Here is a 72089-nt window from a genome sequence, read left to right on the forward strand (position 1 = left end):
GAATTCTTCTGAGTCAAAGTTCGACCCATTATCCGTGATGATGCTGTGCGGGACTCCATATCTGAATATTAGTTCCCTGATGAAGCTAACAGCAGTACCGGTGTCAAGGCTCTTGATTGGTTTAGCTTCGATCCACTTGGTGAACTTGTCGACTGCCACCAGTACATGCGTGAAACCGCTTCGTCCTGTTCTCAAAGGACCGACCATGTCCAGCCCCCAAACTGCAAAAGGCCAGACGAGTGGGATGGTCTTCAAAGCTGACGCAGGCTTGTGCGACATATTCGAGTAGAACTGACATCCCTCGCACTTATCCACTATCTCTTTTGCCATCTCATTCGCCTTGGGCCAGTAAAATCCGGCTCGGTATGCTTTGGCCACGATGGTCCGAGAGGACGCATGATGACCACAGGTCCCCGAGTGAATATCATTGAGGATGAGTCGACCTTCTTCTGGTGTTATGCACTTCTGACCGACTCCAGTCGCGCTTTCTCTGTATAATTGTCCTTTGATTACGGTAAAGGCCTTAGATCGACGGACGATCTGTCGAGCCTCTTCCTCATCCTCCGGAAGCTCTTTCCTCAAGATATATGCGACATACGGAATCGTCCAGTCGGGAATGACCACCAAAACCTCCATGATCAAGTCGACCACCGCTGGGACTTCAACTTCAGTCGGATCTGTGGCACTCTTGGGCTGCGGAGTTTCTTCGGTGAAAGGATCTTCTTTGACTGACGGAGTGTGTATATGCTCCAAGAACACACCACTCGGAATGGCTTCTCTCTTGGAACCTATCTTTGCTAGATCATCAGCTGCTTGATTTTTCAGTCGGGGTATATGATGGAGCTCCAACCCCTCGAACTTCTTTTCCAGCTTCCTCACTGCACTGCAGTATCCAGTCATGGCTGGGCTTCTCACGTCCCACTCTTTCATCACCTGATTGACCACTAAATCCGAGTCGCCATAGACCATTAGGCGACGGACGCCGAGTGAAATGGCCATGCGCAACCCATATAGGAGGGCCTCATATTCTGCCTCATTGTTGGAGGAATCAAAGTGAATCTGGAGCACATATCTGAGCTTATCTCCTCTGGGGGAAACCAGGACAACCCCAGCACCGGAACCATTCAACATCTTAGAGCCATCAAAAACATGGTCCAATGCTCCGAGTGAACTTCAGTCGGCTGCTGCTGTTCAATCCACTCGGCGAGGAAATCTGCTATTGCCTGGGACTTAATGGCTTTCTTTGCCTCAAACTTGATATCAAGGGGAAGAAGTTCAATCGCCCATTTGGCCACTCGACCAGTTGCATCTCTGTTGTGCAAAATCTCTGATAGTGGAGCGTCGCTGACGACTGTGATGGAATGGTCAGAGAAATAATGAGCAACCTTCTTTGTGGTCATGTATATTCCATACACAAGCTTCTGATAATGAGGATATCTCTGCTTGGATGGAGTCAAGACTTCAGACAAATAATACACTGGGCGCTGAACTTTGAGAGCTTTTCCTTCTTCTTCCCGCTCGACCGTTAGCACAGTACTGACGACTTGTCCTGTGGCTGCGATGTAGAGCAACAGAGGCTCTTTGCTGATTGGAGCAGCAAGCACCGGCTGGGTGGAGAGCAGAGCTTTTAGCTCGGCAAACGCTGCATCAGCTTCTGGAGTCCACTCGAACTTGTCAGCCTTCTTCATCAGTCGGTAAAGAGGCAGTGCCTTTTCACCGAGTCGTGAGATGAATCGACTTAATGCGGCCAAGCATCCAGTAAGCTTCTGGACATCGTGCACTCGCACAGGGCGTTTCATTCGGAGAATAGTGCCAATCTTCTCTGGGTTAGCGTCGATTCCCCGTTCGGAAACGAGAAAACCGAGTAACTTGCCACCAGGAACTCCAAATGTGCACTTTGATGGATTGAGCTTGATATCATACCTTCTGAGGTTGGCAAATGTTTCGGCGAGGTCAGCGAGCAGGTCGGAACCTTTTCGTGACTTGACAACAATATCATCCATATAAGCTTCCACATTCCGACTGATTTGAGTGAGTAGACACTTCTGAATCATTCGCATAAATGTGGCTCCGGCATTCTTGAGGCCGAATGGCATGGTGATATAGCAGAAGCACCCGAATGGAGTGATGAAAGCTGTTTTTACCTCATCGGGCCCGTACAGACGGATCTGGTGGTACCCGGAGTAAGCATCTAAAAAAGACAACCTCTCGCATCCCGCGGTCGAGTCAACAATTTGATCTATGCGAGGGAGAGGAAAGTGATCTTTCGGGCAGGCCCGGTTGATGTGCTTGAAATCAATGCACATTCGGAGCGACTTGTCCTTCTTAGGAACCATGACGACATTAGCGAGCCACTCGGAGTGGTATATCTCTCGGATAAATCCTGCCGCCAACAGTCGAGCCACTTCTTCACCAATGGCCTTTCTCTTCTGGACGGCGGACCGCCGAAGATGCTCTTTGACTGGTTTTGCAGACGAGTCGACTCTTAGGCGATGCTCAGCCAGTCCCCTGGGAACACCTGGCATGTCAGCGGGCTTCCATGCAAAAATGTCCCAGTTCTCACGGAGGAACTGGATGAGCGCTTCTTCCTATTTTGGGTCGAGTGTTGTGGAGATGCGGGTCGGAGCTGCTTCGGGGTCGGTCGGGTGAATGTGAACAGGCTTCGTCTCACCGGACGACTGGAATGCAGACTCTGTGGCGGGCTTCTTGGATCGCAGCAAGTCACTCGGATCTGCGTTTTGCTTGTATTCTTCGAACTCGACCGCTGTCACTTGGGAATCGGCAATCTTGGAGCCCTTCTGAAAGCACTCTCTGCCTTTTTCCTATCACCGGTGACAGTGATCACTCCTTTGGGCCGGGCATCTTCAATTTGAGGTACACGTAACATGGTCGAGCCATGAACCGTGCATAGGCTGGTCTCCCCAAAATGGCATGATATGCACTTTGAAAATCCACGACCTCAAACGTCAACTTTTCTTTGCGGAAATGCTTCGAATCACCAAACACCACGTCCAAAGCTATCTGGCCGAGTGACTCGGCCTTCTTCCCTGGTATAACTCCATGGAAGCTCATGTTACTAGTGCTCAGTCGGGACATCGGAATGCCCATACCTTTCAATGTGTCTGCATACAACAAGTTCAGCCCACTTCCACCATCCATCAGCACCTTTGTCAGTCGAGTGCCTTCGACAACTGGATCGACCACCAAAGCTTGCCTCCCAGGGGTGGCAATATGAGTCGGGTGATCAGATTGGTCGAATGTGATGGGTGTTTGAGACCACTTCAGATAATTTGCCTTTGCTGGGGCAACCATGTTCACCTCTCGGTTAATCACTTTCAGTCGACTTCTGCTTTCCACATCTGCAAAGATCATCAGAGTGGAGTTGATATGCGGATATCCTCCCTCACTGTCCTCCTTGTCTTCGGCCTTGTCCGACTCCTTCTCCTTGTCCTTAGACTGTTTTCCCTGAAACTGCTGGATCAGGAGTCGACATTGGCGAGTGGTGTGCTTTGGGTAAATGATATTCCCCTCTTCGTCTTTCTTCGTGTGAATGTGACATGGCATATCCAACACGTCGTTCCCTTCTTTATCCTTTACCTTCTTGGGGTTCCAGGATCCTTTTGGTTTCCCCTTAAACTTTCCTTGAGTCACGGCCAGAGCCTCTCCAGGAGCTGCCGGTTCAGCCTTCCGCTTCTGTTTCCGACTGGTGTTTCCCTTTTCCGACTGACTCGGCTTGTGCTTGCCGCTTCGGAGTCGGTCTTCTTCTTCGCCGTTGGCGTACTTGGTAGCAATCTCCATCATCCGACTCAAGGTCATGTCACCGGTTCGACCAAATTTCAAACTCAGTTCTCTGTTCTTGACGCCGTCTTTGAAGGCGCAGACTGCCTGATGATCAGAGACATTTTCCACAGTGTGGTGCAAAGTGATCCACCTCTGAATATACTCTCTGAGAGTCTCATTAGCTTTCTGCACGCAGACTTGCAACTCTGTCAATCCAGCTGGTCGCTTGCAAGTCCCTTCAAACGTTCTGACGAACACTCGGGACAGATCTTCCCAAGTGTAAATGCTGCTAGGAGGTAATTGAGTCAACCATGCCCTGGCAGAACCTTCCAACATGAGAGGCAAGTGCTTCATGGCCACCTCGTCGTTCCCACCACCAATCTGAACTGCCACTCGGTAGTCTTCAAGCCAAGTTTCAGGCTTAGACTCACCAGTGAACTTGCTGACTCCTGTTGCCAACCTGAAATTGGGGGGGGGGGATAACTGCGGCTCTGATAGCTCTGCTGAAACATTCAGGACCAGAAACATGCACTCGACTGCTTGTGGGTACATCTCTGTCGAGTGCACCTCGATGGGCTCTGTTCCGGTCGACCAACCCTTGCACGATAATGGACCGCGCGTCGAAGCCTGGCTCTCTGGGGTCAACTGGAACCCTACGCCCTGTACTGTACTGACGCCTATCATCTGGCTGCCGAGGAGCGTAAGACCCACCCCTCGGAGGGGAATAGGGCACTCGACGCCTATCATCTCGGTCGAGTCTGTCGCCATATTGATCTCGCCGATTCTCGCGCCCTTCGCGCCGCGGAGGCGATCTGGGGCTGTGAGCCGACTGAACCGTATTCACAGTGACGGATCGACTGTGAATTCTGTTGCGCGACTGAGACACGGCTGAATTCTGATCTCCTGCTGCCCGGAGCAGATCCCTGATCTGCAGCAAACCTCTGCCAGCTTCCGACTGCGAAGGCTGAATGGACTCTGCTATACGGGTCGCAGCTGCTAAATTCTGAATTGGGGTTCGATATACCTGAGTCGGCGGGAAGAGTTGACGTCGACTGGTGTCGGGAACTCGTTGCCGCGCGCGCTCGTCGAGTGCTCGCTGAAGGTTCTCCAGTCGAGTGCGCTCGGCCAAATTGGCCAGGCGCGCCTCCTCCAAGGCACGAGCCTCGGGGGTTTCCCCTGCGATGGGAATACGCAGGGGATCCTCGTTCCTGCGGCGAAGTTCCTCTCTTTGCAGAGAGTCGAGTGGCTCGGGTTGGTACTCTTCGTAGCCTCGCGTAGGGTCGCCGCCGTCACCTGCTCCACCACCACGGGCGAAGCCAGGGGGACTGTGGGGCCCATCGACCATCAAGATTTCCGCCGCTGGATCACTGCTACCGCACTCGGATGCAGTCTCTACGGAGCCAGTCGACAGATCGAACAAGCCGTAGAGAGGTTCGTCGGGCTCGATTGCCGCAACTTGGGTGGTGGCCGATTGGCGAGCCACCGCGTGCCTCACCCATCGCTGAAGCCTCGACCGGCCCGAGCGCTTGCGCTGGCGGGAGACCGGGAGGGTGGACGATGGAGGAGCCGACCGATACTGGGTCGACGGTTGCCGCAGCAGAACGCCGCGGACACATGCGCGAAAATGCGTCGCACCGCGGACGGGGAGCGCATCTACGTCGAGTGGAGCCTCCTGGAGCCATGCGGAGTCGTCGGCGATGAAGGTGAGAGTGCCGAGACGGATCTCTTGACCCTCGACCAAAACTCCAGCAGACACCATGATGAAAGTACTCGGAAGAATCGCAACTTCTCCACAAAATCGCTAAAACACCTGCCCCACGGTGGGCGCCAACTGTCGTGGTTCTAAGCCTGACAGTAGAGTGGGGGGTAGGTATGGAGAGGCGAGGTCCTAGCTATGGAGAGGTTGTAAGCACAAAGGATGTACGAGTTCAGGCCCTTCTCGGAAGAAGTAACATCCCTACGTCTCGGAGCCCGGAGGCGGTTGAGTGGATTATGAGCGTATAAACTACAAGGTGCCGAACCCTTCTGCCCGTGGAGGGGGGTGGCTTATATAGAGTGCGCCAGGACCCCAGCCAGCCCACGAAGGAGAGGGTTTAAGGTGAGTTAAGTCTGGGGCGTTACTGGTAACGCCCCACATAAAGTGCCTTTAATACCATAAAGACTACTTGATTACAGGGCGTTGCAGTGCAGAGTGTCTCTTGACCTCCTGGTGGTCGAGTGAGTCTTCGTGGTCGAGTCCTTCAGGCCAGTCGAGTGAATCCTTGTTGGTCGACTGGAAGGCGACCTCTTCTAAGGATGTCCTGGGGTAAGTTACTTGGATCAGGTCCATGACCCTACCCTAGGTACATAACCCCATCATCGGGCGGTTCGCGTCGAGACGGGCACTACGGCGGGAGGCAGTCGCCGGAGTCGACGAAGCCCGTGCCCGACGGACGTACGACACCGACCGAGGCGGGTGGGAGGCGATGGGGGTGACCACAACATCGGTGGCCACCAGGAGCAGACGAGTCGAGGACACAGGCGCAGGAGACTCCAGCAGGGCACCAGATACCGACCGGTCAGGGGAGGGCGGGTCTGGGGCCGACGCGTCGTCCTCCAGGACAGGAGAAGGAGCCTGAGGAGGGGTGGAGGACAGCGGCGAAGCATCCCTAAGAGGGTCCGCCTGGGGGGGCCCGATGGGGGGAAGCTCGGTCGACGGCGAGGCCGTCAGCTCCGGAGGCGGCACCCCCGGGGACGGAGGGGGCGGGACGGCCGCGGGGGAAGAGCAGGGCGAACGCAGCGAAGATGCCGGGAGGACGAGGAGGCTGACGCTGGAGATGTCGTTGATCTCGGCCGAAGAGGAGGGGGAGGAGACAGGCAGCGCAGCGGGGGCAGCCTCAACGGAGGTGGCCAACCCGCGCGACCGGCCCGCACCCCCACCCCCACGCCCCGGAGGAGGGTCGGATGGGTCTCGCGAGGGGAGCGGCTGCGGCCCGAGCGCTCATCGTCGTCATCCGGGTCCTCGTGGCGGGAAGGGCACGGACGACGGTAGTGGGAGTCATCGCGGTTGTCCACGCTGCCCCCACCAAAGTGGCCATCAGCGAGGTGGCGAGGGCGTACGATGTGGTTGGGAGGCTCGGGGTAGATCTTGAGGTCGAATCCCTGGTTGTTGAGGAAAACCCGAACGGTGGCACGGAGAGTGGAGGAGTCAAGGCACTTGACCTTGACACAGACCTCCTCCTCTTTGCGGAGGGAGAGCTCATCCACCACCACTCCCTTGCCCAAAATCTTGGACATACTGCGGATCACCTTCTTAGAGCGGGTGATGTCGGGGAGGCCCGCTATGAGGATCCAAGCAATGTCCAGAACGCCAACTGCCTTAGGGTCCATCAAGGGCTCAGAGATGTTGATGACGAGCTTGTTGAGGGAGAGGGTGATGTCGTCGCTACGAGTGCAGAGGCCCAGGCTGAGGGCATCGGGGAAGACCACGGTGAAGGAGCTGTCCGAGGTCAGGGTCACCTGCCAGTCCCAAACACGACGGCAAAGGTGGTTGAGCTCCGCCTCGATCATCTCCGGAGAGGCCACCCCGGCCCCCACAATGGTCACGATCGCAAGGAGCGACGGAGACGAGGGGGGCGTCCTCCACCTCGATGTGGAAGAAGTCGAGACCCTCAATGCCGTCGCCGTACATCATGAGCTCCTCTGTCACCGGGCTGTCCGGGCAGAGAGCCGCGGGGTGGCCCGACTCCTTGCAGAGGTAGCACATCGGCGGGTTGGGGCACTCGACTTGGTAGTGGCCGGCAAGTCCACAGTTGAAGCACGAAGGCGGATCGCGGGGAGCACCAGAGACGGGCGCGGGCGAGGAAGCAGGGGTCGGGGCCGCGGGGTGAGGGGGCGGGCGGGGCCCCTCTTCTTCTTCTTCTTGGTGCCTTGGCGCCCCCGAGCCCCGGTGCCACCATTGCTCGAAGGCAGGCTCGGCTGGTTTTTGGGAGGCTGGTACCGGCATGTAGGGGCGGCATCGGTGCCATGGAGCTGGGGCCGAGAAGGCGACGGCGAGCGGCCTCGGCGAAGCGCGGGGGAGGGGGAACGGGGACGGTCGCGGCGGCCCTCCCATGCGGGGGAGCACCGGCCATCATCACGTGCCGGAGAGCGTCAGCCATCCTCGCGCGCCGGCGAGCGCCGGTCGGAGCGGGTCGGCGAGCGACGCGAGTCACGAGGCTGCGAGCGACGGGAATCGCGGGGAGGGGAGCGACGGGGGTCGGGGGGAGCAATGAGCCTCGCGAGCAGGGGAGCGACGGGCGTCCAGGGAGGAGAGTTAGCGGCGGAGGTCCGCCTCGCGGCGTTGGCCCTCCGGCGAGGCGCGGCCAGCCGGCCGAGGCTCTTCCAGCGGCCGTTTGGGGCGCCCGGCGCCATCCCCCCAGTCACGGGGCATGGGGAGGGGCGGGGGAGTCGCTGGGGGAGGGGAGCGCCGGCGGCACCGGGTTAGGAGGAGGGGGGCGAGGGAGAGGCCGGTAGACACGGGGGCGAGGGAGGATGGCAGCTGGAGGGGAAACCCTCAGGGGAGCCAAATCCGTCCCCGGGCGGGAAGGGGCTGGGCCGAGGCCACGTTGTCGCTACCAGTGGCTGGGCCGGCCCACTCGCCACAGGCCGCCCAGATGGGCCGGCTACTTGGGGGGTGGGGAGCAGGCCCAACGGCCGCCCTGGGCCCTAAACTGTTAGGCCCAGCCCAGAGGAGGAAGCCTCGCGCCCGGCTAGGGTTCCTCCGGCGATGGGGGCGCGGCCGTCAACCGGCGGGGAGAGCACAACGCGTCGAATCGGCCGGGAGAGGGCGAACAGCATAGTTTGGATGATCCAAAGAAAGCAATGAAGGGGCGGAATGGGGAGCGCTGGGAGAGCAGTAGGGAGCCGGCAACCCTCGACGGCGGCGGAGCGGGCGGTCGAACCGGTGCGAGCTGACCGAAGGGCCGCCACGACGCACGGGCAGGGCCGAGCTCCGCCCGGCCGGCTTACACCCCAGCCGGCGGGGCGCCGGCGGCGACGGCCAGCCCCAGCGCAAGGCGTCGCTTTTCCCCGCGGCCACCGGAGAGGATCTCGACAACCGGCGGAGGGGCCGAGCCCGCGCCCGGGCAGCCGAACTCCCGCCCCCGAGAGTAAGGCCGCCGGCGATGCGAGGCAACGGCAGGCAAGCTGGGGCGGGCGGAGGGACGCGATCGCGGCACTTCACCGGCCGGCCCGCGGCGCGGTCGTCGTCCTCCGCCAGGTCAGCACAGACCACCCTATCAGGGGGTCGGGGGGACGGGGGGAGGGGGCGGACGGGGAGGGGGGGCGGCGTGGTCGCCGGCGGCCAGGACCAGGATGGCGGACGGCAGCGGAGCGGCGCACCGGGCGCGTCGCCCAGCGAGGCGTTGCAATCGCTGGAGCTCGTCATCCTGGCTCTTTCGGCCGCAAAACTCCTATACGTACTATTAAAACGAGAAGCACTTCTTACCCCGATTTTTTGGCCCAAGTAAATAAAGTCCGCCTTGCCTTCGGAAGGAAAGAAAATAAAAAAAGGAAAGAAAATAAAAAGGGAATAAATTCAGCTTAATAAGGAATAATGAAAAGAAGGAATAAAGTTTGCCTTGCCTTTGGAAGGAAAAAAATTAAGAAAGGAAAGAAAATAAAAGAAGGAATAAATTCAGCTTAATAAGGAATAAGGAAAATAATTAGAAGAAGGAGTAAAATTCGTCTTGCCTTCGGAAAGAAAGAAATTAAGGGAAGGAATAAATTTTGCCTTGCCTCAGGGAAGGAAAGGAATTAAGAGAACTTGCCTCGGGGAAGGAAAGGAATTAAAGAGAACTTGCCTCAGGAAGAAAAGGAATTAAAAGAAGAATTGAGTATACAAAAAGGTGATAAATATATGTCGGTGAGTCTCCTAAAAAATATACTCCATATGTATATGAAGCTTGGGCGTGCATACCTCTCCTGATCACTTGCAATCCAAATCCAATTAGTATTCGCAAAATAATTGGGCATCCTCACAAAAAAATTAAATTCAATTTTTTGTGTCATTTAAAAAGCCTTCTACCTTTTGAAAAATGTTATGTATTTTTTTGGAATCATTCATGCATCTTAAAATATTTGTGTAATATTAAGAAAAGTGTTCATGTATTAAAATAATGTTTATATCATTTAAAATATATTCACCCTTTTCTAAAAAATCATGTAATTCTAAAAAGTGTTCACGAGCTTAAAAATATATTCGTAATTTTAAAAATATCCATGCTCTTTAAAAAAATCATGTGATTTGAAAAGGTGTTCGTGTTTTAAAAAGAATGTTGATGACTTTTGGAAAACAAATATACAATTTTAAAGTGAGTCGGATAGAATTAGTTTTTAAACTATTAGACATTCACTTGCAAGCGTAGTCCAATGATAGGTGTGAGTGCGGTGGCATAGATCATCACCTTAGAATTGACCACGTTTGGACGCATTGTGATCATGCGGATACCATGACCATGATTAGTGAAGACGCGAAAGAGGATAACCACAACACGGATAAGACGCTATGTTCAAATAGATAATTTGGACCTGCGAAGGGGTTCAAATAGATAATTTGGACCTATGAATGGGTCTTGAGTCGTGCTTATTGTCCTAGAAGTATGCGATTTTTCCTCCCGTTGCAACGCACGGGCATATTTGCTAGTTACTAATATATACGGCTGCGACTAGTATAGAATCTGAGCTTACAGGGCAAAAATAGAAAAAAAAACATGGGCCGTTGGATTAGAAATCGATGGCAAAAATAGAAAAAAAAACATGGGCCGTTGGATTAGAAATCGATGGCACATATTCTGGGGTGTGGGATCTGACTCACGGTCACAAAATTCTGCGCAAAAAGGTACCCCGATTCTGAATAATTTTGTGCAAACCGCTGAAACCTCTCACACATCTCCCTTCTCTTTGCCGAATGTGGCGGCGATCCAGATCCGGCAGGAGGCCGCCGACGTGCGTGGCCCCTCCCCCTTCTACTCCACCACCTAGGTCGTGGAGATCCACCTCCCGGGCACCCCGGCGTCACGCTCCATATCATCGTCCCGGGCCCAGCCATCTCCACCACGATCTCCTCACAGGAGCAATAGCATGTTGATTAGTGCATGACTTAGTTGTGGTAATGTGCATTACTACTGGCTGATGATAAGCTTGGTGTATCGCTGCTGAACTGCTTCCCAATCAGCCGAAGTGATGGAAATTTGAGCTTGCCTAGTCTAGGGGTTATTTTAGACTTGCTCTACTGTTAAATAACATGAAACACTTGTAGATGTTTTTTCCCTTCTCTGTAGCAAGACATTGGTTTTATATAAAGGAAATCACAAAGGGGAGTTCTCCTTTTCTTCAAAAAGATGCTGTGATATTGTATCCAAAAACACACGGGTCTAAAGATTACACAAACTAAAATTGGTCATCATAACCATCTTAAATAATGCCCAAACTCTTGATTTTATATGCAGAAAGGGAATATGCACCAACTACCAATACTTCACAAAATAGATACTCACCCACGTTTATTAGTCTAGTCTTGATCTTGGTCAAGTAAAATGTTATTACTCTGTTAAAAATTGTCATTCATGTTGTAAGTCTGAGTGTCTGACAAGCAAGTCATATTGGGATTGAGTCATCTATTTTCAAACGGAGGGAGTATGAGCTGTGACAATAGACTTGTAGCTTTACCCGCTGCACGGAAATGCATTATTTGTATGATAGTGTTCCATGATGCAAGGACATGCTCTAAGAATAATACAGTATGACACAAGAGTGGAGGCTTGCCCTTCTTCTTGCGTTGAAGACTTACTCCCTCCGTCCGAAAATACTTGTCATCAAAATGGATAAAAGAGGATGTATTTAGAATTAATATACGTCTAGATACATCCCCTTTATTCATTTTGATGACAAGTATTTCCGGACAGAGGGAGTACCATTTATGCACGCCATCAAATTATTTGTTTACTATTGATTTAGCATAATAATTGGCATCTGTCAGACATTCATGAAGTATGCTCTTCAGCTCTTAAGTTTGAAAGGTGAAGGTTACTTGCCTTAAAAACAATGCTCGGTTGCAATTTTCTTATTCTATACGAGCATTCCTGAATCATGCTTTTCTGGTTGACTGGAAGTCAAGTGAGCTTGTTATTTAACAAAACAATTAGGAATTGGAACTTGCAACAAAATCAAATTATACGTTCACTTTTCTGATGATACAAGTGATCTGTCATTGTCAAGCTGTGAATATATTTTGTCATATGGTATTCTTGTGCTTTTCTCATCACTGGTGTGCCATACTTTTTGTGATGTAGCATTCTAACAAGGCTACTATCATTTATGGTAAGATGTAAAAATTTCCTCATCTACGAGTTAACAAAAGAACTTAACATCCATTCTTAATTGTGAAACACACATGATTAGGACATGAACTGTTGTTCAAGCCTAGAAATTTGTACTATAAATACTCCCTCCTTTCCGGTTTATAAGGCTCAGTTCAAAAATCTCACCAACCAAGGTAGATGGTGAGTGGTAGAATATTTTTTTTAGTTTGCAAAAGCACCCAATTAATGCTCTTGTTTTTCACAAAAAGTTATGTTAACCAATGCATTAGTTGCAACGCATGCATGCATAAATTACATTCATTGGTCAATTCTCTCTTAATACTTGCATGCAATGATTTAATGCACCTTGAAATCTGAACATGTGATGGGGAACAACCAAATTGAGCCTTATAAAATGGAAAAACTAAATTTTTGAGATAAGCCCTATAAACCGGAAAGGAGGGAGTACTTATTAAGCACTACACCTATGCTGCTGCAGGAAATTCTTTCGAGTTATTCTACCAATGTTGGTATTTCACTTGCAAAGGATGTAGCACTCTGGTCAATGTTTCGGTTCTGACAATCTTATCATGCTAGTCGCCTAAATGTAGTATTCTGGTGCTTCAAGTACAACATATATGCTTGTTACAGCTTGCTCTGTTTTTCTCCCTTGCAACCATTTAGTCTACCAATGGACATAATTATTTTGGAATTCTTGCCTTCTGATGTCAACTACTCCCTTCGTTCCTAAATATAAGTCTTTTTAGACATTTCAAATGGACTACAACATACGGATGTATGTAGACATATTTTAGAGTAAAGATTCACTCATTTTGCTCCGTATGTAGTCACTTGTTGAAATCTCAAAAAAGACATATATTTGGGAACGGAGGGAGTATAAAATTGTTCTTCATTTGTAGATGGATGATGCTCTGACAACCAGAAACATCAGGAGTACATATTAGAGAAGAAGCGCTTAGCAGAGCCCTTGCTTACAACTGCAGGAGCGAAACTCATTTGTCTGCAAGATAATTTAATTCCTTTGTTGTCGGTCATGTTAATCACTTGCTATGCATGTATTTGGATCAGAGTGGACCAGAGATAGAATGCCTTGGTGAAATTCATTTTAACCATCCTATTCAGATGTGGGTGCTTATTACCAGAGAAGCTTAATGTTGACTCAAATTTAGTGTTGCATAATTTTTATAAATGAAATTAGTAGTTTTCTGGTTTAATTGCTAGATTCCTCTACATTTATCAAGATATATGGTCATTTTATTTTACTTTAATCATTTCGATCACTACGTCATTTTTTTGTTGTTTGGTTGTGAAGATCAAGCAACAAGACTGGTAAGTATCTTTTGTAACTTTAGAAGGTGCTTACCGAGCCTGGAATAAATTATATCTTGCCTTTTGCGGGACAGCTTTCTTTCTGCCATATCTGTTCTGTTTTCAAAACTTCAGTTTGACCTATACATTTAGCTCTTCTGTGTATGAATCAGAAATGTACATTTAGTTTTTAATTTTTAGAGAGAACATGTACATTTAGTTGTGCTTGAAGGGGGCAGGTCAACTTCCTCATGTACTCAAATATTGACATGCTTCTAGGGGGATGACATCAAATATTGACATGCTTCTAGGGAGATGACATCAACGCTGTGCTAATTTGGAAATGGATGAGTGACTTGAGGTTGTTACTGTAAAAGTCATCCAGTTGTTAGTAGGGGGGTTTTGTGAAATGCACATTAAGTGGGAACATGCCCCTCCACCAGAATCTGTACCATTGATCACTAATCCAATGAATCAGATTGCATTTTTCTATTTTTGCACTGGAAGCTCAGATTCTATACTAGTATGTGCCCACACTCCACTGTTGTTCAAGTAAATTCTCTGATGAGTAAGTCTGTAATTTATGAGACTTTTTCTTAATGAATATACAAACTACCATCAGGTAATAAAGGACAATGCAAAGTTTCAAGGGGACTCTAATCACGTTCAAAGCACTGCTAAACCTTATATAACTGGACTGCAGCTAGGATGAAGCAGCAGCAATACATTCAAAGAGCCAATAGCTAGGAAGCTCAGGAATAAAACACAAAGATGGTAATATTCTAACCTCTCAGGCTCCCTTCAAATGATACTAATGGACATGTTCTCTTCTCTGAAGTATTGATGTGAGATGGAAACCATAGACTGAAAAAATAGTGAAAAGCATTGGGGTTAAAAGCACTGTCAATCCATATACAATTGCAACTAGCAAAAACCAGCAGCAACAGATTCAGGCCATTGCTAATAGGTCATGAGAACTTTAGGAGAACTAATGGTAATCTAAAGTTACTAAGTTTTTCATTGTTTCATGACCCATTTGTTTGACAAGGCTTAGAAAACAGATGTTAAATCACACACAATTGCTCAAACAGAGACATGGTAAATCAACCACATTAAATTGATATTAAACTACCAGTAACAAGTACATGGTTTTGTTCCGGATAATTCTTCGGAAAACAAGGTGCCCTTCGGATAAAGCAAAACCCTTGCTGATGTGAGAACACTTGCATTTAACACAAAACCAATACTTATCAGTTCAGGTCATGAAAATTTATGCAGCCATCACAACCATGCATTATGATACTACCAATACTTGTCTATACATAGATGCTCCTAATGAATTGGTCGGGGACACTGGCTCTCCATATATTTGCCTACCAGTCTAATAATTTTGATTTGATTAGATGGATCCTGATGAACTGATCAAAGGTTGCTCCAATCATCTCTGAAATAAGTAAACACACACTGACACTGACACTGACACTGCCTGTGCATTGCTGCCATTGTATGCAAATTAGTTGTCTTAACTAGTACAATAATTTCTCTCTCCGACCTTTGATTTTTTTACTTTGAGAAAGGCACATCATAGGCCTATATGAGATGGATTCCTATTAACCCGTGAAGTAAATTCTCTCTCCGGCCTGTGGAATTAGCTTGACTTCTCCATGGCGAAGCAAAGAAGACCTTGTTACTGAACCACACGAAAATAACTATCGAAACCTTGAGATGAACATTGTGCACAGATCTTGGGAAGATGAGTGTGCTCACCCCAGTGATTGACGATGGTGGGAATGCTCAGTTGTCGATTAGTTAAAAGAAAACAAGCCAGTGCTCAGGTTCTTGGATCTGGACCAGCAAGTTGAAACATGAATGCATGGATGGTGAGTGTCTGGACAGGACAACAAAATATTTGGGGGGGGGGGGGGGGGGGGGGGGGGGGGGGGGGACGAGAAGGGGGGCTAACCTGGGTCGAAGTAGGTGGAAGTTGACCACAGAACAGTTCGGCACCATCGCCGGAGGGTGATAACCACAGACATGGCCGTCGCTGGAGGGGGGGCACCTGAGGTAAGGACTCTCCGGTCACCGGCGGAAAAGCTCGGACGAAGAGCAATGGATCTTGGCTGCCATCGCCTCCTGTTCGCTGCGCTCACGGTCGAGCCATGGCTTTTCTCCCCAACCCCAGGAGATGTGGGAACGTTATCCCAGGGAAACGACGCATCTGGTACTGCTCACAAATTACTGCAGATGAACGACTACTGTACACAAACTACTGGTAAATCGCTGTATAAGAGCACAACAGTATATCCTTTTTAAATCTGGAAACCCTCAAAATCGCTGGACAATTAGAAGAATCAGGATGTGACACAGAAACAGGGACATGAATACAGAGGCAGAGCAATGCCTACATCTCGAGAGTGCCTAGATGGTCGACAATCTCATGACAAAGCATGTTATCATGAGAATTCTGAAACCATGCTCAAAATTACTTGTTACCTGATTGATTTAAATATACAACAACAGAAAATATGAGCTACAGAATTATAGTACTACAAAACATGTAAAATTCAATGTGCAAAGGGAAACATCAAACCAAGGAAGTTCAAATTTATATTCGGGAGTACACAGAGGACAGTGCGAATTTAGGAGAGGACTAGCATCAGAGATAACCAGTGCATCTGATGGCACTTTCATGATAAAGGGTCATGTGTAATACATATTCCAGAAAATACATGATGAAGGGTCTGAGGATCACCAGTGGAGCAATAAAAAATTATACTGTATGTATTAACATGTTTCAACCAAAACATTAATTGACTTTTACAACTCGTGAAACCAAACACATCACTCAGAAGTTCACATAACAATACGGAGAACCTAAAAGAAAACGTAACAACAACCAAATTGTCCATGTGTTGAAAAGAACATTATTCAATCATCAAAATAGCATCCCAACGACCGCACGGTTATTATCCCACCTTGAACCTATATTGCCCACTTAATATCAAATTAAGTGAAGTATCAGCTCATCATGCATCATTCTGAATAGGAAGCAGATCATCCATGCAAGGAGTGTAGATGAATGACTCGAGTATGGGTCGCAAACCATAATCACGGTTGCCTAGGTATGGTGGATAAGGTGATCCCAAGTACTTTAACTTGGAGTTTTCCAGATAGTAAGCAAATCCTTGAAAGCGGTTGCCCAAGAAAGCAATTTCTTTGTAAGGATGGTATCCCAAGAAGTCCACGGCAAAGTGATAATCTTTGTAATCCATGTCCGACCCTCCTTCTAAATCAATGGCACTGTCATCACTAGAATCCCATCCATGCTCGGATTCTTCACTCCGACCATTTAAGATCCATACCTTTATCCTCTTAAGTGTTGGTCATGGTGTAGATTTAAATTTGTAAGGTTAGCTTGATGCTTCAGCTCCCACTCCGGTGTTTGACATGATTCTAATGTTTTGCACAATACCCACACTTGAAGTGTGTATCCACACAAAGTGGTGTAATAGACACCATGCTTGGATTTACCCAAATACCCGTATGTCGTAAGATGTGTCTCGCGCCCAGTTGCATCGACACCAAACCCAGTGGTATCTAGTTTGGGGGTTTTGATCACTAGATAGTTTTGTTTTTCCAATGACAACCTACATAAATAGCACAACCAAAAATAGCTTTGTAACAAGTAGCAACAAGACAATAATCAACAAAAGTACTTCATCATAGCATCATACATACCTCATGATGAAACCAGAGTCACAATGTACATAAAACGAAGCTCGCCAGTGGACTGCATGTCGTTGAAGCGAGTTGCGGCTGCTACTTGGTGCCAATGCATCTAACCACACATCCGACACAGTAACTGCTGCATCACCTTCACGAATAAATTGTTTCTCTTCCCACCGCCCAGTTTTTGACGAGAACACTTGCAGTGGGTAGATGTATGGTGGCCATTCCATTGATCCCAAAGAGTTACGCTCATGCTCGTAATCTGCTCTTGAAATTTGTGACTCACCAGGTTGAAGATGGGGTGGCTTTGGCTTCTCAGGCACATCAGGGAAGAATAATACATTGTAGTGCAGAGACATAGTTGGATCGAACATTAGGTACATACGATGGCGGTAGAAAAACAGGTGGCTGTAGGAAGTTTCCGTGCGCGGCGGCTCCGACAGGGTCGCCCACCGTCGTGTCGCTGGGTTGCACACATACATCCCCTGACTGTTTTCGTACAGGAGGAGACCGTTGCGGTGGTCCAGGACGCTACGATAGCGCATCAGCTGGCCAGGCAGGAAACTGAGCATGCCATCGATTGGGCTAGTAGTCCGCGGAGCGACGCGGGAGAAGAATCCGGACCTTCGCATCATGGCGTAGTTAACGTAGATGCCGTGCAGAGAGCACGGAACTTGATGCGCGACCGCGAGGAGCAGCCCGCGGGCATCGACGACAGCGCACCAGTGCTTGGAGACGCTCCGGCACACCGCGAGACTCCGTGGAGGAAAACTGCGGAGGATGTCCGCGAGCAATTCATCGGGGAGATTTTCCATTGCTGGCTGGCTATCGGCGACGTGCTGTGGGGTTAGGGTTTGGGTACTGCCTGCCGGCGACGGCGGCATATAGCTTTGCTTTGACTCCGAAGCCGAAGCAAAACAGGGAGATCGGTGTTGCTCGGAGACCACAGGGAGGGGAAGTGGGCGGGGCCGGCGGCGATGCAGCGGCGCGGGCGGGAACGGCGGACAGCAGGATAGAGGGTGGAGGAGGCGGCGGCGGCCGAGACGGTTGGTGGAGGGAGGAGGTGGCTGCGTGCGAGCGAACCCTAGCGGGGGCGGCGACGGCGGCGTGCAAGCGAACCCTAGCGGGGGCGGCGGCGGCGGCGGCGGCGGGTTTGGAGCGAGGGGACAAAGCGATAGAGAGTATGGGGTACGGGTCTGGGATCGAATACCTCTTATTCGAGTGCCAGTTCATATCGGCCGGCACGGCCCGTCCTGGGCCACGGGCTGTGCCGTGCTGGGCCGCGTGCCGCGCACTGACCCAAACACGCAGTGGTCGGCCGGTGCAGTCGGACGTGGCTCGCCGGGCTGACATCATGCGGACGTCACTCAAATTTCCTTTTTATTCTTTTTTTATCTTTATCTTTATCTTTACCTCTTTATCTTTACCTAATAACTAGTACCGGGCAAGAAAAAAGAGACACGACCTGCTTCATGTGCTAAAAATCGTATATCCCTCACAATATTATTGAGAAATTAATAAAATCGTATATCCCTCACAATATTATCGACATTTATGTGTAGAAAATTTCCATGTTTAACCTTATTATCGACATTTATTTCCCCAAGTAGTGTTCCTCTTATGTCGTCGCATGGTTTCATTCGAGTTTTTTTCCGCTATTATTCACCAATGAACATAGAAAGGGGTCACCAAAGGTATCTTCAGATATAACTTATCCAGGGCCATCATTTATGGTATAAGCTATATTCAGATATAACTTATATACAACAAATAGAGCCAACCAAAAGGTGTCTTCAGATATAAAGCCATGTAAAAAATTGTCACCCTGGAAAAATATTGCATGCTCGAGAGATCTGTATGCACGTTTCCATCTCTGTTTACAATTTGCGACCATGTGAGCATGGTCTATGTTACAGTAAAAGAAAGCGAAGAGAACTGAATCGAAACAGATGACCTTTGTACAGGAAGGACAAATAACCATGAATAGATTAGCTTTAAGTCACATGATGGGAAAAAGGTAGATTTACCATTGGGAAAAAATAGTTCTTATTAGCACTAAGACTCACATCAGGCATAAAAGATAAGGAATGCCAGAACATGGCATCAGTAAGAAAATAAAATTGCATAGAACAGAAGCACCACAATTTGAGTCGAAACCTAACATGGATAATAGACGATTACTTTTGTTTGAAAAAAATACATCAAAGCCTCCATTGGTCACTGAAACTTCTCCTGGCAGAATATATGGTTCAGCAGAAAGCTACACTACCGGCAAGTATGCAAGCTCATCCATGTTATCTGTTTTGCATCTTCTCTGAAATTAAGGACATTACTGGCATAATTGGTCCATCAATCACCCACTGCTAAGTGAAAAATAATTAATCAACTGAAGTGGGAGCACACACTATATATTAGATAGCATATCGAACAATACCAAATGTACCAAAACTCAATGAGAAAAAATTCGGGGCAAAACTTATCGATGAGATTCTTATCAATCATCATCATCTTACAAATAACAACTCAGGATGACATATAATTGTAAGCAGGTAGAACATTGCTCTTCTACAACAAAAGATTACGACAAGTTTATTGATCCAACTATTCAATAGTAGATAATGGTACAGTTGTGGGTAATGGAACAGACACATTCTATTTGTTACCCTGATTTATTAATTTAAAGGCAATTGAGAAGGAAATTTAAGATAAACATGGCCATTTTGTGTGAGCAAAATAACACAAACAGTGGCAAGAAATAGGATACAGAGATTACAACAATGTCAGTACACAATCTGACTTCATCTACCAAGACTAACAGTGGCAAGAAATAGGATACAGAGTTGCAGATTTGTTCGTAACAAAGAAAAAAAAAAGAATTTTCCGAATCACTAATTTTATGCACCAAGTATCATTCAAATAGGAATATGCAGCACTAAGATTGAAGAATAGTGAACCTGACCGAAGGTTGGATGGTCCGTAGTTTGGTTGAGGATAGAGATACCAAGGAATTGATGATCTCACTCTCTCTGTTTTAGTCATCAAGGGTGGCCAACAATGTTTTTTTTGTATGGCTACTGCATAACAGAAGACTGAACACATGTCAAAATTTACACAAGACCATACTTGATTCAGACATCTGCCCCATGTGTCTCTAAGCCACAGAAACTTGCTCTCATCTATTACTTCAGTGTCCTGCAGCAAAAGTTGTTTGGTGTGCTACTGGAATACTCCAAACTGCCAGGAAATCATCGATTGGAAGCGTTTCATGACTATGCTCATCCTTTGGAATATTTGGGATCCTTGAAACCACATGAAGAGACGGGCACAGATACCTCAGTACCTGTATTTGGTGGAGTAATCCCTGGGAGCAATCACCAGACGACGGCCTTACGAGCTCCTCTATAGACAGTCTCCACGATGTCAACAAACTCTTCCTTGTCTTTCATTGCCCAGTTGATCTTGTTGTTGTTTCTTGTCCCAAGATCAATCATGATGTGCTTGTTGCGGAAGAAGAACATCACCGTTCACGGGTCGTACAGCTCGTACATGGTGTTGAAGTCAGGAACCTTGGTGATGTCAACATGGTAGATCAGGACAAAGTTCTTGATGGTCTCAGCCACCCCTGACAGCACCTCATCCGTATAAACATGAACAAGTAGATAGTCAGAAACTCGTAATGAAGTCAACATTCAACAACATATAACCATGCTAGATTGACGTAGAACAAAAGCTTGCTAAAAAGTTAAACTGCAAGTCTGCATTCAATAATATAAAACCGCTAAGAAATTGGATTCCTTGCACAAAGTAATAAAACAATTGGCCGTTAATAAAAGAAGAAAACCGCTCATAGCTTTACTTCCTATAATGGCAAAGTAGATGCCACCCACGCCACACACACACAACCGGCAGCGGGAGCAGAACACGGATGATTAAGTGAACGCGGACAGTACATGATACTGGAACATTTTCATCAAGAAATAGAAAAAATATTCCTATAGTTGAAGAACATTTGCTTGTTCATTCACAGGAGGAGCTTAATTTTGATACCATTGGCAATTATTCCACACATGGCCATGAAAAAACAGAGTCAAAGCACTTACTGAAAAGGTCCCATTGGCATGCCGAAGTTGCTTTTTTACTCGATCAATTCTGAAAAGATCAATGCCAAGACTGATTAGAAGCTGGGCACCTTGTGTGTAAGGGGAAAATACACGATTTACTGCAAAGCCTGTGTAGAAAAGGCATGCGTCAAGATACTGCACTATTTACTTCCAATTCTGAACTTACAGTTCAATCACTTTAGTGATGAAAATAGTCTGAACAAAATAACATTTAACTAAAAAGCAACGGACAAAGCATGCATCTGGATACTGTAGAAAAGAAAGAAACCAAGTCCTCATGTTTGAATTTTATGTCCAAGGCAATGATAAGTAACAATAATAATGTATTGATTTTTCACAAAGGAAACATGTTCGTCTCCACATGAACTGGTTTGCTAAGACACAGAGGATAGAATAAATAGTGATTTTAGGGCCCCATTTTCACCCTTTGCTTCCCATTTAATTGGGACTCACGTGACCTTATCTTACCAATAGCGTCAGTCCTTTGAGTTGTGCATTATAAATGTAGTTCGAGCTAGCTGCAACACGTAATAGGTCTCTGCTCAAATATCCAGATCCTTAAATGTTTTACCTTTAGTTGTAGTCGCATCATACCACAAAATGCATTTTGTGAGAAAAATCGGAGTAGGAAGGAATCGGTGGGCAGCAGCCACACTTGGCTTACCAACTCACATACCCACAAAATTGATAAAAAGAATCCACACGACCTGACAGTAGGAGAACACCTGTTCACGCTAATGCATTTCAGAATTTTTTTGAGATTACTACCTCTACCTTGCTGCATCTTCCTCTAAATCCATCCCTTTAGATGTAATTACTGTATCTGGTTCTTGCCCATCCTGCAAAAATTGAGAGGAAATCAGAGAGATGAGGTTCTCCAAGGCCTGCCAGTGGAAGGTGGCGCTGCAGGTTGAGCGGGGTGGCGCTCTGGTGGCGACGACGGCGGGGCCCGGTCGGATCCGGGCAGATCTGGCCGGGACGGATCCATTTTCGGTGGATTTGGCGTGGAGGCGGCCGGATCTGGCGAGAATGAGGGCCGGCGGCGCCATGGAGGTCCCTGTCCAGCAAGAAAGAGGGAGAGAGGTGAGAGGAGATCGAGAAGAAGGAGGATAAGGGAGAGGGGCGAGGCGGCGGAGCGACCGGAGGCCCGGCAGGGAAGGTCACTGGCGGTGGGGCGTCGCGGAGGTGCGGGGTCGCCGGCAAGGCGGCTTGCGGCTGCGAGGGGAGCGAGGGCAGGAGGGAGCGGTGGAGTGGTCTGGTGGATTAGAGGTTTTTTTTCAAAAACGAAGCGTTTTCCTAGATCAAATTACAAAGGGACTGCGGGTTAATTTCTGATAAACCGAGGGACTTTTTTGCAAAAAGGGCAGCGACGTACGACCAGAAGCGATCGGTGATTTATTAGTAGGTAAAGATAAAGAGAATTGGGTTTCTATCGTCCGTCATCGCTATCGATTTTGCATAAAAGTCCTTCAGTTTATTCGAATTCAACCCGCAGTCCCTGTTTAAGTGGATCTGGAAAAACGCTTTAATTTTGCACAAAGGACCCTATGTTTTGGTATATTCAAAATGCGGTCCTTTTTACATGGGCGGCGCGACTGGAGCTTGCAGGGGGCGGATCCGCGCACGGCGGGGGCTTGGAGGCGGATCCGGAGGTGGGCGGCGACGCGGGGGGCGAGGAAGGCCGGAGCGCGGCTTCCCGGGCGGATCCATGGCAGAGAAGAGACTGGGTGGTGAGGTTGAGAAGAAGGGAGAAAAGTGGGGCGGTGCGGCGACCCTCGCAGGAGCTCGCCAGAGCCGGGTGACGATGGACGGGCGCGGGAGACAGAAGGATCCGGCGCGGCGGCGCGCACTCCTTGTAGTTGGAGGCGGGCCTTCATGGCCGCAGCGCCCCTCCCCCCGCGACAGCTCAGGCAGCGGTCAGATCCGCCCTCCCTCCCTCCCTCACTCCTCGCACTAGAAGACCTAGCCGCTGGGCCATGGTGACCGACGGCGATGATGACGGTGGTGGCTACCTCGACGATGGATAAAATCCGCTCCGCCCCTCCTCTTATCCGTCGACGACCGCTTGAATCCCGAGAGGAGAGGAGAGGAGTGGGAGATCCATGGCGGCGGAAAGATCCGCGCCTGGATCGGACCTGCTCGTCAAGGAGACCCACGCCATGGAGCTGCTCGTCAATGTTCCACCCTGGTGAGTGTCGATGCCATGGTTCTGCCCTTCTTCCCTCCCCTTCCCTGATGCTCTTCTCTCCCTCACGCAGGCACACATCCAACATCGCCATGGACCAGTAGCTCAAGCCGTCTTCTTCCAGATGGTGATGGGGTTCCCTCACCATCTGCAGGTCATCATCCTTAAGGGCTCCACCATCTGCAGGTCTTCCTTCTTCTCTTCTCTCTGTTGGATTCCATTTGATTTTTCTGCTCTATTGATGAAGCTCCCTCTCTTCTCTGCTGCAGTGTCTACAGTGGAGTATTTGCATCTTCAGTGCAAATACCTGATTGTATATGGATGGATTGTAGGGTCTAACCACCTTGATTTGATTCGGGCTGGAGCAGCAGCAGCAGGTCCTTCCTTCCATGGAGGGCATCCATAACATGACCCGCACAAGGAGCTCCAAGCAGACAAAGGTACCTGCTCCATTGTTGTACATGTTCGTGAGTTCTTTGTGATGATGAAACCACTGATTGGATGTCCTGATTAGATACAATCCATTCCATTGAACTGTGGGGACAACATGAGGCACATGTCTCTGATTTGTTGTTACTTTGGTTGACAATATGTATTGTGCATGCGTGTGTGTGTTGATAAGTAGCAGATTTGCTTGGCCGCCTGTGACACTCGTGCCAAATCCTTGACATTTCTGGGGTTATACAACCATCATGTTTTCTAAGGTTTTGTTTTCCCGCCTCCATCTCTTCCATGGCAAGCAACACAGGTTTCTTTGTTTGTAAATTAAGCAGTCTGGTAGATTTGGAAAGGAGGAACAGGGTACTGAACTGTTATATATCTGCACAAGGTACCTTTCAATTAATAAGATTTGTTTTTCTGTTCTGAATAGAAGGGGAGCCTTGGCGCAGTGGTAAAGCTGCTGCCTTGTGACCATGAGGTCACAGGTTCAAGTCCTGGAAACAGCCTCTTGCAGAAATGTAGGGAAAGACTGCGTACAATAGACCCAAAGTGGTCGGACCCTTCCCCAGACCCTGCGCAAGCGGGAGCTACATGCACTGGGGCTGCCCTTTTTCTGAATAGGGTACTGAGCCTGATAATTGTACCTTTCTATTCTGAATTGCATATTTGTAAGAATACTATGTTATGTAAGAACATGGCGGTGCAGTCACCCGAGGTGAAGAAGCTCTGTCACCTACCTCTACATCCTCCACTAGGCTGACAAGCACAACTGCTAACAAGTATGCTAATCCACCCTCACCTGCATCGCTTCCTCCTAGCCTGTGATTTATGACATGGAGCATGTTGTTCTGTTATCATATACACGAATCTGTCCATGCTTAAATGTGGTCATAGGTTGTGGAATAGGAGAAACAATATAATGTTCTTTAGCAGATGCAAACCTGTCCATGCCTTATTTGGACCAATAATTACTGGTGTTGCCTATTTGATATGTAAACATATTTTTTTGGATGTCACAGAAAAATGCCATGCTACTACATAAGTTTGAATCAAACAAATTAAATTTGTAATAAGATCCCTGAAAGTAATTAAGTGCTTCTTGAATGCATGGAAACAACAAGTTAGATATCTCAGAGGTACTATGTCATATATTCTGAAAGTGGCGCACATGGATATGTATTCTTGGTTAGCTTTATGTTCCATTTCTGTTGTACATGCTCCAAGAGTTAATGTGTTATTCTGAAAGGATATGAAGTGAATTGTCTTCTACTGCAATCAATGGGCATTTCGTTCTACACATATGTCCTGATGTTGTAGTGCCACTTGATTTCCTTTAAAATTTCAGTAACAATTGAGCAATATTGGCCTTCCCTTTTTCCTGTATTAAGTACTATTCATGGAGTCAAAGCTCATGGAGATGGTCTGTTACTGATTGCTGCATCTATAGAGCTCACTAATAAAATATCTGCTGGTTCATCTAACTTATTTGATCTATATGTTTTTGTTTACCTGCAACACAAAGAGAAAAACATGCTCAATTAGTTCATAAATTTTAAAATTGTGCATTTTGTATAATTTTTGCTGGTTCCAGTCACAGCATGCCAGCATCTAATCCTTGCAGCAACACCAGGACTAGACTTTGGATATTTTTCTATACATTTGACATTAAAGTTATACCAACTTGCATCCATCGATCACTAGCTATTACATCCAGTAGGTAATTATCTGATGTCAATGCAACATCCAAATCATTGAAATACGACCTCTTATTCTACACAGTTCTTTATGCTTTGACAAATCACAAAGTAGAAATCGATTTTAAGATAATCTATAATTATAATAAAACCAGGGATTGCTTTTCTGAAAGAAAAACAAGGGATTGTTAATATGTTTAAATATGAAGATTTGCAGTACTGTAGGTCCTTACCTCTTCTTTTCCAAAGTAGATAGGACAAAAAAATATGTCCCCACTAATCGGTACGTGCAGCAGTGAGGAACCGAGCAAAAGGGGAGCTTGGCTTCCAATGGGGTGATGGACAGATTGTAGGTGGGTGCTTGCCTCATATCTTCAATGTGAGAATATTGATTTCTCTTCTACTCCCTCTGTTTCTAAATATAAGTCGTTCTAGGGATTTCAATACAAACTACATACGGATGTATATAGACTATGTTAGAGTGTAGGTTCACTCATTTTGCTCCGTATGTATGTAGTGGAATCTGTAGAAAGACTTATATTTAGGAATAGAGGGAATATCGGTTAGTAAGCATTTTCCAAACTGTACGAAAAAAATGTTCAGGAGTTAAACTACTTTTCTTACTATTCATGCGAGATGGCAGAATACTTTGCTTACTATTCTCTTCAATTATTCCCCGATTACAAGGATGGCATTGTTCACGAGTTAATCTACTGCAGAAAAAATGACACACCATTGTCAAGTTGGTAGGAAATCAACCTGCTGTATCTATTTGTTTTTTTCTTCTGGCATGTCCATCCACTCTGTTAACACCAAACAAAGTAACAAACTTGACAAAACTGAAACTCATCTCCCAGATTTCTCTATGCACTTCCATAGATTCTGATATGTCCATTGTCTTTACGACTTACATTTTGTATGTATCTGGAAGCTAATTCAGCATGACCCACGAGTGTTGATTTGTATGTTAGTGTGATAGAATCTCACTGAAAAAATTGACAGAATAAAGGAAAATATATATTAGATGTGTGTTATAAGAACGAGTAGTCCATGCTGCCATGCAACCAATAAGTAGTCAGACTTTAAAACCATTGTCATGCAAAAATTAGGACAACTTTTGGAGTACTTGGGTTATCCGGGTTCTTATAAACAGGTTCCCTTTGTTGTAAGAGAGCAAGGTGCTAGCGGACTCACATGATGAGTTCTATGATCCAGAGAAGGTTGACCCTAGCCAAGAGGGGCATTCAGGCGACGTGGACTCACATGATGAGTTCTGTGTTCCACATAAGGTTAATCCACCATGAAGTGTCTTGTCCATGGAGGATCGTTGTTGGCTTTGAGGGAGACGTACAGACTGTTTCCTATAACCTTTCTATTTTTTTGCTTGGCTCATTCAGTAGCTTTTGTGATAACAGTTGTGGCAAGCTTTTGTTGGTGTTGGAGCTCCCAAAGTAGAAGGGTACTCTATTTTTGTTTGCTTCCCTGTTTCGTATAGTGTGCTTACTTCCGAAGGTACATGCTCAGATTCTTTGGCCTCGGACGTTGTAGATGAAAGCCTTGATGTACTATCAGCATTTTTTGCTAATGGGGGGACAGCCGTGTTCGTTGTAAAGGAAATGCATTAATCTTTTATGTTAACAATTTATATCGGGGAATGCTAATAGAGGCCATTTTGACATGTCTGCGAGCTGCCCTGCTTTAGATGAGGATGGGAAAATACATTGAGATACTTGCTTCCGGCTTATGCTAGACACAATCTACATGCCATGCCATGCCACTACTGCACATAGCGGTACAATCCAAATGCTGTTATGCCACATCGGGTTCTGGTTGGACGGTGGTTGAAATCGAAGAAGACACAACCTAAGCAATTTGGTTACCCCGTTGCAACGCACGGGCATATTTACTAGTATTTTATTTATTATACTAGCAAAACGGCTCATGTGTTGCAACGGAAGAAAAAAAATCATAATCTTCAATTGCCATGATAACGTTTTGCTGCATCACCGATAACATTGTGGCGAACATTTTGTTCAATTTTATTAACATTTTTTAATACACGAACTTTTTACAAAAATCATGAACATTGTTGATTTCCCAAACATTTGTTGTCAAAATTAAGAACATTATTTGAATATGTAAACATTTTATAAATTATGAAAAAAAATTGAATCCACAAAATTTTATGATTTAGTAAAAAAAATAAAAAATCTCATTTTTTAAATTTTCAGAACTTTTTTGAAGTACCAAAGTATTTAAAGGAGAAAAAAGAAAACATAAAAGAAAAAGTTGAAATTAAAAAAGTTTGCCCGCACATGGGCCGGCCCAAACAGGTGCGCTGCGTCTTCTTCCAGCGTGCAGTATAGGAGGTCCCTACATAGGCTGGCCCAGGCTGGGGGATTCCCTGTGTGAAACATTTTTTGTCACTTATAGGTGGCATCGATACCCCTCAAAACAAACTTATGGCATCGGTGGGTAATATTTTGCAGCTAACGGCAATTTATGTGGCATGCTGCCAGAAGCACTAGTGACCTTATTATTAAGTATAGAAATATAAATAGATAGCACATATGCCCGTGTGCTGCAACGGAAGAAAAAATTGACGTGTCAACTAAAACGTCCAACAACATCGCACGATAGCGTTAGACGATGCCACCGGACAGTTGTAGGAAGGCCACCAGCGCAGCACGCTGGGATCCGATGATGCCACCCGACAATAGCAAGGAGACACACGCCGAGGTAGAGAAGAAATGTAGAAGCTGTAATAGCACAAATGCATTTTGGAGCTCGAGCTACATGGAACTTGTTTTTTGTTGAACAATTCAATAAAAATATTTCAATGCGGAACAATGCAAAAAAAAGTCTTATTTGGTAAGTTTATAAATTAACAAATAAAAGGAAAGAGTAAATATTCTCCCATGAAATTCTTATTGAATTGGAATACTTTACCATGATTGAATAAGAGTAAAAATAAGGATAAGTTTTTAAGAAGAATTACATTATCTATAGAGAATTCATATAAATATACACACACATCTATATATATTTTAGATCTTCTTTCTTGACTATACTAGAACATAAGGGCGAGCGTTGCCGTGCCCGTGCATTTTATTGGAAGAACAATACAAACATATGAGAAAATCTGGACATCACAAAAAGGAAAAAAAACTTACTTCAATATAGATAGTTGGGCATTATTGAAACTTTAGGTATAAGTTGCAAAATTGAATGCCATCTAAGTCAGCATTGGATTGTCATTGTGCATTTTTTTTGTCTATGCATAACATTTGCTAAGGCATTTGAATAATTGAATAAGTGGTGGATCATATTTGTGTGGTATGTGCCATCGTTCATTGTAGCCTTGCCATGCTAAGGAGAAACCCTTGGTCCGTCCTTTGGACCAGGCGGCGGCGATGGCGGCGTCATGGCGCCGTCTTCTTCTTGGAGGCGCCGTCTTGTTGCTCAAGGAGTTCCGGTGGCACGACCCAATTTGGTGTTGGCTTCTACTATGGGTGTGGGCCTCCTTGGCGCAATATACACCATCACGGGCGCTCTCTCGATGATGTCGTCTCTAGATCCGCCCAGGCCCTACCGTCCACTTGCCGACTTCTTGTTGGCGCAATGGGTGGGGTAGGTTGGTCTGTGTTGGCCTTGAGTTTTGATCTTGTTGTAGAGGTCTCCGGTGTCGGTTGTGATGCGGTTTGGTTGCTCTGTGGCTTGCCCCATCGCCATCGGCATGAGGTTGGCCTAGGTGAAGCATGTATCATAGTACACGTGGTGGGTGTGTTTGATGGATGCGGATGCTAGTTCTTATGATTGGCGTTGCAATGGCCGAAAGATATTGTATCCAGCTTCTTTGCCGCTTCTCCTTTAATATATAATATGCATGCTAATACATATTCCCGAAAAAAATATAGTTGCTACGTAGTTGAGGAATAGTAAAAGGAACAAAGAATGATGATGTCCTCGTTTTAGCCTTGCAAGGTAGATGCTGCGTAGTACAGGAATATAAAAGGAAAAAAGAATGGTGCAGTAGAACCATAGGTAGCCAAAGTTTTTTTCTTTTAGACAAAGGTAGCCAAAGTTGCACGCTACTTTCTTGCACCATTAATCATGAAGATAGGCTGCAGCACCACGGATCGGCAGCCCGATCGCTCTCATGACAGAAAATAAGTCACCAGGCGGCCGGCCTCACAGCCCACCACAGCCTGCGGAGCAGTGGCCCTTTTGATGTTGGTTCGACTTCGGCCAGTTTTGCTGAGCGAACAGGTGCAAATGAATGCTACGGGAGGATGGAATGATCTCACTCGTTTATACGCTTAATCGGACGGTTTAGCATCTCAAATCACTATGGAGGCTCCTAACTAGCTGAGTTATACTGTTTAGTAATATTATATTTTCCTATTTTAACAAACTTTATACAAAAAAGCTTAAAATTTTCTATTATCTATTAATGTGTATCTATCTGTACCATATTAGTTCTGTATAAAACCAATGATTTTCACTTTTTGTTAGCTCATGAATCAATGTATTTTTCATGAAATTTTACACACGTGTAGTATGCATCCATATGTCCATGTGGAGTTTTTTTCAGCATTTTTATCTGAAACTTTGACATACGTGTACAACAATCAGGGCTCGAGCATCTGCACTCTAAATAATGTTGGGGAACGCGGTAATTTCAAAAAAAAAAATCCACGATCACGCAAGATCTATCTAGGTGATGCATAGCAACGAGAGGGGAGAGTGTGTCCACGTACCCTCGTAGACCGAAAACGGAAGCGTTATGTCAACGCGGTTGATGTAGTCGAACGTCTTCGCGATCCAACCGATCCAAGCACCGAACGTACGGCACCTCCGCGTTCAACACACGTTCAGCTCGATGACGTCCCTCGTACTCTTGATCCAGTTGAGGCCGAGGGAGAGTTTCATCAGCACAACGGCGTGGCGACGGTGATGATGAAGTTGCCGGCGCAGGGCTTCGCTAAGCACTACGACGATATGACCGAGGTGTGTAACTGTGGAGGAGGGCACCGCACACGGCTAAAAGATCAACTTGATCAACTGTGTGTCTATGGGATGCCCCCTGGCCACGTATATAAAGGAGGGAGGAGGAGGAGGCTGGCCTAGGAGGGACGCGCCTATAGGGGTAGTCCAACTAGGATTCCCAATCCTAGTTGGAGTCCCCTTCCTTTTCCAAGAGGGGAGAGAGGGAAGGAGTAGGAGAGGGAGAAGGAAAGAGAGGGGGGCGCCGCCCCCTCCCTAGTCCAATTCAGACTTGCCATGGGGGGCACCCCTTGAGGCCCTTCTCTCCTTTCCCGTATGGCCCATTAAGGCCCACTACTTCCCCCGGCGAACTCTCATAACTCTCCAGTACTCTGAAAAATACCCGAATCACTCGAAACCTTTCCGATGTCCGAATATAGCCTTCCAATATATCGATCTTTATGTCTCGACCATTTTGAGACTCCTTGTCACGTCTGTGATCTCATCCGGGACTTCGAACAAACTTCGGTCATCAAATCACATAACTCATAATACAAATCGTCATCGAACGTTAAGCGTGCGGACCCTACAGGTTCGAGAACTATGTAGACATGACCAAGACAAGTCTCCGGTCAATAACCAATAGCGGAACATGAATGCTCGTATTGGTTCCTACATATTCTTCAAAGATCTTTATCGGTCAAACCGCATAACAACATACGTTGTTCCCTTTGTCATCGGTATGTTACTTGCCCGAGATTCGATCGTCGGTATCTCAATACCTAGTTCAATCTCGTTACCGGCAAGTCTCTTTACTCGTTTCATAATGCTTCATCCCGCAACTAACTCATTAGTCACAATGCTTGCAAGGCTTATAGTGATGAGTATTATCGAGAGGGCCTAGAGATACCTCTCCGAAACACGGAGTGACAAATCCTAATCTCGATCTATGCCAACCCAACAAACACCTTCGGAGACACCTGTAAAGCATCTTTATAATCACCCAGTTACGTTGTGATGTTTGATAGCACACAAGGTGTTCCTCCGGTATTCGGGAGTTGCATAATCTCATAGTCTGAGGAACATGTATAAGTCATGAAGAAAGCAGTAGCAATGAAACTGTAACGATCATAATGCTAAGCAACAGATGGTCGTGTCCATCACATCATTCTCCTAATGATGTGATCCCGTTCATCAAATGACAACACATGTCTATGGTTAGGAAACATAACCATCTTTGATTAACGAGCTAGTCAAGTAGAGGCATACTAGGGACACTATGTTTTGTCTATGTATTCACACATGTACTAAGTTTCCGGTTATACAATTCTAGCATGAATAATAAACATTTATCATGAAATAAGGAAATAAATAATAACTTTGTTATTGCCTCTAGGGCATATTTCCTTCAGTCTCCCACTTGCACTAGAGTCAATAATATAGTTCACATCACCATGTGATTTAACACCAATAATATTCACATCTGTATGTGATTAACACCCATAGTTCACATCGTCATGTGACCAACACCCAAAGGTTTACTAGAGTCAATAATCTAGTTCACATTGCTATATGATTAACACCCAAAGAATACTAAGGTGTGATCATGTTTTGCTTATGAGAGAAGTTTAGTCAACAGGTCTGTCACATTCAAAGCCGTATGTATTTTGCAAATATTCTATGTCTACAATGCTCTGCATAGAGCTACTCTAGCTAATTGCTCCCATTTTCAATATGTATCCAGATTAAGACTTAGAGTCATCTGAATTGGTGTAAAGCTTGCATCGATGTAACTCTTTACGACGAGCTCATTTATCACCTCCATAATCAAGAAATATTTCCTTAGTCCACACTAAGGATAATCTTGACCATTGTCCAGTGATCTACTCTTAGATCAAAATTGTACTCCATTGCCAAACTCAGGGCAGGGTACACAATAGGTCTGGTACACAACACAACATACTTTATATAACCTATGACTGTGGCATTCGGAATGACTTTCATTCTCTTTCTATTTTCTATCGTGGTCGGGCTTTGAGTCTTACTCAACTTTACACCTTGTAATACAGACAAAAATTCCTTCTTTGACTGGTCCATTTTGAACTCTTTCAAAAACTTGTCAAGGTATTTACTCATTGAAAAATCTTATCAAGCGTCTTGATCTATCTCTATAGATCTTGATGCCCAATATGTAAGCAGCTTCATCGAGGTCTTTCATTGAAAAACTCTTATTTAGGTATCCCTTTATGCTATCTAGAAATTCCATATTATTTCCAATCAATAATATGTCATCCACATATAATATTAGAAATGCTACAGAGCCCCCACTCACTTTCTTGTAAATACAAGCTTCTCCAAAAGTCTGTATAAAACCATATGCTTTGATCAACTCATCAAAGCGTATATTCCGACTCCGAGAGGCTTGCACCAGTCCATAAATGGATCGCTGGAGCTTGCACACTTTGTTAGCTCGCTTTGGATCAACAAAACCTTTTGGTTGCATCATATACAACTCTTCTTTAAGAAATATCCATTTAAGGAATGCAGTTTTTATATCCATTTGCCAGATTTCATAAAATATGGCAATTGCTAACATTTTGATTTAAGCATCGCTACAGTCGAGAAAACCTCATTGTACTCAACACCTTGAACTTGTCGAAAAACCTTTTATGACAAGTTGAGCTTTGTAGATAGTAACACTACTATCAGCGTCCGTCTTCCTCTTGAAGATCCATATGGCTTGCCGATCATCGGGTAAGTTCACCAAAGTCCACACTTTGTTCTCATATATGGATCCCATCTCAGATTTCATGGTTTCAAGCCATTTCGCGGAATCTGGGATCATAATCACTTCCTCATAGTTTGTAGGTTCATCATGGTCTAGTAAGATGACTTTCAGAATAGGATTACTGTACCACTCTGGTGCGGACCATACTCTGGAAGACCTACGAGGTTCTGTAGTAACTTGATCTGAAGTTTCATGATCATCATCATTAGCTTCCTCACTAATTGTTGTAGGAATCACTAGAACTGATTCCTGTGATGAAGTACTTCCCAATTCGGGAGAAGGTACAATTACCTCATCAAGCTTTACTTTCCTCCCACTCACTTCTTTCGAGAGAAACTCCTTCTCTAGAAAGGATCCATTCTTAGCAACAAATATCTTGCCTTCGGATCTGTGATAGAAGGTGTACCCAACAGTTTCCTTTTGGTATTCTATGAAGACACACTTCTCCGATTTGGGTTCGAGCTTATTAGGTTGAAGCTTTTTCACATAAGCATCGCAACCCCAAACTTTAAGAAACGACAACTTTGGTTTCTTTCCAAACCACAGTTCATAAGGCGTCGTCTCAACGGATTTTGTTGGTGCCCTATTTAAAGTGAATGCAGTTGTCTCTAATGCATACCCCCAAAATGATAGTGGTAAATCGGTAAGAGACATCATATATCGCACCATATCCAATAAAGTGCGGTTAAGACGTTCGGACACACCACTACGCTGTGGTGTTCCAGGTGGCGTGAGCTCTGAAATTCCACATTGTTTTAAATGAAGGCCAAACTCGTAACTCGAATATTCTCCTCCACGATTAGATTGTAGAAACTTTTATTTTCTTGTTATGATGATTCTCCACTTAACTCTCAAATTCTTTGAACTTTTCAAATGTTTCAGACTTGTGCACTACAACAGGACCCCACCTATAGCAACGCTTTTTTCCATATCTATAAGTCCATATATGCGTTGCAAGTGCATTTACCAACGGTTTGTGATGCGTAGCCTTATCCAGTGTTGCTAGCGTATAATGCAACGCTTATGCTATTGTTGGTAAAAGGAACCGTTGGAAGAGTACAACAAATAAAACCAACTTTTACAACACTTACTTATGTTGGTGCTTAATGTAGAGGAATCCAAATCACATTACTTGGCAACGGAGATTTTGCAACGCTTCTAGTGTGTTCACTATAATGTGAATAATATTATTATATTTATATATTGCCAAAAATTAAATTAATGTTCCACATAATGTTGATACTTGTGTACATCAAGTGAGGGAAGAAAATATACCCACAAAGAGGAAGAAATCATGTATTGAATAAAACTGTTGAATTACAATAGTTTATATTACAGGAGGAACATCATCCAAGTGCTATGCATAATCTAAAAATTTTCTTGACAACGAAGATTAAGCTGAAAGCAACTATCAACATCCCTACAACTTAACTAAAACTTAACTGGGGAACATCACACAACAAGAACATCATCCCTACAACTTAATTAAAACTGAAAGCATCCACCATCATCATTATTATGAACCAGGACATCATCATCATCATGATCAGTGTAGTATACTTTCCACACACCCATATAATCATCCAGATATCTTCTGAATCTACAAAGAAAATAACAAAATGAACGGTTAACACACAATGCATTGGCATGACGCAAGTAGTGATAGAGGCAGGATATTACAGACGTACAAAGGTTGAAGGCCATGCAATCTTCGTTTTTTCTGCATTACCGAGTGTTGCATTTTTTGTGAATCCATACCATATCTTTAGTTTTCACAAGTGCCATATCGACATGCACTGCCTAGAATTCATTTGTAATTTTAGCACCATCAAGTTTAAATTTAAGACCACAACTTACAACTGTAGCAAGAGCAAACACGAAGTAAGAAACAAGTAAACAAGCTAGCACTATAGTTTGAACAAAAAATTGTATATGAATATGGAAACATACCACCATGAGTGTTAGTTGTTATTGATGACTAATCCAGCCGCCACAGTATACGACACAGCCTGCAGAATAACATGGCTCAGTAAAATTATATGGATAGTAGCCAGAGTGCTGTTGTGCATTCAAGGGCAATGATGAAACCAACACCGGAAACGGATTTAGTCATCAGAAATTGAACCAAAACATTACGCTCTAGTTGGTTTCAGTCATCCAGCAGGAAATAGACAAACCTACAGGTGCTCACCACGCTTTGGAACAAACCTACAGCCCAAAACCCACTGAAATGAATCTATATGGCCATCACCAGCTCCATTGCTAATTCTGTACACCTACAGTCAAAATGTTTGGCGTGAACAAACATATTATTTATTGCAACATAAATCCACTGGAATCTACAACCTCAAATTCTATAAATATGCATGGACAGGAGCATACAACATAAGCACAGCTCAATGGCTATGGACACAACAAGAAGGAACACGGTAGGGAGAGGGAGAGTATACCATCCATGGCATCGTCCATGAGTTGCTCCATGAACTCTGCTTGCTCCATGGCATCCCCCTACATCGACTTGGTGCATGCAGCTGCAAAACCAAATATAGCTCTTCAAAAAAATCTCCTTATGATGAATATGACTGCACCCTGATTATGTGCATAGGTAGCACCAATATCCATAACGTACAGAAATAAAAAGGAAGGACGCAAACCTCTTTTGAATTATTTACATTAGTGAAGCCAAATCTTAACTTCTGCTAGGACATTTAGAAAGAAAAGATAACTTTTGAGGTTGACATGGTCAAATTAGCATGTCACGGTGTCTTTCCAGCTCCAGGGAGAGAATTATAACAAGTAAGAAGAGAGAAGGCACAAGATAATTTACAGCTGATAAAATCAAGCATGCCATCCCCACAAAACCACTTTTTTGCTCAGCACTTCGTTGTCACATCCCACTTGGATTAATATATTTCTTTTGTCACGCACATGCATATAGTACTGAACCAACTCTCACTCTCGAACCAATCTACAATGTAACGCCATAAATTTCATTGGCTAGCACATTTGATGGTTCTTTGTAACCCTCTTCTAGAATTAACATGAAGGCTCTAATAGTGCTTCTCATACAGCAAAACGGTGCAATCTGTGCATACACCAAGAAAATAAAAAATAAAACAAAGGGTTCTTTCGCTCAAATCATCAGTCGTTACTTAATTAGTTCAGTCTTCAGACATAGAAAAAAGTAGTACTCATGCAAATACATGTGGACCTGACAAATCTGTGCCCGTATTGACATCTATGCTAAATATTTCTACTATAAAATCAGATTATACCAACTATGAAAATAATGAAATATTTGTAGCAGTAAATTAACTCCTAATATTCCTTGCTATTGTTGTTAATTTGGTCCTTACGGAAGGCCAAATCGGAAGATTCTACTCCCTTAAACTGAAAATAACAGCCACACCTAATAATTACTAATGAGATAATAGGAATGTCGTCAGAGTAACTACAGTGAAGATAAGCGCAAAGTATGACTGGTCGGCTTAGCACACAACATTGATCTGCTGTACAAACCCCTCATGCACGCTGTGCAGAACTTAGGCATGCTGATGCCTTGCCACCATATTGGTGCCGTACTGTAGGTGTGTTCCTAGATTCATAGTTTTATCTTTACCTGGGTTATTCAATAATCTCCATGAAGCTATGTTGATCCTTTTGGCTGTGAGGGAACATCCATCGCGATGAAGACGAGCCATATCAATGAACTAAAGAAAATCTAGCAACGCAATGAGGGGGGTAGGAAGCGCCAGTCTTAACCGTGGTAGATCAAGGACATCACCTGAAGCCAGAGGAGGAAGCAACGTGGCTACGCCCCAAACTGCAGTAAGGCTATCCACTGGTCGTTCCTACTTGCACATCTACAGGAGAAGAGAAAATCTAAGATTAGAGAAAGGGGGATAGAGAAAGGACGAAGCTAGAGGAGGGTATGTACTCACCGGACGAGAGGATGACGACATGGCCACTGGTGCCGGAGGCCGGAGCCGATTCCTGAAACCCTAGCCATGGGGTAGGGTCACGGGTGGGCTTTGATGGCCGTGAGCGCCGGATCTAATCGGGTGGGAGGGCGCCGTGGTGCGAGGGGACCTCAGCCTGTGCTTCGCGGTGGCGGGATTCACCGTACGTCGTTTCAAACAGCCACCGCAGGTGGCGCAACGACGAGCCGTGTGAAGAGACAGATGAGATGTGAGAGGGATTGGGTGCGGGATGTGGTGGATCCGGCAGCCTCCGGAGCCCCAAGGCGGGAGGAGGGGAGGGGGGACCGGCGGCGAGGTCGTCGGAGGAGGAAGAGGAGGAGGTGGGTGGCGGCGATTTGGGAGAGACGAGGGAAGAATCAGGGGGCTGTGTTTCTCGCGCGCCTCTCTATCCTCTCCTCTGTTTATTTTTTTCCATATGTACGAGGCTGCAAATCCGCAACGCATATGCTGCAACCATAACATGCGTATCTATATGAATTTTACAACGTATAGTCAAAATGTTGTAAATTTTGTGTTGCTTTATAAGGGGTATCCTTGTAGTGGTGTTTCATTAAGTAGATATACCCATATCTGCTTAAATCATCTGTGAAGGTCAGAAAATAACGATACCTAATACGTCTCCAACGTATCTATAATTTTTGATTGCTCCATGCTACTTTATCTACTGTTTTGCACTATATTGGGCTTTATTTTCCACTTTTATATTATTTTTGGGACTAACCTATTAACCAGAGGCCCAGCCCAGAATTGCTATTTTTTTGCCTATTTTAGTATTTCGAAGAAACGGAATATCAAACGGAGTCCAAACGGAATGAAACCTTCGGGAACGTGATTTTCTCACCGAACGTGATCCAGGAGACTTGGACCCTACTCCAAGAAGTAACAGAGGCGATCACGAGGGTGGGGGGCGCCCCCCTAGGGTGTGCCCCCTTGCCTCGTGGCCCCCCTGTTGCTCCACCGACGTACTCCTTCCTCCTATATATACCTACGTATCCCCAAACGATTAGAACAGGAGCCAAAAACCTAATTCCACCACTGCAACCTTCTATATCCATGAGATCCCATCTTGGGGCCTGTTCCGGAGCTCCGCCGGAGGGGGCATCTACCACGGAGGGCTTCTACATCAACACCATAGCCCCTCCGATGAAGTGTGAGTAGTTCACTTTAGACCTTCGGGTCCATAGCTAGTAGCTAGATGGCTTCTTCTCTCTTTTTGGATCTCAATACAATATTCTCCCCCTCTCTCGTGGAGATCTATTCGATGTAATCTTCTTTTTGCGGTGTGTTTGTTGAGACCGATGAATTGTGGGTTTATGATCCAGCTTATCTATGAAAATATTTGAATCTTATTTGAATTCTTTTATGTATAATTGAGTTATCTTTGCAAGTCTCTTCGAATTATCCGTTTGGTTTGGCTAACTAGATTGATAGTTCTTGCAATGGGAGAAGTGCTTAGCTTTGGGTTCAATCTTGCGGTGTCCTTTCCCAGTGACAGAAGGGGCATCAAGGCACATATTGTATTGTTGCCATCGAGGATAACAAGATGGTTTTTTTTATCATATTACATGAATGTATCCCTCTACATCATGTCATCTTGCTTAAGGCGTTACTCTGTTTTTAACTTAATACTCTAGATGCATGTTGGATAGCGGTCGGTGAGTGGAGTAACAGTAGTAGATGCAGAATCGTTTCGATCTACTTGTCTCGGATGTGATGCCTATATACATGATCATACCTAGATATGCTCATAACTATGCTCAATTATGTCAATTGCTCAACAGTAACTTGTTCACCCACCGTAGAATATCTATGCTCTTGAGAGAAGCCACTAGTGAAACCTATGGCCCCCGGGTCCATTCTTATCATATCAATCTTCATTACTTTATTACTTGCTTTGTTTTTACTTTGCCTTTTACTTTTCACTTTGCATCTCTATATCAAAAATACCAAAAATATTATTTATCATCTCTATCAGATCTCACTCTCGTAAGTGACCGTGAAGGGATTGACAACCCCTAATCGCGTTGGTTGCGAGGAGCTATCATTTTGTGTAGGTACGAGGGACTTGTGCGTGGTCTCCTACTGGATTGATACCTTGGTTCTCAAAAACCGAGGGAAATACTTACGCTACTTTGCTGCATCATCCTCTCCTCTTCGGGAAAATCCAACGCAGTGCTCAAGAGGTAGCAAGAAGAATTTCTAGCGCCGTTGTCGGGGAGGCTCACGCAAGCAAGTCAACCATACCAAGTACCCATCACAATCCCTATATATCGCATTACATTATTTGCCATTTGCCTCTCGTTTTCCTCTCCCCCACTTCACCCTTGCCATTTTATTCGCCCTCTCTTTCCCAATCTCCTCCTCTCTTTCCCGTTTGCCTTTTCCCGTTGCCTTTCTATTTGCTTGTGTGTTGGATTACTTGTTGCCATGGCGCAAGATAATACCAAATTGTGTGACTTCTCGAATACCAATAATAATGATTTCCTTAGTACTCCGATTGCTCCTCTTAATAATGATGAGTCTTGTGAAATCAATACCGCTTTGCTGAATCTTGTTATGAAAGATCAATTCGCCGGCCTTCCTAGTGAAGATGCCGCTACTCATCTAAACAATTTTGTTGATTTGTGTGATATGCAAAAGAAGAAATATACGGATAACAATATTGTCAAATTGAAGCTATTTCCGTTTTCACTTAGAGATCGTGCTAAAGTTTGGTTTTCGTCTTTGCCTAAAAATAGTATTGATTCTTGGAACAAGTGCAAAGATGCTTTTATCTCTAAGTATTTTCCTCCCACTAAGATCATCACTCTTAGGAACGATATTATGAATTTTAAACAACTTGATCATGAGCATGTTGCCCAATCTTGGGAAAGAATGAAATTGATGCTTCGCAATTGCCCTACTCATGGTTTGAATTTATGGATGATCATACAAAATTTTTATGCCGGATTGAAATTTGCTTCTGGAAATCTTTTAGATTCGGCCGCGGGAGGCACGTTTATGGAAATTACGTTAGGAGATGCTACAAAATTGCTTGATAATATTATGGCTAATTATTCTCAATGGCACACCGAAAGATCTTCTAGTAAAAAAGTGCATGCTATAGAAGAAATAAATGTTTTGAGTGAAAAGATGGATGAACTTATGAAGATGTTCCTAGCCAAATTCAGAGGGCATCTTATTGAAATTTCCATAAGAATTGTTATAGGAATTTCCATAATTATTAGAAGGATTACTAGGATAAGGCCTAGGATTAAAATTCCCTCTATACGCGTTGTTTCCAAAACTGTTCCTACCAACAAAATTCACATCCATAGATTCATTATTGTTCTCAATCAAAGTAGACAAAGGCATATCATTGGGATCAAGAGAAGTATTTTTAGTAGCAAACATCTTCTAACAATTGATTTAATAAGATTCCCTCTGAAGGGAAATTTTAATGCTTTGCTTGAAGAGAAATTGCTTAAAGTTGATGATTTGGCTAGGAACGTTGATAGACTTTCTCTTGAAATTGATTCTTTAAAGCTTAGATATATTCCTCCTAAGCATGATATCAATGAGTCTCTCAAAGCCATGATAATTTCCATTGATGAGTGCAAAGAAAGAACCGCTAGGATGCGTGCTTGAAAAGATGTCTTTATTAAAGCATGTTCTTCCAATTCGTATGAAAATCAAGATGAGGATCTAAAAGTTATTGATGTGTCCCCCATTAAATCTTTGTTTTGCAATATGAATCTTGATGAAACTGAATATGATCTTCCTTTACCTAGAAGGCGTTCTAAGAATTCGGAGTTTCTAGATCTTGATGATGAAATTGATGAAAGTGGGATTGAAAGAAATAAAAACCTAGATGTTGCTAAACCCACTATTTTGGATCTCAAGGAATTTAATTATGAAAATTGCTCTTTAATTGGTTGTATTTCCTTGTTGCAATCCGTGCTAGATTCTCCTCATGCTTATAGTCAAAATAAGGCCTTTACCGAACACATTGTTGATGCCTTGATGCAATCTTATGAAGAAAAACTTGAGTTGAAAGTTTCTATCCCTAGAAAACTCTATGATGAGTGGGAACCTATTATTAAAATTAAAATTAAAGATTATAAGTTTCATGCTTTGTGTGATTTGGGTGCTAGTGTCTCTACTATTCCCAAAACTTTGTGTGATTTGCTAGATTTCCGTGACTTTGATGATTGCTCTCTAAACTTGCATCTTGCGGATTCCATTATTAAAAGCCTATGGGAAGAATTAATGATGTTCTTATTGTTGCAAATAGGAATTATGTGCCCGTAGATTTTATCGTTCTTGATATAGATTGCAAGCCTTCATGTCCTATTATTCTTGGTAGACCTTTCCTTAGAACGATTGGTGCAATTATTGATATGAAGGAAGGGAATATTAGATTCCAATTTCCCTTAAAGAAGGGTATGGAACACTTCCCTAGAAAGAAAATAAAATTACCATATGAATCTATCATGAGAGCCACTTATGGATTGCCTACCAAAGATGGCAATAGCTAGATCTATCCTTGCTTTTATGCCTAGCTAGGGGCGTTAAACGATAGCGCTTGTTGGGAGGCAACCCAATTTTATTTTGTGTTTTTGTTTTTGCTTATGTTTAAGAATAAATAATCCATCTACCTTCTGTTTGGATGTGGTTTTATGTTTTAATTAGTGTTTGTGCCAAGTAGAACCTATAGGATAACCTACGATGATAGTTGATTTGATTCTACTAAAAAACAGAAACTTTGCACGGACGAATATAGTTATGATAAATCAAAGCAACATGCTTTTGCGTCGATTCGTTTTGCTGCTGTTCAACAAACAAATTGTCCAGGACTTCCTATTTTGGTAGAATTTTTAGAGTTCCAGAAGTTTGCATTAGTTACAGATTGCTACAGACTGTTCTGTTTTTTGACAGATTCTGTTTTGCGTGTGTTGTTTGCTTATTTTGATGACTCTATGGCTAGTAAAATAGTTTACAATCCATAGAGAAGTTGGAATACATTAGGTTTAACACCAATATGAATAAAGAATGAATTCATTACAGTACGTTAAGTAGTCTTTTGTTTTCTTTCTCTAACGGAGCTCACGAGATTTCTATTGAGTTTTGTGTTGTGAAGTTTTCAAGTTTTGGGTGAATTCTTTTGATGGATTATGGAACAAGGAGTTGCAAGAGCCTAAGCTTGGGGATGCCCATGGCACCCCCAACATAATCCAAGGACACCAAAAAGTCAAAGATTGGTGATGCCCCGGAAAGCATCCCCTCTTTGGTCTACTTCCATCGGTATTTTACTTGGAGCTATATTTTTATTCACCACATGATATGTGTTTTGCTTGGAGCATCTTGTATTATTTGCGTCTTTGCTTGTTAGTTTACCACAATCATCCTTGCTGTACACACCTTTTGAGAGAGTCATACATGAATTGGAATTTGTTAGAATACTCTATGTGCTTCACTTATATTTTTTGAGCTTGATAGTTTTGCTCATAGTGCTTCACTTATATCTTTTGAGCTTGATAATTTTGCTCATAGCGCTTCACTTATATCTTTTGGGCGTGATAATTTTTGCTCTAGTGCTTCACTTAGATCTTTTAGAGCACGCTGGTGGATTTGTTTTAAAGAAACTATTGATCTCTCATGCTTCACTTAGATTATTTTGAGAATCATTAATAGCATGGTAATTTGCTTAATGTTAATATACTTGGTATTCAAGATATGTGAAACTTTCTTTTGAGTGAATTGGATACTAAGATAAGTTTGATGCTTGATAATTGTTTTGAGATATGGAGGTGATAATATCAAAGTCGTGCTAGTTTAGTAATTGTGAATTTGAGAAATGCTTGTGTTGAAGTTTGCAAGTCCCGTAGCATGCACGTATGGTTAAAGTTATGTAACAAATTTGAAACATGAAGTGTACCTGGCTTGTGCATCCTTATGAGTGGCGGTCGGGGATGAGCGATGGTCTTTTCCTACCAATCTATCCCCCTAGGAGCATGCGTGTAGTACTTTATTTTTGATGACTTCTAAATTTTTGCAATAAGTATATGAGTTCTTTTGACTAATGTTGAGTCCATGGATTATACGCACTCTCACCTTTCCACCTTTGCTAGCCTCTTTGGTACCGTGCATTGCCCTTTCTCACCTTGAGAGTTGGCGCAAACTTCGCCGGTGCATCCAAACCCCGTGATACGATGCGCTCTATCACACATAAACCTCCTTATATCTTCCTCAAAACAGCCACCATACCTACCTATCATGGCATTTCCATAGCCATTCCGAGATATATTGCCATGCAACTTCCATCACCATCATCATGACATACATTACTTTTGTCATATTGCCATTGCATGATCATGTAGTTGACATCGTATTTGTGGCAAAGCCACCATGCATTATTTTTCATACATGTCACTCTTGATTCATTGCACCATCCCGATACACCGCCGCCGGCATTCATATAGAGTCATATCTTGTTCTAAGTTTCGAGTTGTAATCCTTATGTTGTAATCAATAGAAGTGTGATCATCATCATTATTAGAGCATTGCCCAATCAAAAAAAAGAGAACGGCCAAAAAAAGGCCCAAAAAAATAATTAAAAAAAGAAGGAAGGCCAAAAAGAAAAAAAAGAAAGGCCCCAAAAAAAGAAAATAAATAAAAAGGGAAATGCTACTATCTCTTTTTCCACACTTGTGCTTCAAAGTAGCTCCTTGTTCTTCATGTAGTGAGTCTCATATATTGTGCTTCAAAGTAGCACCTTGTTCCTCATGTAGTGAGTCTCATAAGTTGTCTTTTTATACTAGTGGGAATTTTTCATTATAGAACTTGGCTTGTATATTCCTACGATGGGCTTCCTCAAATGCCCTAGGTCTTCATGAGCAAGCGAGTTGGATGCACACCCACTAGTTTTCTTTTGTTGAGCATACATAGCTCTAGTGCATCCGTTGCATGGCAATCCCTACTCCTCATGTTGACATCAATTGATGGGAATCTCCATAGCCCGTTGATTAGCCTCGTCAATGTGAGACTTTCTCCTTTTTTGTCTTCTCCACACAATCCCCATCATCATATTCTATTCCACCCATAGTGCTATATCCATGGCTCATGCTCATGTATTGCGTGAAGGTTGAAAAAGTTTGAGATTGTTTAAGTATAAAACAATTGCTTGGCTTGTCATCGGGGGTATAGAAGTTGGGAACATCTTTGTGTGACAAAAATGAAGCATAGCCTAACTATATGATTTTGCAGGGATGAACTTTCTTTTGCCATGCTATTTTGAGAAGACATGATTGCTTTGATTAGTATGCTTGAAGTATTATTATTTTTATGTCAATATGAACTTTTGTCTTGAATCTTTCGGATCTGAATATTCATGCCACAATTAAGAAGATTTACATTGAAATTATGCCAAAGTATCACTCCGCATCAAAAATTCCTTTTTATCATTTACCTACTCGAGGACGAGCATGAATTAAGCTTGGGGATGCCTGATACGTCTCCAACGTATCTATAATTTTTGATTGCTCCATGCTACTTTATCTACTGTTTTGGACTATATTGGGCTTTATTTTTCACTTTTATATTATTTTTGGGACTAACCTATTAACCAGAGGCCCAGCCCAGAATTGTTGTTTTTTTGCCTATTTCAGTATTTCAAAGAAACGGAATATCAAATGGAGTCCAAACGGAATGAAACCTTCGGGAACGTGATTTTCTCACCGAACATGATCCAGGAGACTTGGACCCTACTCCAAGAAGTAACAAAGGCGATCACGAGGGTGGGGGCGCCCCCCCTAGGGCGCGCACCCCTGCCTCGTGGCCCCCTGTTGCTCCACCGACATACTCCTTCCTCCTATATATACCTACGTATCCCCAAATGATCAGAACAGGAGCCAGAAACCTAATTCCACCGCCGCAACCTTCTGTACCCACGAGATCCCATCTTGGGGCCTGTTCCGGAGCTTCGTCGGAGGGGGCATCTACCATGGAGGGCTTCTACATCAACACCATAGCCCCTCCGATGAAGTGTGAGTAGTTTACTTCAGACCTTCGGGTCCATAGCTAGTAGCTAGATGGCTTATTCTCTCTTTTTGGATCTCAATACAATGTTCTCCCCCTCTCTCGTGGAGATCTATTCGATGTAATCTTCTTTTTGCGGTGTGTTTGTTGAGACCGATGAATTGTGGGTTTATGATCCAGCTTATCTATGAAAATATTTGAATCTTCTCTGAATTCTTTTATGTATGATTGAGTTATCTTTGCAAGTATCTTCGAATTATCCGTTTGGTTTGGCCAACTAGATTGGTAGTTCTTGCAATGGGAGAAGTGCTTAGCTTTGGGTTCAATCTTGCGGTGTCCTTTCCCAGTGACAGAAGGGGCAGCAAGGCACGTATTGTATTGTTGCCATCGAGGATAACAAGATGGGTTTTTTATCATATTGCATGAATTTATCCCTCTACATCATGTCATCTTGCTTAAGGCGTTACTCTGTTTTTAACTTAATACTCTAGATGCATGCTGGATAGCGGTTGATGAGTGGAGTAATAGTAGTAGATGCAGAATCGTTTCGATCTACTTGTCTCGGACGTGATGCCTATATACATGATCATGCCTAGATATGCTCATAACTATGCTCAATTTTGTCAATTGCTCAACAGTAATTTGTTCACCCACCATAGAATATCTATGCTCTTGAGAGAAGCCACTAGTGAAACCTATGGCCCCCGGGTCTATTCTTATCATATCAATCTTCATTAATTTATTACTTGCTTTGTTTTTACTTTGCCTTTTACTTTTCACTTTGCATCTCTATATCAAAAATACCAAAAATATTATTTATCATCTCTATCAGATCTCACTCTCGTAAGTGACCATGAAGGGATTGACAACCCCTAATTGCGTTGGTTGCGAGGAGCTATCGTTTTTGTAGGTATGAGGGACTTGTGCGTGGTCTCCTACTGGATTGATACCTTGGTTCTCAAAAACTGAGGGAAATACTTACACTACTTTGCTGCATCATCCTATCCTCTTCGGGGAAATCCAACGCAGTGCTCAAGAGGTAGCAATACCCGCCATGAGCATCAACACTCATTGGACTGCATACATCGGTATGTATTATTTCCAATAAGTCACTAGCTCGTTCCATTGTTCCGGAGAACGGAGTTTTAGTCATCTTGCCCATAAGGCACGGTTCACAAGAATCAAATAATTCATAATCAAGTGATTCCAAAAGTCCATCTTTATGGAGTTTCTTCATGCGAGTTACACCGATATGACCCAAACGGCAGTGCCACAAATAATTTGCACTATCATTATCAACTTTGCATCTTTTGGCATCAATATTATGAATATGTGTATCACTACGATGGGGATCCAACAAACTATTTTCATTGGGTGTATGACCATCGAAGGTTTTATTCATGTAAACAGAACAACAATTATTCTCTGACTTTAAATGAATAACCGTATTGCAACAAACATGATCAAATCATATTCATGCTCAACGCAGATGCCAAATAACATTTATTTAGGTTCAACACTAATCCCTAAAAGTATAGGGTGTGTGTGATGATGATCATATCAATCTTGGAACCACTTCCAACATACATCGTCACTTCACCCTCAACTAGTCTCTATTTATTCTGCAACTCCTATTTCGAGTTACTAATCTTAGCAACCGAACAAGTATCAAATACCCAGGGGTTACTACGAGCACTAGTAAGGTACACATCAACAACATGTATATCAAATATTCCTTTGTTCACTTTGCCATCCTTCTTATCCGCCAAAATATTCGGGGCAGTTCTGCTTCCAGTGACCATTTCCTTTGCAGTAGAAGCACTCAGTTTCAGGCGTAGGTCCAGCTTTGGGCTTCTTCACGGAGAGACAACTTGCTTGCCATTCTACTTGAAGTTCCCTTTCTTTCCCTTTGCCCTTTCCTTGAAACTAGTGGTCTTTTCAATCATCAACACTTGATGCTCTTTCTTGATTTCTACCTTCGTCGATTTTAGCATCACAGAGAGCTCGGGAATCATTTTCGTCATCCCTTGCATACTATAGTTCATCACGAAGTTCCAGTAACTTGGTGATGGTGACTAGAGAACTCTGTCAATCACTATATTATCTGGAATATTATCTCCCACTTGAGTCAAGTGATTGTAGTACCCAGACATTCTGAGCACATGCTCACTAGTTAAGCAATTCTCCTCCATCTTTTAGGCAAAGTACTTGTTAGAGGTCTCATACCTCTTGACACGGGCATGAGTCTGAAATACCAATTTCAGCTCTTGGAACATCTCATATGCTCTGTGACGTTTCAAAAACATTTTTGAAGTCCCGGTTCTAAGTTGTAAAGCATGGTGCACTAAACTATCAAGTAATCATCATATTGAGCTAGCCAAACGTTCATAACGTTTGCATCTGCTCCTGCAATAGGTTAGTCACCTAGCGGTGCATCAAGGACATAATTCTTCTATGCAGCAATGAGGATAAACCTCAGATCACGGACCCAGTCCGCATCATTGCTACTATCATCTTTCAACTTAGTTTCTCTAGTAACACATATAAAAACATAGGGAAGCAACAACGCGAGCTATTGATCTACAACATAATTTGCAGAATACTATCAGGACTAAGTTCATGATAAATTAAAGTCTAATTAATCATATTACTTAAGAACTCCCACTTAGATAGACATCCCTATAGTCATCTAAATGATCATGTGATCCAAATCAACTAAACCATGTCCGATCATCACGTGAGGTGGAGTACTTTTCAATGGTGAACATCACTATGTTGATCATATCTACTATATGATTCACGTTCGACCTTTCGGTCTCAGTGTTCCAAGGCCATATCTGCATATGCTAGGCTCGTCAAGTTTAACCCGAGTATTCTGTGTGTGCAACACTGGCTTGCACCCGTTGTATGTGAACGTAGAGTTTATCACACCCGATCATCATGTGGTGTCTCGGCATGAAGAACTGTAGCAATGGTGCATACTCAGGGAGAACACTTATACCTTGAAATTTAGTAAGGGATCATCTTATAATGCTACCGTTGTACTAAGAAAAATAAGAAGCATAAAAGGTAAACATTGCATGTAATAAAAATATGTGACATGATATGGCCATCATCATCTTGTGCCTTTGATATCCATCTCCAAAGTACCGTCATGATTTCCATCGTCACCGGCATGACACCATGATCTCCATCATCTTGATCTCTATCAACATGTTGTTATATGGTCGTCTCGCCAACTATTGCCATCGCATAGTGATAAAGTAAAGCAATTATATGGCGCTTGCATCTTATGCAATAAAGAGACAACCATAAGGCTCCTACCAATTGCCGATAACTTTAACAAAACATGATCATCTCATACAACAAATTATATCTCATCACGTCTTGACCATATCACATCACAACATGCCTTGCAAAAATAAGTTAGACGTCCTCTACTTTGCTGTTGCAAGTTTTACGTGGCTGCTACGGGCTTAGCAAGAACCGTTCTTACCTACGCATCAAAACCAGAATGATTTTTCGTCAAGTGTGTTGTTTTAACCTTCAACAAGGACCGTGTGTAGCCACACTCGATTCAACTAAAGTTGGAGAAATAGACACTCGCTAGCCACCTGTGTGCGAAGCACGTCGGTAGAACCAGTCTCGCGTAAGCGTACGCGTAATCTCGGTCTGAGCCACTTCATCCAACAATACCGCTGAATCAAAGTATGACTTGCTGGTATTTAGTATGACTATTGTCGCCCATAACTCTTTGTGTTCTACTCGTGCATATAACATCTACGCATAGACCTGGCTCTGATGTCACTGTTGTGGAACGCGGTAATTTTAAAAAAAATCCTACGATCACACAATATATATCTAGGTGATACATAGCAACGAGAGGGGAGAGTGTGTCCATGTACCCTCGTAAACCGAAAGCGGAAGCATTATGTCGGCGCGGTTGATGTAGTCGAACGTCTTCGCGACCCAACCGATCCAAGCACCGAACGTACGACACCTCCGCGTTCGGCACACGTTCAGCTCGATGAAGTCCCTCGTACTCTTGATCCAGTTGAGGCTGAGGGAGAGTTTCGTCAGCATGACGGCGTGGTCACAGTGATGATGAAGTTACCGGCGCAGGGTTTCGCCTAAGCACTACGACGATATGACCGAGGTGTGTAATTGTGGAGGGGGGCACCACACACGGCTAAAAGATCAACTTTATCAACTTGTGTGTCTATGGGGTGCCCCATGGACACATATATAAAGGAGGGTGGAGGAGGAGGCCGGCCTAGCAGGGGCATGCCTATAGGGGGAGTCCAACTAGGATTCCCAATCCTAGTTGGAGTCCCTTTCCTTTTCCAAGAGGGGAGAGAGGGAAGGAGTAGGAGAGGGAGAAGGAAAGAGAGGGGGCGCCGCCCCCTCCCTAGTCCAATTCGGACTTGCCATGGGGGGCATCTCTTGAGGCCATTCTCTCCTTTACTGTATGGCCCATTAAGGCCCACTACTTCCCCCGGCGAATTCTCGTAACTCTCTGGTACTCCGAAAAATACCCGAATCACTCGGAACCTTTCCAATGTCCAAATATAGCCTTCCAATATATCGATCTTTACATCTCGACCATTTTGAGACTCGTCGTCACATCCATGATCTCATCCGGGACTCCGAACAAACTTCGGTCATCAAATCACATAACTCATAATACAAATCTTCATCGAACGTTAAGCGTGCGGACCCTACGAGTTCGAGAACTATGTAGACATAACCGAGACACGTCTACGGTCAATAGCCAATAGCAGAACATGGATGCTCATATTGGTTCCTACATATTCTTCAAAGATCTTTATCGGTCAAACCGCATAACAACATACGTTGTTCCCTTTGTCATCGGTATGTTACTTGCCCGATATTCGATCGTCGGTATCTCAATACCTAGTTCAATCTTGTTACTGGCAAGTCTCTTTACTCGTTTCATAATACTTCATCCCGCAACTAACTCATTAGTCACAATGCTTGCAAGGCTTATAGTGATGAGTATTACCGAGAAGGCCCAGAGATACCTCTCCGAAACACGGAGTGACAAATCCTAATCTTGATCTATGCTAACCCAACAAACACCTTTGGAGACACTTGTAAAGCATCTTTGTAATCACCCAGTTACATTGTGACGTTTGATAGCACACAAGGTGTTCCTCCGGTATTCGGGAGTTGCATAATCTCATAGTCTGAGGAACATGTATAAGTCATGAAGAAAGCAGTAGCAATAAAACTGCAACGATCATAATTCTAAGCTAATGGATGGTCATGTCCATCACATCATTCTCCTAATGATGTGATCTCGTTCATCAAATGACAACACATGTCTATGGTTAGGAAACATAACCATCTTTGATTAACGAGCTAGTCAAGTAGAGGCATACTAGGGACTATATATATTTTGTCTATGTATTCACACATGTACTAAGTTTCCGGTTAATACAATTCTAGCATGAATAATAAACATTTATCATGAATTAAGGAAATAAACAATAACTTTATTATTGCCTCTAGGGCATATTTCCTTCAAATAATAATAACATGTTTAGTTTTTTTTAGTTTACAATAATAGAGGTAATCGACGCCATCCGGTATGTGTTGGAAATATGCCCTAAAGGCAATAATATTTGTATTATTATGTTTTCATATTCATATTTATAGAGTTTAGAATTTATGTTATAACTGCTCCTAGAATATGTGATTCAGTGGAAACCACATATTCACGTGTGGAATGATAAACGGTTAAATAAAAGGTTCCTAGTCTTGACTCCGGGACTAGCTCAAGTGTTGTTGGTGATTACGTTTCCGGATCATATGATATCATTAAGTGCAATGATAGTTCTAAATCAACAATGAGATTATGACATTAGAAGAATGGTCATATTGAATCGACCCAATCTTGTCTATTATGAATTGAGTTAATATCATTTGTAACCAATTGTAATAACACGAAGTGTTAACATGTGAGTTTGCTCCTTAGACCATGAGAGTATCGTGGTCACTTCTTACCGCACGGTGGGTTTTAGGGTTGCTCAAACGTCACTTGTAACCCGGTGATCATAACCACAACTTACGGGTTCATCAAAAGTTTAACAAGTGGCCACATAGCTCGAGAATGGGATTTGCTCCTCCGACGATGCAGAGATATTCTTAGAGCCCTCTCGGTGTGATGACATCAATCATCGTCCATCCATACACATGTGACTTCGTCATGGGGATGCCAGAACACAATAACGAGAAATAAGAACAAAACCGGTAACAAGGATTTTGGTATAGTGAGCATGGTGATGACTCAGGAGGATGTCGATGCATCCTGGGTCTTGTGAAGTATCATGAAGCAAAGGGAACATCACATGATAACCAAAGGTTCACTCTAATATCATTCGTGTGCTCATAGGGATCGATATGGATGTCCACGGTCCCGCTATCAGTCACTGAACGAACAGTTTCGTTCATGTCTATGAGTTACTGAACCTACGGGGTCACAAGCTAAAGGAAATCATGATTTGTTTAGTGTTAGTAGGACAAGATTCATGAGAGTATATTTGTGGAATTATTTCATGAATATTCGGAATTGTTCCGAGAGGATCCGAAAGCGTTTTGGGGTCATCGGAAGAGTTTTAGTGAATATTGGGTAATATCGGGTGTTACTGAAAAATTATATATAGGTGGAAAATGTTTCCAAAGATGTTAAAAAATATATAATGGTCTGAACATATTTAGAACATTTTAAATTTAATTTAAATATCAACGGGCCTAAAAAGGCTAAGAGGTGTAAGGCAACTTGGGCCACAAAGGCCCAAGTGGAGGTGGCGCCCACCCTTTCCTTGGGGGGGGGGGGTGGTGAATCCTACTAGCGGAGGGAGTCCAACTTGTTACACCCTAGTGTCATGCTACAGTAACCTCACACTAATGATGCCATGTCGTCATTTTTAACTAAGCCAAATTGCCACTTGTTAAAAAAAATTCAAGCCAATTTCAAATTAAGACAAATTCAAAAAAAACTATTTCTTTAAGCAGTAAAACAAAATGTTCATAATATTGAAAAAATTCCCAAAGCTATTATAAAAATAGAACCTACATTAATTGAGACTCCAAAAATGCCCCTAGCTATTTTTTAATGACCCAACAACACCCTTCCATCACTTTTAAATTCAAACCAAAAATCAAATGAATTCAAATGAGGTTCAAACTTTTTGTGGCAGTGCCAATTATTTCAATTTAAATTATGTGACAAGTTTCATTTTTTACAAAATCCATTTGATGGCTCAACTTGACACAAAATAGTAGCTAATTAGAAAACAAAAAAGAACAAAGAAAAGGAAAGAAAGAAAATAAAGAGAGAGGGAGGCCCAACCCACCTCCCTCATCCCCATCCTCCCGCTATAGAGGGGGGCGTGACGGCCATCTCGCGGCCATGGTCACCCCTAGCCATGTGCGGCCACCCCCCCGGGCCGCGTGTGGATAAGGGCACATCCCCGACCCCTCTGTCGAACCCTAGCTCATTTCCTCCTCTTCCTCGCCTCTCCCTCGCTCTGGATCAAGCTAGCAACCACGTACAGGAGCACGCCACCGTGAACCACCATGGCCACCGGCCACCGTTCGCCACACCGACTAGTCAAAGACGACCACCACCGTCGACTTCGTCCATCCAGAGCATCAAATCGAGTAGAGCCGTCCCATGCGCTCGCCATCGAGCTCCTATTCACCGTGTACATCGTCGGCCATCGTCATCGATTGCCTCATCTCTGGTCCACCTCAGGCCTCCCCGTTGCTTCTGTTGGAACCGTTGTGAGCTCCTCTTCCGAACCCCCTCTCCCCCTCTCGATTTCGTCGTCGTTGCGGTCGTCCCCAAGATTGTGGCCGCCATGGCCGAAGCTCGTTCGAGCTGCCGCGCATTGCTGCTTTCGTGTACGCGTGCCCTGCTGCTTGTTGCCTTGCTGCTCTTTGATGTTGCTGCTCCTCAGTACTACTGCTACTTGTTGCTGCACAATTGTCATCGATGCTCTTCTCTGTTGCGACTACGCCACTGCTGCTTGCCGCCGCTTCTTCTGCTACCAGCTACTACTCATGTGTTGCTAGCTGCTACTTCTTGCTGCCTGCCCTTGCTTCCCTGCTGCCTGCCGCTGCTGACAACTACCGCCGCGCCTCGCGTTCCCCCAGCTGCTTCTCTGGCCGCCTCATTTGCCTAGCACCGTGTCGCCGAAGGCCGCTGCTGCTCGCCTTGCCTTGTGTCGCCCGCCCTGGCCACTTCACCGCGCCCGCCCGCGCCTGGCTACTCCTGCTAGGGCCGCTTCTGCCTGGGTCCTCGCCCTGCACCCCAGTCATGGCCTTGGGCCACTGCATGATTGGGCCGGCCTGGGTAATTGGGGGATCAACCCCCTGTTAGTTTTTTTGTTTTGTTTTGTTACATTAGGTAGATCACTGGTACAGCGAGGTGCTATACAAACGGTTTTTAACCCCTTTTCGCGATGCCATTTTAAATCGTCGCCTGGTGAGTGTGGATGATAGGGGGGAGGAGAGGGGTTCTTCCCACACAACTCAGAAACTATAAGGGATAGGGAGTAGGAATGCATACATTTTCCAGAATAAAGCGTATGCGATGCCCGCACCTATCCCAAACGTGATTCTTCACACAACTGTTTGGGACATATCTAATATCCCAAACGTTCCATCATTACTACTCGTGTGTGCTGGCATTTCCATCACAGTCGGACTTCTGTGGTTTTACCTAATACCAAGCGCAGTCCAGGCACCGTCCAGGCACGGGATTTTTCCAGGCAAGTACCAAACTGGCTCTACGTTTACGATGCACGCCACATCACAAACAGTGTACGATAGGGCGACAATCACACACATTTAGTTTTCCCGAACCATTTGTGATATTGTCTGACATCACACACGCTTTGCAAACGGGAACTGTGCGCATGGTTACACACGTTTCCTCTCTTTGAGATATAAGTGAAGTACTAGAGAAAATCCATGGCTCTAAAAAAATTAAGTGAAGCATAGGAGCAAGCATAGCATAATTTTTGGCCCTTAGTAGCAACGATACATACGTGTCGGTTCCCCTTCTGCCACTAGAATCAAGCACCGTAAGATCGAACCCACTACAAAGCACCTCTTCCCATTGCAAGATAAATAGATCAAGTTGGCCAAACAAAACCCAAATATCGGAGAAGAAATACGAGGCTATAAGCAATCATGCATATAAGAGATCAAAGAAGACTCAGATAACTTTCATGGATAAAAACATAGATCTGATCATAAACTCAAAGTTCATCGGATCCCAACAAACACACCGCAAAAAGACTTACATTATATGCATCTCCAAGAGGCCATTGTATTGATAATCAAGAGAGAGAGAGAGAGGAATACATCTAGCTACTAACTACGGACCCATAGGTCTACAAAGAACTACTCACACATCATCGGAGAGGCACCAATGGAAGTAGTGAATCCCTCCGTGGTGGTGTTTAGATTGGATCTGGTGGTTCTGGACTCTGCGGCAGCTGGAATTGATTTTCGTCGACTCCCCTAGGGTTTCTGGAATATTGGGGTATTTATAGAGCAAAGAGGCGGTTCAGGGGGTAGCCGAGGTGGACACAACCCACCAGGGCATGCCTGGGCCTCCTGGCGTGCCCTGGGGGGTGCTGCCCTCCTTGAGGCACCCCTAGGTGCAGCCTTGGCCCAAAAAAATCCTCGCGAAGTTTCACTGCGTTTGGACTCCATTTGATATTGATTTCCTGCGATGAAAAAACACGCAGAAAACAACAACTGGCACTAGGCACTATGTCAATAGGTTAGTACCAAAAAATGATATAAAATGACTAAAAAATGATTGTAAAACATCCAAGAATGATAATATAATAGCATGGAACAATCAAAAATTATAGGTACGTTGGAGACGTATCAACCCCCGGCAAACTATATGGGCCTAATGGTCCAAGAGAGGGACAAACCAGCCCCTAAGGGGCTGGTGCGCCCCCCTATAGGCCGAATAGGAGGAGAAGGAAAGGAAGGGAAGGGAGAAGGAAAAGGGAGGATTTGGACCCCCTTTCCTTCCTTTCCCCCTTCTCTTTCCTTCCCCCTCCGACACTTATGGAAGGGGGGAGGCCGACTTGTGGGAGGCGCCCAAGTAGGATTACTCCTACTTGGGGGTGCCCCTTGCTTCCCCTCTCCCTCTCCCACCTAATATATATGTGCGGGGGCACTGCTAGAACACACAACATTGATTCCTAGCCGTGTGCGGCGCCCCCCTCCATAGTTTACGCCTCTGGTCATATTGTCATAGTGCTTAGGCGAAGCCCTGCACGGATCACTTCACCATCACCGTCACCACGCCGTCGTCTTGATGAAACTCTCCCTTGACACTTTGCTGGATCAAGAGTTCGAGGGACGTCATCGAGCTGAACGTGTGCAGAACTCGGAGGCGTCGTACGTTCGGTGCTTGACCGGTCGGAATGAGAAGAAGTTTGACTACATCAACGACATTGTCAAATGCTTCCGCTTTCGGTCTACGAGGGTACATGGACATACTCTCCCCCTCTTGTTCCTATGTATCTCCTAGATAGATCTTGCGTGAGCGTAGGATTTTTTTTGAAATTGCATGCTATGTTCCCCAACATAAATACCCAAATATTCCCAACCCACCAGAAGCGTCCACAAAAATACTTTTCAGCCGCCGCAAGTCTCTGTTACCATGAGATCCCATCTTGGGGCCTTTTACGGCGATCTGCTAGAGGGGATTCGATCACGGAGGGCTTCTACATCAACCCTATTGCCCTACCGGTGAAGTGTGAGTAGTTTACCTCAGACCTACGGGTCCATAGCTAGTAGCTAATTGGCTTATTCTCTCTCTATGATCTTCAATACAATGTTCTCCTCGATGTTCTTGCAGTTCTATCCAATGTAATATTCTTTTGCAGTGTGTTTGTCGAGATCCGATGAATTATAGATTTATGATCATATTATCTATGAATATTATTTGAATCTTCTCCGAATTCTTATATGCATGATTTGATATCTTTGTATTTCTGTTCGAATTATCGGTTTGGTTTGGCCAACTAGATTGGTATTTCTTGCAATGGGAGAGGTGCTTTGTTTTGGGTTCAATCTTGCAGTGTCCTCACCCAGTGACAACAGGGGTAGCGAGGCACGTATTGTATTGTTGCCATCAAGGATAAAAATATGGGGTTTTCATCATATTGCTTGAGTTTATCCCTCTGCATCATGTCATCTTACTTAATGCGTTACTCGGTTCTCTTGAACTTAATACTCTAGATGCAGGTAGGAGCCGGTCGATGTGTGGAGTAATAGTAGTAGATGCAGAATCGTTTTGGTCTACTTGACACGAATGTGATGCCTATATGCATAATCATTGCCTTGGATATCGTCATAACTTTGCGCTTTTCTATAAATTTCTCGACAGCAATTTGTTCACCCACGGTATTATTTTCCTTCAAGAGAGAAGCCTCTAGTGAAACCTATGCCCCCGGGTCTATTTTCCATTATATATTTTCAGATCTATAAACCAAAAAACCCAAAAATATCTCGCTGCAATTTATTTACTTCTATTTTTGTTTTATGTTTTAGTAATCTTTTATATCTATCTCTATTAGATCTCACCATTGCAATTGGTCGTGAAGGAATTGACAACCCCTTTATCGCTTTGGGTGCAAGTGTTTGATTGTTTGTGCAGGTGCATAGATTGGGGACTTGCTTGTGCCTCCTACTGGATTGATACCTTGGTTCTCTAACTGAGGGAAATACTTATCTCTACTTTGCTGCATCACCCTTTCCTCTTCAAGGGAAAAACCAACGCAAGCTCAAGAAGTAGCAAGGCGGGAGTAAAATGCCGAGGCTACTGAAAATTTGGATCATGGGAGAGCAGATACTTTTGAGATTGCGAGGGATGCAGAGGCGGGAGTAACAAGCTGGGGCTACTAAAAATTTGAATCAAGGGCGAGCAGATATTTTTGAGATTGCGAGGAATGCAGAGGCGGGAGTAAAATGCCCGAGCTACTGACAATTTGAATCAAGGGATTGAAACAGAGCAGGAGTAACAGACATCGCACACGATCCACACATACTAATCGTGTGCTATCAAACATAAAAACCTTCCAGGCGGTAGATATTTTCGAGATAGCAAAGTAGTAGATATTTTCGAGAGCGGGAGGCAAGCCTTGTGGAGCCTAATCTACTGTGCTGATGTGAGTGACAGGGGCACGGGCGTGGCATATGGGTAGTCTGAGCGAACTGTGTCTGTTGCATCCCCAATCGCAGACGGTTGCTGCATCCAACTCATCTGCTGTTTGTAAATTTGGCAAAAAGAATAATGTGGGGAAGGGTCAGAACATGAACACACTTGCATGTGGACCAAATATATGTATGAAAAGGGTGGTTTGATGTTCAAATACCCAATGCACAACTTTGATGTGGCACCTGTCGCACAAAGCTCACAGTATTTCTAGTTAGGCACCCCCTATCACTACAAAAAAGACACATCCGTGACATTTTGGGCCGAACGAATTTTTTTCTATCATGCTTATGACACTTCTATGACGATAATTGTGACAAAAGCCGGTATCATCATAGATGTGGTAGGCTCCTACTTCTATGACAAAAAATAATGACAGAAAATGGGCTTTTCGTCCTGGGCGGGCCGGAGACGCAGTTGCATGACATTCTTTGGGCCGTCCATGACAAAAAAACCATGGTAGAAACGAGGGCGAGGAAATTATCGGGGAGTTACCGGATACGGTGGGTGGTCGGCGGCCAAGAGATGCGCGTTTCTCTCATACACGTACGCGCGTGGGTGCGAGGCGTTGGGCTCTAACTGAACCCGAGCGAGGCGTTCGCCTAACTGAACCCGAGCGATTGCACTGCAGGCTATGTGTTACTGAACCCGAGCGATCGATCGATGGCTGTTAACTGAACCTGATCGAGCGATTCCTTCATTCGCTACTGCTGCTAACTGAAGCCGATCGAACCTGCTGCCTCCTTCCCTTGATGAACAGTGAGTGTTTGTAACGCCCACGATGCGGCTATATCTCCCACGTGTCGAAGCACAACTTAGAGGCATAACCACATGGTGGTTTTGTCGCAAGAAGGGTCATCTTCACACAATCCCATGTAATGAACAAGAATGAGATAAAGAGTTGGCTTACAATCGCCACTTCATACAATGAACATATAATTCATACATCATTCAGAGTACACACATAGTCCGACTACGGACGAAGCCAAAAGAAAAGAAGATAACCCAACTGCTAGATTCCCGATCGTCCCAACTGGGCTCCACTACTGATCAACAAGAAACGAAACATAGCAACGGCCAAGATCTTCGTTGAGCTCCCATTTGAGCTCGGTTGCATCACCTGCACTGGTGTCATCGGCACCTGCAACTGTTTGGTAGTATCTGGTGAGTCACGAGGACTCAGCAATCTCAAAACCCGCGAGATCAAGACTATTTAAGCTTATGGGTAGGAAGTGGTAATGAGGTGGAGTTGCAGCAAGTACTAAGCAAATATTGTGGCTAACATACACAAATAAGAGCGAGAAGAGAAGCAATGGAACGGTCGAGAAGCTATAAGTGATCAAGAAGTGATCCTAAAACTACTTACGCACAATCATAACACCAAGACCGTGTTCACTTCCCGGACTTCGCCGAGAAGAGACCATCACGGCTACACACGTGGTTGATGCGTTTTAATTTGAATCTGGTGTCAAGTTCTCTACAACTAGATATTAACAAATTCCTATCTACCACATAACCGCGGGCACGGCTCTCGAAAGTTTATACCCTGCAGGGGTGTCCCAACTTAGCCCATCACAAGCTCTCACGGTCAACGAAGGATATTCCTTCTCCCAGGAAGACCCGATCAGTCTCGGAATCCCGGTTTACAAGACATTTCGACAATGGTAAAACAAGACCAGCAAAGCCGCCCGATGTGCCGACAAATCCTGATAAGAGCTGCACATATCTCGTTCTCAGGGCACAATGGATAGGTCAGCCTACGAGTAAAACCAGCCCTCGAGTTCCCCGTGGTAGCCCCGCAGTCTGCCTGTTTCGGACCAACACTCGAAGGAGCACTGGCCCGGGGGGGGGGGGGGGTAAAATAAAGATGACCCTTGAGTCTGCAGAACCCAAGGGAAAAAGGCTTAGGTGGCAAATGTTAAAACCAAGGTTGGGCCTTGCTGGAGGAGTTTTATTCAAAGCGAACTGTCAAGGGGGTCCCATAAATCACCCAACTGCATAAGGAACACAAAATCAAGGAACATAACACCGGTATGACGGAAACTAGGGCGGCAGGAGTGGAACAAAACACCAGGCATAAGGCCGAGCCTTCCACCCTTTACCAAGTATATAGACGCATTAATTAAATATAAGAGATATTGTGATATCCCAACATAATCCGGATCCAACATGGAGCAATCTTCAACTTCACCTGCAACTAACAATGCTATAAGAGGGGCTGAGCAAAGCGGTAACATAGCCAAGCAACGGTTTGCTAGGAAGGATGAAAAGGCTAGAGGATGACATGGCAATATGGGAGGCATGGTAAACAAGTGATAGGTAGCGCAGCATAGCGATAGAACGAAGCAACTAGCAAGCAAAGATAGAAGTGATATCAAGGGTAGTGGCCATCTTGCCTGAGACCCCGCAAGGAAGAAGAACGAGTCCATGAAGAAGACAAACGTCCGGAATGAAACCAAAGCTAATGAGAGAAGCAAACCGGAAAGAAGCATACAACATGATAAACAACCATCACATAATCATGGCATGATGCACAAACAAGTATGATGCATGACCGGTTTAAAGAGGCATGGCATGGCAATATGCACAACCAACACTACAAGTTAAGTGGATCTCAATATGCAACGAGTTGCATATTGACGAAACACCACATTGACATATTTAGTTTGATCTCGTTTAAGCTACCAAACAATATTAAATGTTGTTAAACATGGCAAGAGGTGAAGCATAATAAAACTACCTATCTAGGCAAGTTTAAATGAGGCTGGAAATAACAAACAACAATTCCGGGAAATCCCCATGTCACTTAGCAATTTTAATGCAAACAACAATTTTAACCATTTAAATGTTGTTAACATGATGCGGATGACATAATCAAGGTTTATGCAATTTTTATGAAAATGTTGACATGAGCATGTTATGAAGCATTTGTCGCCATGGCGGAAGGAAAAGGGTGTCACAGTGGTGAAACAGAAATGGTGCCACGGCAACATCCCGGTTCCGGCAACTCGATTGAGATGCTGGTGCAAAGGAACAAGTGTGGGTGCGCGAAACGTGCAAGAGTGATGGGGAGTGATCCCGGATACCGGGTGTCCCACATGTCGGTGGCATGGCTTACGACGAACGTGCAAGGAACAATTCGGACACGGTCCAAACATAGGGTGCATAAGCGGGTCGAGTTTGTAGTGGAAGTAGACATTCTCGCGACGGTAGTGGAAGTAGTGGTACACGTTTCGTAGATGTTCGGGGTCGTCGGTCTTGCCGGTCTTGTCAACTCAAAGGGGTACTTGGCATTTTGCAGTTCCATATCCAGGGTCGTCACGTAGTCGTTCTCAGCGATGGAGTCAAGCTTGAAATATCCAGGGCTCCGGGCATCGTGGTACTTGGCGAGAGGAATCCATGAAGGCGTCCCTGACATCCCTGGTTGCCGGGTCTTGGCAGCGACAAGAGGGGAAACAAAGCCAATCGGGCACCAAGGGGGTGGAGATCTCATGGAAGTTGGCCGTGAAGGGGCTGCTCAAGGCAGCAGGAGAAGATGGCCGGAGCGGGCGTCGAGCTTGAAGGGTGGTGGTGCAGAGGCGAAGCAGAGGACAGAGCAAGGGCAGAGCTGCGCTCGATGGCAGGAAGTGAAGAAGACGGTGCGGCAGCGGGGCGAGGAACGCAGGGGCCACGGGGCGGCCGTGCGCCTATGGGAGCGAAGCGATGGGCACGGGCGCGCGTGGAGAGGCTCGGGGTCACGCGCGGGGTGGCCCTCCTGGTGGTCACCGACAGTGGCGGGTGGCGATGGGTCACTGGAGCGGGCGGTGGCCGGACGGGTCATAGCGGAGATGGCCTGGAGGTTGAGGCCGAACGGAGGAAGGAGGAGGCATGGGCGCTAACGAGGCTGGGGGCTCCGGATCACGGGATGGACAGCACGGTGGCGAAGAGGCGCGACGACGGCGGTTTCGGGCCGGATCGAGAAGGAGGGAGGCGAGGGGATCGGGCGCAGGGAGCTCCTCTCCCTGGCTCGATGTGTGTGTGTGTGTGTGGTGGCGTGCAGAGGGAACGAGAGGGATAGGTATCGAGCAGGGGGGTCGGGCTAGGGTTAGATAGGGGGCTGCTGGACCTTAGATGCCAGCCCGGTAGAGAAGGAAGTGGCCATAGGCCTGGCTGGGCTGCTGGGCTCTCTTCTCCCTCTCTCTTGCTTTCCAAAACAGTAAAAGAATAGGAAGAAAGAAAAGAGAGAAAGGAAAAAGGTTAGAGAAGGGACTTTGGCATGCAGATAATTTTCCCGGGCTCACAAAAATGAGCTTGAACCAGGAAAAATAGAAGTGGGCACGACCGAAAGTTTAAATTCAAACTCATTTGAATTTAATTCAAATGAGTGTAGGAAGGAAGTGGGTATTTGGTAGACCCAAAAATGTTGAGAATTTTGGAAGAGCCTCAATAAATGAGATAAGAATTGTTGGCAAAGTTTGAGGCAAGGAATTGAGGTAGAAAAAGCATGGAACTTAAACTGTAAGTGCGTTATGGTTTATTCCTAAAGAATGGAATATTTATCATAGCTCCCTAATAATATTGGGAGGGTAATTGTTATAAAGAGAAATCACCATTGTGAATATCCCTCAATTTAAATGGACTGAGGATCCATACAATTTATTTAGATGAGTTGCAAAAATTAAATGACATGATGCAGTGCAACAAGCAAATAAAACACACGGCAAGGATCAGAATAGCTGGAAGTCTTCTGGGGTGCCGGGCTCGGGGTGTTACAACACTCCACCACTACAAGAGGATCTCGTCCTGAGATCTAGGATGGCACCGGAGAGAAACGGAAGAGGAAGAGAAGAGGTAAAACTAAGTTGCTTCTTTGACGAACGAGTAAAACCATGAACCTTGAGAGGTTGAGCAATTTAAAAGAAAGAGTACAACAGAGATGAACGAGATTGCAAACAATCCGTTAGAAAATAGGAACAAGGAACATTACGAGAACTTGAAGGTTGCAAAGACATGAAAAAGTGGTTTAATGGACAAGATAGAATTGGAACCACTCTGGTTGAAACGAGATAAACAAGGAGCAAGGAAGAACAAAGTCGGACAGCACTCTGATTGAAAAGAGATGCAAGACTTGATAAGATGAAAAGAACTTAGCAGAGGACATAACACTCTATCGGATTTTGGGTTCTGGCAGACCCTTGAGGTTCGAACACTGGGGTGCGCGCGGAGATTCAACCCTCTATCGGCTCGCTCCTCGACAAATCGCTAGAACCTAAACTACCAAACTAAAGAGCACAAGAGACACAAGATTTATACTGGTTCAGGCCACCATTGTGGTGTAATACCCTACTCCAGTGTGTGGTGTGGTGGATTGCCTCTTAGGCTTGATGATGAACAGTACAGAGCAGAACAGCCTCGCAAGAGTCTGTTCTTGGCTGGTGCAACGAATTGCTGGGAGGAGTTCAATCGCTCTATCTACTGGTTTCTTGGTGAGGATCCCGATTGCTAGGTCAGGTCCAGATTCAGGTGTCGATTCCGGTCTCTCTACCCTGGGGGTGGCTAGTCCTACTTATAGGCAAAGGCCCTGGGCCTCTTCCCAAATATTGAGCGGGAAGGGCGCCAACAATTGGCCATTTTGAAGGGGAACATCGGGTACACTTATCCTGACTAAAGTTGGTCCTCGCCTGTCAAAGGCTCTGGTGGTGACGCCGGCTTGGGCTCCACAATGACTTCCTTCCGGCCGTTAGGCTGGTCTTGGTCTTGTAGCACCTAAATGGACACCTTTGCTTGATGCTCTCGCCTGTGCTTGCCCCCTTTGCACCAAAGAGGAAAGGAGGACACTACGCGGGCTGGCGCCCGACTGGCGCCCTTGGTCATCATGGCTTGCGTCATGGGCACCTCGTGAGGTACCCCTCCTTGAACTCTCCGCCTCCTCATGAGCCAGCCTGACGAGGCCGTGCCTGAGGAAGCTCCTTGTCGCCCCCACGAGGCTTGGACCCTCGCGAGGGTCTTGTGCTTGCGTTGATGAAGGTGGGTTGTGCTGGGCCTCCTTTGAGCCACGCCGCAGGCCGCAGGCAGGCAAGTCTGGGGACCCCCATTCCCAGAACACCGACAGTAGCCCCCGGGCCCACGGCGCGCCCGAACTTGGCCGAGCAGAGAGGTGAAAGGGCAAGTGCGAAGCGTCGCGGGCCCTAACAGCCTGCGGCCTTTGTCACATCCTAGCTAGGCAGGCATTAGAGTGTTGCATCATGTTTACTCTTCATCAGAAACTTGAAATGGGGATCTGTGAAACCCTCAGAATCATTTTGAAAATGACCCAAATAAAAATTTCTCCAAAAGGGTCCAAGAAAATGCTCATGTTGCTCTCTGAAAATATTGGACAGAGATAAAAATCAAACCAATATTTTTAGTGACTCATGGACATTTATTTTGGGCATTTGGAATTAATGCATAAATATTTGCATTGGAAATATATTAATTATATATATTAATATATGCCCAAATATTATGCCAATTATAAAAGAGCTCTGGAATAATATATATAGCTCCTGCAAAAATTGGCATAAGTTAAATAAATGATTTAATATATTTTTTAAATCAAAACAAATGTCAGAAATTAAAAAAACAGAAAATTTATAACAGGAGGAGCTTACCTGGGCTCCTCCACTGTGCGGCCCAGCCAGCTGGCTGGCCCAGCCAGCAGCCGGCCCAGCCCACCTCCCTCCTCTGTCGTCTTCGTCCCGACAGAGGGAGGGGAGTGTGGCCGGCGCGCGCGCGCGCCACCGCGCCACGCCACCTGCTCGCCTGCTTGCCTGCCCTCCCCTCCTCGCTCGATGCCCTGGACGACGCCACGCCTCTCCCCCTGCTCTCTCTCACTCTCCCCCGGCTCTTCCTTCCTCTCCCTCGCCCTCTCTCTCACACGGCTGAACACCACCGTCGCCGCCGTTCGCCATAGCAGCCATCTCCGGCCACCCCTCGCTCCCCCGACTAGCTCAGAAGCTCCGCCACAACCCCCTCTTCCTCCCCACCGCTCCACAGCTCCCCGGAAGCCCTGCATCGCCGCCACGTCGCCGTTCCCCTCTTCGGACTCCGACCATCGTCGCCGTCGAATTCGTCGTCTCCAACGCGTCCCCGAGCCCGCTTCGACGCCCACTGCAACCGCGGTGAGCTACGCCACCGTTTCCCCCTCTTCTCCCCCTCGTTCCCCCACCGTAGCCTCCTCCCCACCACGGCCGAACCTCCGCCGTCGCCGAGCTCGCCGTCGACGCAGCTCCGGTGACCATTTGGTCACCCCGACGAGTCCAACGAGTTCGCAAGACCCCGTAGAGCATCCCTAGCGCCTCGCTTCGCTCGACTTCGAGCTCCAACCCCGTTCCCGTGCACGACCGAACCCCGGCGGCCGCAGCCGAGCTCGCCGCCGTCGACTCCGGCCACCCCGACCCCAACGGACTCCGCCAAGAGCTGCGGGTTGTCCTCAGCTCCACTCCGGTGGTCTCCGCGGTCCGTTTGGTGGCCGAAATGACCAAAACCACTTCCGCCGCCGCGTCGGGCTCGCCGGCGACTAAACGCCGGCAGCCGACATTGACTTTGACCACGGGTGGGCCCTGGTTGACTCCCCTGAGTCAATGACAGGTGGGGCCCAGCCCTGTTAATTAAACAGGATTAGTTTTAATTAAATTTTAATTAAAATAATCACCCTGACATGCGGGACCCACTGTCAGGTTTGACCCAGACCTGTTCAGTTGACCACTGACGTCATGCTGACGTCATGCTGGCGCAATAATTATATTTCTGGATTTAATTTAAATCAGGAAATTCCAGAATATTATTTAAACTTCAAAAATTCATAACTTTTATTCTGTAACTCCAAATTGGACAAATTATATATGAAAAATGATCAGAAAAATCCAATCTATCCATCTGTACTATTTTCATGCATGATCAAACAAGTTAAATTGATGTTTTAAGCAGAACAAGGAAAAGGCACTTTAAAAGGCCATATTTGAATTTGGAATTTGAATCTTTGATTCAAATTTGTTCAAACCCTTCTGGCTTTAGTTGCATTAGCCCAACACACTCATATTGCCATGTTTCATGCATGCATCATATTGTTGCACATTGTTTGGTGATGCTTGTGTATCGATGTCCTTTGCGACAGGTTCTGTCCCCGAGGAGTACCGTGATTACCCTAACGAAGAACCGTATCCGTGCATCGAACCATCAGGCAAGCAACCAACCATTTGATCATATCGATACAATCCCATGTTCTCGCTCCTGCTCTCTTTTACTGCATTAAGACAACGCGATTCAAACTGCTGTGTGCTACGGTAGTTGAACCCATTTCCTCTGCATGACCTGTCATTGCCACAGTAACTAGATGAAACCCACTAGCATGTGTAGGAATTGATTGAGCCCTATGTATGTGTTGTTCCTACCTTGCTATGCCTGCTATGCTTAGAGTCGTGTCAGGTCTGGTTCATCTGGGTGATGGGCTAGAGTGAAATGATTATGTCGGTAATGAGAGTGGTGTGGTGAACACGATTTGGTAAAGGTATCGATGAGAGGCCATGTAGGAGTACATGGTGGGTTGTTTCATTGAAGCCGACCTTAAGCACTGAGATCTGTATGTGTGATTTAAGAATCAGCTACTACCATACATTGGGCCCTGAAATATGACCCCGCTCGACTTCTTATTCACCCTAGCTCTCTGTCCAGGAGTTGCAAGTAGTTTCTGGTGTTTGTAGCCTACTGGAGGCCGTGGACAGCGCTGACCGTAGGGGTGGGCTGTGATGCGGTAGGTACGTGGCACGGTGTACCGAATACCCGTTAGGTATCTCGGGAACCCTGTTCACATCGTTCGGGGCCGTATGGGAAACCTCGGCCGGACTCCCTGCGGATGGAACCTGAATAGGCGATAAACCTGGACTAGAGGCTTAAGTGTTTAGGTAGGTCGTGGTCTACACCCACGTCGGCTTTCGCTTGAAGTCTGCCGAGCACATGTCGTGTGCAGACGCTAAGTGGTGGAAACATGTATGAAGAAGTACACCCCTGCAGGGTTAACATGATCTATTCGAATAGCCGCGTCCGCGGTAAAGGACTACTTGGTTGCCTATACAGTTCATAGACAAGTAAATGGAAACTACTAAAAGCCTCAAGATAAGTGTGAGTGCCGAGGATGGCTCTTCCGTAGGAAGACGGAGGTGGATCCTCGGTAGTGTATTGAAGTGGTGAGTAGTGGACTCGTGTGCGCAAAACCATTTCAAATTGGAGTATCGTAGGATAGCCTAGCCAAGAGTCAAAGCTGGCTTGCTGCAATAACTCCACCAACCCTTCTTGATACTATGCATGTATGTAGGATCTGATGTAAGTCTTGCTGAGTACCTTTGTACTCATGTTGCTATAATCTACATTTTTACAGAAGACGCTGCAACCCCTTCTGATGGGTTCTATGTAGACGTTGACATCAACGAGTAGGCTAAAGACCCAGGTGGTGACCCTGAGCTTGTGATGGACCACGTAGTATAGCTAGGCTTTCCAAGCCTCTTTTATTTTACTAGTTGTCTGTACCCAGACAATGTACTTCCGCTGCTGGCTTGTATGACTGTATGACTTGTATGTTGGGTCGTGAGACCCGTACCTTTGTGTATGTTATGTATGGCTCCCTGAGCCTTAAATAAAGTACTTGTGTCGTAGAGTCATGTTGTGATGCTTCGTTGTATTTGCACATATCGAGCATATTGTGTGTATGATTGAAATGCTTGGTATGTGTGGGATCTGACTATCTAGTTGTTTATCTTTAGTAGCCTCTCTTACCGGGAAATGTCTCCTAGTGTTACCGCTGAGCCATGGTAGCTTGCTACTGCTCTGGAACACTTAGGCTGGCCGGCATGTGTCCTTCTTCGTTCCTGTGTCTGTCCCTTCGGGGAAATGTCACGCTTTGAGTACCGGAGTCCTGTTAGCCCGCTACAGCCCGGTTTACCGGAGTCCTGCTAGCCCAGTGCTACAGCCCGGACCCACTTGCTGATGACCGACACGTTCGAAGCTGGGTCATGGATGCCTGTCCCTGTAAGTCTGTGCCACTTTGGGTTTACGACTAGTCATGTCAGCCCGGGCTCCTTATCATATGGATGCTAGCGACACTATCATATACGTGAGCCAAAAGGCGCAAACGGTCCCGGGAAAAGGTAAGGCGACACCCGTGGGGATACCGTGCGTGAGGCCGCAAAGTGATATGAGGTGTTACCGGCTAGATCGATGTGACATCGAGTCGGGGTCCTGACAGCGTTGGCATCAGAGCCGGACTGCCTGTAGGTTCTCCAAGCCAAACTGGTCGATGTTGAGTCTAGAAATTCTTTAGCTATATGTAGGGGAATTGTTTGTGGGTTGGAACGTAAGGCTCTTTTTACTTCTTATACCTTATGACTTTCTGATCTGAGTCAGTCCATTCTTCCACCGGGGTTAAGGAATTAGGATCTATTCTCTCTATCAGGATCACGTGTTACTAATCAGTAGTACCTTATAAGTTTGGTGGTTACAAGCCTAGTTCAGTTCTACTACCACATTATGTTGCCAGAATGGTTTCAGAACTTTGACATGATGATGTTGAGTGTGTACGAAATCCTTTGTCAAATGTCTCAAAATCCTTCTTGAGCATTTACAGCTGTTATGCTGCCGAAATTTTGCTAGAAATTCTAATGCCCTTGCATTATGATTGTGCTTTCAGATGGCCACTCGCGACCTCAATCAAGTGGTTCGCCTGACTCGATGCCTAGATGTACCCGGCCATACTGCTAAGTTGGTCAGGGTAATGACTGAGGCTGGATACCGCTGGTATCCTGAGTACACGGTCGAAGAGCAATTCCGGGACTTCAATCAAAGCCAGTATCTCTGCACTGTCAGGATATTTCCATCTTATCCTGGATCCACCGAGCCTCTTCACTGTTCCTATGGACTCGGGGTTACTATTGAGATGGCTGTGCAGGACGCCGCCTACTCTATGATGACCATTATGCGAGTCAGATCTGGTTTATTTCGGGACTCTGATTTCCGGTATATGCCAGGATCACTTCCGGGAGCACAAGGATATCTCCAGGCTATCTATGCTGACTCCACTCAGGAGGATTCACGGACTCGCACCACTGCTGAGATGCTCGAGGATAAGGACCGTGAAAATCGGGCCTTGAGGTTAGAGCTCTTCAATACCCGTGCTGACCACTGGGCCACTTTGACTCGGTTCGCACCGGCGGTGCAAGCTGGATATTCAGATATGCACGATCTCTATCCTGTGAGATCTGCTCTGCCAGACGTGATGGTTTGGCGTGATGTAGGAGGCATCACCCCACCTCGCGGTCCCCGCAGGCCACCGTTTGTTGGTCCAAGGCCTCATCCTAGCCCCTATGGTCCACAAGCTCCGCGAGACCGTCTGTTTCCGGATGATCATGTTGAGCTTCCAGGCTATGGAGGTGACTTCTACGAGGACTACTACGGATCGGTCTGAGTTAGTGGTAGTATCACTAGTTCGCACTAGCCGTGTCGTCCATCGTCCTGCGTGACTCGTGGGATATGACCTAGTTTGTACTCTTTCCGGAGATGTAGAAAAATAATGTATAGGAGCTTGGAATGCCTCCGATGAGATGTAATCCTTTTCTCACCGTAATAGTACTTTGTTTGGTCTTGTACTAAACCTGTATGGTGTGTATGACGATGGAATAAAAGAAGCAGTTTCTGTATCTACCATGTCATACGGATGATCATCTTGCATTCCGAATCATTCCTTACATTATGTATCCTATGTCGGAATTTTACCATCCTGACTAAATCATTGTCTTGTTCACCTAGGATGGTCAACACGCGCGCTAACCCTACTTCTCAAGAGCAGGCCGAGGGCAGTGAAGGCAGGAATGAAAATCTGCCTCATCCTCCTTCACTAGCCGAGGTTATGATGGAAGCTGAGAGAAACAAGCGGGAGACCAACCGTTTGTTGGAGCGTATTGAACAGAATACAGCACACCATCAGAGGGCTAACGTGGTGTCACTCAGTGATTTTATCAAATTGCATCCACCCACGTTCCACCACTCCGTCGAGCCTCTCGACGCTGATGACTGGCTTCGCAGTATCTCTCACAAGCTGCGTTCCGCGCTGGTAGCGGAGGCTGACAAGGTCACCTTTGCTGCATATCATCTTGAAGGCCCCGCCAGTCTATGGTGGGAGAATTATGGAGCTATGCGCCCAGCGGGCCATGTCACTACTTGGGCTGAGTTCAGCGAGGCTTTCCGTGAACATCACATTCCGGAGGGTCTCATGGACCGTAAACGTGAAGAATTTTGAAGTTTCACCCAAGGCCGACTTTCTGTGGATGCCTATAGCAGGGAGTTTGGTAATCTCGCTCGATATGCAACTGAGGAAGTGTCTACTGACGCCAAGAAGCAAGCAAGGTTCCGTAAGGGCCTTAGTCCTGAGCTTCGCCGCGACCTCCGTCTGCATGAGTGCACATCTTTTTCGAAACTTGTCAACAAAGCCATCAGTGCTGAAACTGGTCAGACTGACTATGATGCAACACGCAAGCATGGCCGTGACATGGGTTCCTCATCCGGTGCTGGTCCTCAGAAGCGCCGCGTGTGGGTGCCCAACACCGCCCTACCACCCAGGTTCACACCGAGGCCATCTTTCCAGGCACCTCGCCCTGTTCAACAGTCTGCACCGACCAAGCCCTATGGGGGTCCATCCAATAATGCTCCTCCACGTACCAGTTCCGTGACTTGTTTCAAATGTGGGGAATCTGGTCACTATATGCGTGAGTGTCCCCAGACCAACCCCAATCAATCTGCTAAAGCTGTTGGCCGTGGCAAGCCGACAGGGAAAGTGTTTCATGCTAAACCGGTCACCGCTTCACGTGGCCATGTTAACTGTATCTCTGCCGAAGAAGCTCAAGAGGATCCCAACGTCGTTCTCGGTACGCTTCTTGTTAATTGCCACCCGGCATCTGTTCTTTTCGATACAGGAGCCTCTCATTCTTTTATATCTGAAAACTATGCTTGCTTGCATAACGTCGCATTCGGTGATATGCCAACCTCTATGGTAATTCAAACTCCGGGATCCAAATGGCAAACTTCTAGAGTAAGCCATGGAAATGAAATCCAAGTCGACAGGCTTGTTTTCCTCGCATCTTTGATAGCCCTTAAATCTTCAGATATTAATATCATTTTGGGTATGGACTGGATGTCAGCTCATCAAGCTAAAATTGATTGCTTCTCCAGGACTGTTCAACTCACCCATCCTTCGGGGAAGATAGTCAATGTTTTGACCCGAATAGCCAAGCGACAACTATATTCTCTTAACGCCAGCCCTCTGCCAGACCTTGAGGACGTTCCGGTAGTCCGTGACTTCCCGGATGTCTTTCCAGAGGAATTGCCAGGTGTTCCACCTGACAGAGATGTTGAGTTCGTAATCGACCTCATCCCCGGAACCGTTCCGATTGCTAGAAGACCCTATAAGATGGCACCCCTAGAACTAGCCGAGCTTAAGAAGCAACTCGATGAATCCTTGAAAAAGGGTTTCATCCGCCCTAGTTCATCTCCGTGGGCTTGCCCCGTCCTGTTTGTCAAGAAGAAGGATGGTACGGACCGGATGGTTGTAGATTACCGACCTGTCAATTTGGTCACAATCAAAAACAAATATCCACTTCCCAGGATCAACGATCTGTATGATCAGCTCGCTGGATCCTCAGTCTTCTCCAAGATGGATTTGAGGTTGGGCTACCATCAAATCAAAATCAGAAATGGGGACATTCCTAAAACAGCCTTTGTTACTCGTTATGGCCAATACGAGTACACCGTCATGTCCTTCGGTTTAACCAACGCTCCAGCCACTTTTTCTCGGTTAATGAACTCAATCTTCATGGAGTATCTGGATAAATTCGTCGTGGTTTATCTCGATGACATACTCATCTACTCCAAGAACGAGGAAGAACATGCCGAACATTTAAGGCTAGTGTTGAAGAAACTTCGAGAGCATCGCCTTTATGCCAAATTTTCGAAATGTGAATTCTGGTTGTCAGAAGTGACCTATCTGGGTCATGTAATATCTGGTAAAGGTATTGCTGTTAACCCTGAGCGAGTTCAAGCCATTCTTAATTGGACTCCACCTGAATCGGTCAAGCAAGTTCGGAGTTTTCTAGGCTTAGCGAGCTATTGTCGTCGCTTTGTCGAGAACTTCTCCAAGGTTGCTAAACCTCTAACCGAACTCCTCAAGAAAGATAAGAAGTTCGAATGGACTCCACAATGTGAGCACAGCTTTCAGGAACTGAAAAGACGCCTGACTTCTGCTCCCGTACTGGTACCGCCAGATTTCTCTAAGGACTTTGTTATCTACTGCGACGCCTCGCGACAAGGACTAGGCTGTATTCTCATGCAAGATCGACACGTAATTGCTTACGCTTCACGGCAATTGCACCCACATGAGGAGAA

The 72089-nt window shown here is 45.4% G+C and overlaps 1 protein-coding gene, 2 long non-coding RNA genes and 1 pseudogene across 4 annotated transcripts; 1 reads left to right on the forward strand and 3 right to left on the reverse strand.

The window, feature by feature from the left end:
- Positions 1-16185: 16185 nt before the first annotated feature.
- LOC123043973 (uncharacterized) lies at positions 16186-18583 on the reverse strand. The gene is made up of 3 exons (XM_044466588.1): positions 18292-18583; positions 17169-18258; positions 16186-17077 (listed from the first exon to the last, which is right to left on the reverse strand). Exons 2-3 carry the CDS (start codon positions 18041-18043, stop codon positions 16795-16797), a joined length of 1158 nt encoding a protein of 385 aa, XP_044322523.1. The 5' UTR covers positions 18044-18258; positions 18292-18583; the 3' UTR covers positions 16186-16794.
- Positions 18584-20492: 1909 nt separating this feature from the next.
- Positions 20493-22150, reverse strand: LOC123040862 (thioredoxin-like protein YLS8; annotated as a pseudogene).
- Positions 22151-23243: 1093 nt separating this feature from the next.
- Positions 23244-23867, forward strand: LOC123040863 (uncharacterized). Its single transcript, XR_006418300.1, has 3 exons — positions 23244-23468; positions 23539-23651; positions 23798-23867. It is a non-coding gene; the product is annotated as an uncharacterized lncRNA (long non-coding RNA).
- Positions 23868-34664: 10797 nt separating this feature from the next.
- Positions 34665-37725, reverse strand: LOC123040864 (uncharacterized). 2 transcript variants are annotated; one of them, XR_006418302.1, is made up of 7 exons: positions 37316-37725; positions 37159-37237; positions 35825-35905; positions 35566-35650; positions 35325-35383; positions 35063-35174; positions 34665-34974 (listed from the first exon to the last, which is right to left on the reverse strand). It is a non-coding gene; the product is annotated as an uncharacterized lncRNA (long non-coding RNA). The 2 variants fall into 2 exon arrangements; XR_006418301.1 differs by having other exon boundaries at positions 35063-35233.
- Between the last annotated feature and the right edge of the window lie 34364 nt (positions 37726-72089).

The sequence above is a fragment of the Triticum aestivum genome, chromosome 2B (genome assembly GCF_018294505.1).
Source record: "Triticum aestivum cultivar Chinese Spring chromosome 2B, IWGSC CS RefSeq v2.1, whole genome shotgun sequence".
Taxonomy (NCBI): domain Eukaryota; kingdom Viridiplantae; phylum Streptophyta; class Magnoliopsida; order Poales; family Poaceae; genus Triticum; species Triticum aestivum.

Coding starts and splice junctions, on each gene's coding strand:
- LOC123043973 (XM_044466588.1), bottom strand. CDS start 18,043: ATGCCGCCGTCGCCGGCAGGCAGTACCCAAACCCTAACCCCACAGCAC. Junction 17,078..17,168: donor GACTCTGGTTTCATCATGAG/GTATGTATGATG, acceptor CTATTTATGTAG/GTTGTCATTGGAAAAACAAA.